We start from the raw sequence: 72,089 nt of genomic DNA, 5'->3' as shown, positions 1-72,089 counted from the left end.
ACGTGTTAACATTCAATCCAATTAATTATTATCCAGTACGTACACCCAATTTTAATTTAGTTGAGATTGATATAAAGACAGATTCGGGAACGAAAATTCCATTCAAACTCGGAAAAACTGTTACGACTTTACATTTTAGAAGGATTCGTAATCACTAATAATGTCTGTACGGAATAGATATTATAATTATTATTTACAACAATCGGGCGGGCGTATGTTGGGCCAGTATTTCAAAGAGGAAACGGGTTAGGATCGATATTTAAGAGTTTAGTTCGGTTTATAACACCCATACTCAAACCAGCAGCAAAAGCTGTTGGACGAGAAGCGATAGGTGTCGGAAGTAGATGGTTTGGTGATATATCAACGGGAGCAGATCCTAAAAGCTCTTTCAAAAAGAATATTAAAATTGCGGGGTCTAATTTATTACATAAAGCGGGTGATAAAATAGGGGAAGCGCAATTTGGGAGTGGAAGGCGTAAAAGAAGAAAAAGAGCCAGTAAGCTAGGAAAGAGAAAAGTGAAAAGAATAAGGAAGAAGTCTGATTTTTTAGCTTAAAGAAGACTCGATAAAAATCAAAGGGGGGGTATAAAAGTAGGGAATATACGCGAGAAATAATTAGTTTACGCTTAAACATTGACAAATAAAGTTATACAAAAATGGAAGGAATGATGTCGGAATTAGATTTGTTCGCTAAACCCGTCTCTAATTTGAATATTGTGGCCAGTAACGATATACAACTACAAACTGTTAATGCTATAACGGATGGTGGTCCATTGGAATTTTTTATTCCAGGAACTCCTGATAGTTATATAGACACTTCAAAAATTAAACTGTACGTTAAGGCTCAAATATTAGGATTTGATACAACTGATAATAAATGGAAAGCTATCGCGGGAAGCGATAAACTCGGCCCGGCTAATTTAACCTTATGGAGTTTATTTGATCAAATAGAAGTTATGTTTAACGATACTCAGGTTCAAGTCGTGAATAATTTGGCCCCATATATCGCTTATTTCGAAACAATGTTAAATTATGGGAAAGAAGCTAAAGACACGCAATTGGCGTTAGAAATGTTTTACAAAGATTCAAAACTAACAAATACCGATTCACACCATGCCGATAATAACGGAATGAAATCTAGAAGAACTAGAACCGGAGCATCTAAAATATTTGAAATGATAGGGAGATTACACGTTGATGTATGTAAGATGAACAAGTTCTTATTGAACAACGTTGATATCAAGTTTAAATTTATTAGATCAGCGGATACTTTTCCAATAATTTATCAACCTGGTGCTCCTGCTGCTGCTCCGGCCCAAGGGAATGCTCCTCCTCCTGATCCAATTACTAATTATAAAATCGTTATTAAATCAGCTTCTTTATTTGTACGGAAAATAAAACCAAACACTGAAATTATGTTAGCGCATGCTATGGTTTTGGAAAAAACACCGTGTGTGTATCCCATTAATCAAACTGTGGCAAAGTATTTTAGTATCGAAACCGGGAACAGTGACACGATAAAAGAAAACTTATTTTTGGGTAGAATTCCTAATCGAATGATTATCGGATTCGTTAAAACATCAGCCTTCAATGGGGCTTTATCTCAAAATCCATTTTATTTCGAACACCTAGATTTGAACTTTTTATCAGTTACGGTAGGGAATAAAAATTATCCAGATCAACCTTTCACACCGGATTATACTCACGATCATTACTGTAGGGAATACGCGACCTTATTTACGGCTCTAGATATGTATGGGAAAAATAAAGGAAACTACATTAGTCTTTTTGATTATCCTAGAGGTAATACTCTATACGCTGTTGACTTTACTCCGGAAGAGCAGGCTAGTGCCGAGCATTGTTCTTTAGAAAAACACGGTAGTTTAAGGTTAACTATACGTTTTAAAAGACCACTCGCGTTTGCGGTAACAGCTATAGTATACGCCGAGTTTGAAAACGAGTTATTAATAACGAGGGATCGTAACGTTTTGTACAAACTAGAGTGAGAGTATGGACGAGTACGTTTATTTACCAACTCGAAAAGATAATAATCTTCTCGTAACAGTTAGAAATAACAAAAGACACGTAACTATTGTCGGTAATTGTTGGGATTTTAAGGAAATTAAAAAGGTGTTGAAAGAAATATAAAATTAAACGTCTCCAACGAATTAGCGTCAAATGATCGCGTGAAAATCATGAAACAACAACAGTACAATCTCTCCGATAAACAAACTATCGAGATAGCCGAAGCTGGCGATGATCTAATTATTTCCATTTCCGATAATGCGAGAACGGAGTATATGGTTACTATTAGTAACAAAGTATATCAAAACTTATGGTTGCTGGTGGATTATATAAACTTGTTTTTCCAAGACGTCTTACCCCGCTTCCACAGTACCCTACCGGAAAATTTTCAAGTTGAAGGTTACGTATCTGGAACCGGAACAAAGTATATCGACATTCGACAATACGTATGCGAAAATTCGAATATTCATCGTTACGATTTACTGTGGATGGCTACGTGTAAAGGATTTTGTTTAAATAAAACCACGTGGAGTCGATTGAAACAAATAAAACCGGAATTGGACCGGCAATTGGAAATAAAAGCCAATACCAAGGAATTATTCAGAACAATGATTTTGCGAGACATTACCGAAAATTTACTGGAAAAGACCAACTGCTGCGGTAATCTTAATTGCCAAGGCGAAATCGAGCACCACGTATCCTGCACCTCAAATTCGAATACGGACTTGAATATCCTACAAGCGATATCGATGTTAAATAAGACGAACCTGAAGAATGAGTTTGAAAAACGATTTGGAGAGAAGAACGAAAATTTGGATCAATTATTTCTTATTATTACCGACAATGTATCGGAATTGAAAAGAGATGTTTTTTACAATTACGTTTGATAAATAAAAAGCTTATTCACAGATGGTTTTTTTCTTTATTACCCAAATACCTTCTAAGATGGTTAGTAAACGAATAGCGCGTAAAATCGAAAATATATATTACGATCCGCAACATCCCGCGAGTTTAGGATCGGTGCGAAAATTACAAAAAGCTCTACCAAATGTATCAAAGGAAGATATCGAACAATGGTTGATTTCCCAGCCCGCGTATACGAAACATAAACCCAGAAGAAAAATATATCCTAGAAATCAAACGTACGTCACTAGTATGAACGAGGTTTTCCAATGCGATTTAATCGATTTACCCCAATTATCCAAATACAATAGCAAATATCGTTATATTCTAACCGTTATTGACGTCTTGTCGAGATACGCGTGGGCTTTACCGTTAAAAACAAAGGGGGCGAAAGAAATTATAAAAGCTCTCGGTACAATCTTTAAGCAACGTACACCTTCGAGGTTAAATTCCGACGAAGGAAGCGAGTTTAAAAACAAAAAAGTGCAAGCCTATCTTAAAAGTAAGGATATCCATTGGTACGCTAGTTACGGTAATTTAAAATGCGCCATGATAGAAAGATGGAACAGAACATTGAAAACGCGAATGTTTCGATTAATGACGAGAAATAACAATTATAATTACACGAAACATTTACAAAAAATTGTAAATGGATATAACGCCACTGTTCATTCAACAATCGGTATAGCTCCGAAAAACGTAAATATAAATAACGAACATTTAATATGGAAACGATTATACTACAAGAAGAAACGTACAAGCAACAAGCCAAAATTACGCAAGGGTGATTTGGTGAGAAATACGTCCGACAAAGGCGCCTTTGGTAAAGGATACACTGGATATTGGACGAATGAAATTTTTGTCGTGCATAAAGTACTACTACGTACTCCAACTGCTTACATAATAAAAGACGAAAACGACGAAATAATAAAAGGATCATTCTACGAGCCGGAATTACAAAAAGTTGCTAAATGAATACGGAAGAATTAAACCTTTTTTTAAGCACAGATCCTCGAACGAGACCCTACTTCATAGGAGTGTTCCCGAAAGATATTTTACCCGACCCACCAGAACGGAAACCCTATTGTTTCGTGGTCAATTCGGAACCATCCTCAAACGAAGGATTGCATTGGTTAGGAGTCTATATCGATACTAACGATAACGGTTATTTCTTTTGCTCGTACGGTAAAGACCCTAGTTATTACGGTTTTAATCTATCAAGCTACGCTTCCAATTGGTATTACAATAATTGTCAAATACAGCCGAACAGTTCATTTACATGCGGGGGACACGTTATTTTTGTTTTAACAAGTTTGTGTCACGGATTTTCTTTTAATGAAATAATACGAGAATTGTACGACGTGAAAGATAAACCTTACAACGACGTGATTATTATGTTAAATATGTGTATACATTTATTGAATCAAGAGAAAAAATGAATAAAATATTTTTTATTTTAAAAAAATTGGTACATATTCATTTAGACCATTTTATCGGTGTTTTGACTTTTCGCAATTTCATACCCGTAAGGAGACGTCTCGGGCGATAAGGATGACCGTCACCATCATCACCATCATCACCCTCCTCCTCCGGTATACCTCTGGTATATCGTCGATGTCTTTTCGATTTCGGAGTCGACGTGAGTTTAGGCCGTGGGAATGACTTCTTAATCGTCGAGGGCACCCTCGAGGGTGACCTCGGCGTTGACCTTGAGAGAGCCAGGGGGGTCCCTTGAGGTGATTGTTGTTGCGAAGGCGGCTGTTGCAATACTGAAAACGGATTAGGTGTTAGAAATTGCGGTGGTTGAACGGGTTGTTGTTGTTGTTGAACTTGGAAAACTGGTGGAATATTTGCAACGTTGACGTTAGGAGGTTCTATCAGGCTCTTCATAGTCAAATACTTTTGTAAAGTTAATAAATAATGTCGAAGTTTATCCTCCGAAGAGGTGTTTTGTTTTAAAATCCGACTCATTTCACGATCCAACTCTGTCGCTTCTTTTTCAGCTCCCGATAAAACAGCGGATTCGGGTAGTAAAACCATTCGTTTCATCTCGCTAATGAAGTGATGGTAGATATCAAGGTCGGTACCAAAGCAGCTATTAACCCGGGTAAAAATCCTCCCGCCTGTTTTATAAGAAGTTTCCGTTTGTTTTTAGCCAGACCTCTTTTATTAGCGATTTTTCTTATATATACTCGATGTTTTTTAATATAAATTCTATCCTTTTCGGGTAAAGGAATATTTCCCTTTAACAAATTATAAAACGTGTTGTGAACGGCTTTGATTTGACTTTGCTTGGCTTTTTTCAGTACCTTGGTTAATTTTCCTCCGCCACTTTGACTGGCACGTACCAATCCACGAAAAAATGGTAAATGTCTATGTAGCGGATGACGTCCTCTCTTTCGAATTTTTCGTTTAAAATTTCTTTTTAATACTTTTTTTAACAAACTCGATTTACGCTTTCTCTTAACCATTCCAACTCCTCGAACGTTCCAACGCGAAATAAAAGACATACGGAAACGATAAATAGTTTTATATACAAAATTTTATTTGTCATCGCATACAATAATCATATTTCCTTCATGCGGAAAAATATTTGTTCTTAAACGCAAATCATCGTGAATGTTTTGTTTTAAATCGATACACAAGTAAGAATAGGGAGTACCCTTGGTAACAAAATCATACGCTCTAGTTACGAGGTTTTTATTATTCGGAAATATTTGTCTGCTCAAGTAAGTTATTTGAGACCCGTCTCGCGGATTTTTAAAAACAATTATGTACGAAGAGTTAAGACTAATGGTTCGACTCTCTTTACCTTGACCAAAAAGATTTTGAGTTAAAAGAGCGACGGATAAATTTTTATGATGAGAGCCGACGCAAAATATATTAGCGATATGGGAACTATTATAACAAGAGAATGCCAGATCATCTATTATTAGAAAATTATTAATACTTTCGTCCCAAAAGGAAGAATCATCCGGGGGGAGTCCTTCCAAAAATTCAATGTTTTTAATTTCTTTTTTCGCAATGTCAAATTTCGGTTGATATTCTTTATAACAGTACACTATCCTATCCGGAGGTGGTTCGATCAAACAATGGGCGTGTTTCAAAAGGTTAAATATCCACGTCGTTTTACCAGCCATAGTACTACCGGCCAGTAAAATTTGCATGGGGGCTTGGAATTTTATTCTACAAGCATCAAACATTTCTCAAAAAGTTTATTAAAATCGTCAATCCGTTTTTGAAAATGGAGTTTGTTTATTTCTCTCCAATTAACGCGATCTTCGTACGGAATAATAAAAACCACGGGGATATCGACGAAAGTCACTTTTTTTCTTTTAGAGTTGAAATTCCGTGTTGAAAGCATCTATCGACGATTCGAGAATTAAATCGACGAAACTAGACGTAAACGTTTTAATGGATTCGTCAAAATATTCCACGATTTCTTCCTTTAATCGTCTCTTTTCCCCTTCTTCATCAGCCAGACTCACGTTAGTAATATCGAGTCCGAGAATATAATTACAAAATGGAGCTTGTTTTTGATGCACTTCGTGAGGATTAGTCTCATTCGATCCTCCCCAATCGAATAAGTTATGACAGCTGAAACACATGGTTTTTAAACCGTCGTTCAAGTAAAAGAGACCCGACGCTGCTAGTTCCGCGGGGATAACTTCCAACTCCGACGAATTGGAAGTCCAATGACCGTTAAATGATTTTAAACGTAGACTTTCACGATGCATCTTGCTTTAACGAGTATCCAAACGGATATGTTAAAAAATTGTCCGCGATTATTCTCTTATTAAAAGTCACGCCGAAACTTTTTTTCAGATTTCCTAAAAGTAGTTTCGCGCGAGCTTTGTCACGAACAACGTTAAAGGGGATTTCCAAAGTGTAACTAGTTCCCGGAGTGTCTAAAGCCGATTTGATCGAATCAAAGTTAATTATCTGTTCGTTTTTCCTGTTTAACGAAATTCCTTTCATTTTCGTAACGCAATGCCCGGTATTTGTTTTGTAACTGTACGATTTCGGACCCGAAGTAACGAATTCCGATATATACCCATTTGGAACTTCGTCGGTCCAATCACCCATAAATTGTCCGACGGGTGGAAGAAATTCGTCACTTTCTTTGTGAATAAATATAATACTATCCGTATCGCAGTACAAAACCCTTTCTTTTAATTTATTCAGAGTTCGAAATAATTCGATCCGACCGTACGAACTAACGAAACTCCCCAACACTGCCGATCCTTTGTAATATGTCGGGCAAAAATCTTTTTTGAATTTGTAGGTCATTAAACAAACGTCATCGTCGTTAATTGGCCGCATATCCGTTAATTCCAATGTCGGATCCATTATAATTTTAATGAAATCTTGATAATCCTTGACGAAAACCGATTTTGGTTTATCGTTGTTTAAGCAATGTCGACCCCATAACGAGTTTAAAGCTAATTTCGCCAACGCGCGTAGAGCTGAATTGTTTGTTACATCTTCGGGTCTAATCTCGATATCTTCTCGTTCTTTAATTAGTCTTAAATATTCCGTTTTTTCCTCGTCGGTGGTAACGTTGCGAGGCCAGCCAGAGTTTTGGATTTTTAGTTTCAAAAATGTATTAATGTAACTGCCGAAAAAACCAGGATCTTTATCCTTGATATAGGTGTACCTTTCGGGGTAATGGTGAACCTCGAAGATTTCCAATATAACGTAACCGGTTTCGAAGGCCATGTATATTTCTGGGGTGAGCCAAATCCCTTCGAAAGCTCGCTCGGAGTCGTTATGCGCGCAGGCTGTTTGTATATCGTTTTCCACGCAAGTACGACACAAAGCGAAAAATAGTTTTTTTCTGGTTCGAATTGGTAATGCCGGTATGTAAGCGTCTTTCGGAGCTAATATTTTACAAGACATTACCCCAAAGTAATGATTCAAATCGAATGAAAAATCTCTCGTAATAATCTCCGCGTGATTTTTAGGATAGTCTCTGTTTTTACATACAAAGGGGTACAAACTACAAACATCGTAATATAGAATTTTTTCGTTTGGTTTGGTTTTATGATACAGCCTGAAGCATTCAGTACGACCACCGTATAATGCCGATCTTGGTCCTATCGGATCTCGAAAGTGTAACGAATCGCAAAACTTTCTTACCTCGATTCTGTTTTTCAACATTTCGTCAAACTCGCAACTCCATATTCTAACATATTCAGCGTTCGGTGCATTACACATGATATCATCATCTCGATCCAGAGTTCTCTCGTATAAATTTTTAAACGTATCTTGCAATAAAGGATTCCATTCGCCTCCTTTCGTATGTTTCGGACATCCGTGAATAAAATCTCCGTCAAATTGAAATATTATTTTGGGTTGTGAAGAATAACCATCTACTGGGTATCGTCCAATCTTTTTTTCGCCTTCCAACGAGAGATCCGATTGAATTTTTAATCCGCGTTCTTTTTCTTCCCACGCCAACCATTTTAAAGCAGATTTGCTTTGATTGTAGTTATTCCAGTAGCCGTTACACGGTACTACTCCGAGCGAAGGAAAATATTCGTGCAGGCCCCCGCTATGGTTAAAGCGTTCATATTTAAAACATCGAAACCAGTTTCCTTCTCGAACAATTGTCTAAATTTATCCATACCCTGTTGTAAAACCTTAACATCCATGATAGTATAATATTCCAGTTCTTCGCGTAAATTATAGACCGATTGTCTCGATTTCGTAGCGTACCATTCGAGAAAATCTTTATAATCTTTTTCTTTCATATGTTCCAGTTGAAAATACTCTTTCGGCGGTAGTGGACCGACATAATCCAAAGTTTCTTCGGTGTGGAATATGTAAGGGAAAAATTCTTTTCTATTTTCGCCCAAAGAAAACGTCGCGGGGAACGATCTTAATGGTTGCGAGACGAAATTGAAAGAGTCGATAAATTTCATTTTTTGATTTTTCAAAAAAATGGCCAACATTTTGCTTCCGTCAAAAACAATATCCGGTATGATGTTCAATTTTAATAACCCACGAAGAATAAAGAACGAATCGAAACCTTTACTGTTATGGGCTAACAACGTAATATTTTCAAAAACCGGTTTAGTTGCTTTAAGCCGTTTTGTCGCGTGTTGGAAAACCATTTCTTTCGTCCGGAATAAATAATTTAGAAATTTATCGACGCAGTCGAACCCTCAAAATATCTCGTACTCGTAATTGTTCCCTTCATTTTCTTGCATAGCGCTTACGAGTAAGACAGGGACGTGTTCGTTATTTTTAACGATTGATTCGGTATCGAAATAACAATATCTGGTTTTTTCGTACGTTCTCGAAAGAGGCATAACGTAACAACGGTTCCTCTCGTGTACGCGTAAACAGTTTTTACATGGTTTCGAGCAAGAGTGTTTTTCTTTCAGTTCTAGTCCGCATTTTAAACACCTTTTAAAGTTATCGCACGTTCCGTTAGATATATGAAAATTCAAACATTCTTCTCCTTTAAAATAACGATGGCATTTTCGACATTTAACAGGTTTAATTAGTTTATCTTCGTGGAATACATTTAAAGTTCTACATCTACTACATTTAACTCGAGTTTCGCAAAAGTGATTATTCTTTTGATTAGTTCCGTGAAATACTTTTAAACATTTAGAACAATAAGATATACCGCCAAACATTGTATGCAATTCCTTAACTACATGCACGTGATCATTAACTAACAATAAAAAAATTTGTTTTTCCTTGAAAGGTCCGACAAAATATTTTTCTAAATTATCAGCTCTGAATATAATAATTTGATATTCGTTTAAGTAAGTTTGAAAATTTTGAATATCTAATAAATTAACGGTATCCGGAGAAATATTAGCGTTTTTATATAATTGCTCCGCTTTTTCTTTTTGGAGGGGGTGATTACATTTTTTTATCTTTCTAAAATAATTAATTGACTCGTTCGTTGTTTGATACTTTTCATTCGTATTCTTTTCGAATCTCTTATCAGCCAAATAAATTCCTATCACCAAAGCTCTTCCAAAACATAAGTTATCGGTATTGTCAATGTAAATATAATTTGAACTCGTTTTTATAAACGTATCCAAAATTACTATATTTCTATTTTTTAATGATTTTGATCGACGTCCAACGGGTACGTCGCAATGTAAAAAAATAACGTCAAAAACTAAAGAGCTTTGTAAATGGAAATTTCGATTTGATTGCGCAACTTGACTTATAGCTCCTATTACTCTTTCAGCCGTTAATTCATTAATATTCATAAACCTTAAATTTATCGGACTATCCAACTCATCCGAACGAATACAAAATCTAACTCTATTATATCCTTGCTGGTTGCGTAATAATTCAAAGAGTATGGAATTAATTATACTAACAAACGTTTCGTTTACTTCGGTTAATTTAATACGTTCTAAATTTTTAAATTTAATTTTACATTCTACTTGATTACATTTGTATTTTCTTGATTTTTTATCTAATATTTTTTCGCAAGTATAAAATTGTTTAGGATTAGCTTTAACACTTAAATTTAGCGGTTCTTCATTTTCGGAATCGCTCGAACTACTCATCTTTAAATGAGTAAATTTATCAAATTGTTTAGAGTTTTATATATTTTTTTTTCGTTTTTCTTCTTTTTCTTTTAAATCGATTTCGAATCTGGCTTGTAACATGTGTGGGCAAGGTGCTAGTTGTTTTCTGGTGGGATGATTTTCCGGTCCCGAGTAGTCCCTTTCAATTTCCTCGAAAAAATTACGTCCAGCGATGGGAACGTTTCCACACCTCATTCCTGACCGAAAAACAAATCTGCATAACGGTTGTTCGTAGCCATGAACAGCCATTGGATGATTGTCGGCTCTCCATCCAGTCAAGGCGGTAAGGCAAGAAAAACAACGAACGGTTTTAGGACTAATGTAATAAAAACCGCTGGCTGCCATGTCATCCACGCTAATACCTTCGACAGACCATATCTTGAACGTAGATAATCTATTAACTTCCAGTCTCATATCCATCCCATCCACCATGTAATAATTGTCTTCTTTTTTATGTTAAATAGTAGTAGTAATTGATATATTGGGTATATAGTATATATAAATACGTTAATAGATATACGAGTAATAGATATTGGGATTCCATATTGTTGATTAATTATTCGTTTTTGTTAAAAAACGAATAATTTTTCGTGATCTTGTCGGGATTATCGATGATATGCTTGGCGATCTTGTTCACGATAGATCGAATTTGTTTACATTCGACGCTATCTTTAGACGCGACAAATCTTAATCTTCTTCCATCGCATTGCCAAATATCTTTATTATCTCTATCTTTTATATCCTCGTACTTGTATATTTGAATATCGAAATAAAAATCGTCACGCGACGCTGGTAATGAAGTCACGTAACTAGCTAAACCTCGTTTAATATCGTATCGAGGGACAATGCCGGCTTTTTCGATAGTATTTTCCTCTTTAACGTTTTTAATTTGCTCAAAAATATCTATTTCCTCCTCATCATCTGATATATTAAGTTTTCGCTTACCGAGTGAAGATGAAGATGCCATAACGAACGTCGAGTGAAGAACGAATGAAATATCCGAAAATCCCGAGAGTTTATATACACCGTCCCCTGCCGCCCCCGGGGGAGGGGGGTGACACACGGCGTCCCCGCGCGCTAGCTTAATTATACGGTTAAAAATATTTTTTTCCCAGTAATAATTACGATAGGAATTCTCGTAGATAATTATAGCCTCTATAAAATTTTTAAAAGTTAGAATTCTCATGGATAATTATACGATACCTCTTGGTTATAAAAATATATTTTGAATTCTCGTCGTTAATGATACTTAATGATACCTCTTGGTTATAAAATATATTTTGAATTCTCGTCGTTAATGATACTTAATGATACCTCTTGATTATAAAATATATTTTGAATTCTCGTCGTTAATTATACTTAATGATACCCTAGGTATATACAATGTAACAAAAATAATTGCTGGCTGCGGGTATACTTTTTAATGATGGGTAGATATACGATTTCAAACACCTGGATACCCCTAGGTTATCAAATATATTTTTTAAAAGTAATTTACCGAGAATTCTAGTCGTTAATTATACTTAATGATACTTTTAGGTTGTAAAATATATTTTTTGTATTACAATGTATCAAAAATAATTGCTTTTTTTATCTGGCTGCGGGTATACTTTTTAATGATATTAGATATACGATTGGAACACCTGAATTCCCCTAGGTTATCAAATATATTTTTTAAATTACATTGTATCAAAAAAATAATTGCTTTTTTATACGATGCACCTGGGTGTAATTACCGAGAAGTATTTTTTGCTTCGATTTGGGTGGAGTTTATGTAGAAGGCTAAAAGACGCTTTCCAATACACGTCCTACACAGATGGAAAGCTTTAATTGGTATTTAATGGTTTTATAAAAAACGAAAAAGTGTGGGAATTTAAACAGGGATTTTTCGGGGGAAAGGTGCTCCGATCTTAAAATGGATGATATTTTTGGAAAAAGGTCGAAGGGTTAAAATTATACTTTCAAAAATCACGTGTGAATTCTCCCAAGGTTTTTATTTTCTCGTAATTATCAGGTATAAGAATTTCTATCGCTTAAGGGTAATATTATGGAATTTTTAAGTGGAGATATTTTACTATAAAAAGACCCCGAGTTTTTGTTAGGATAGTCAATCGAAAGTAAATGTTTGAAACTGCACTGCTCGTTCCTGAATAAAAATACCCGTGATGTGTTGTGAGTAATACTATTTTTATAAAAATATGGCTATGTTTCGCGATTTGAACTTACACTTAACAAAAAGCGGTGTAACGGTAACTGTTTGTCCGCGGGGAAGAGACGTAGAACCAACAGTTATTGTTGAAAGTGGAAACTTTATTTTAATACCGTATAAAATATGGTACATCTTGAACAAACGTAAATCTGAATTCGCGGCCTGTATGCAGAAATCGTCAATTAAATTTTGTCGTTGTCAAAACATCTATATATCTATTACGAATTTGGGTCTTGTCTTTACATATGACGAAAGCGTTCCAGTGACAATTAAACCCGAAGTATTTACGCTTATTATGCAAGACCCCATGAACGGGTTTATTTCAACCCATATTAACTTTATTATTAATCAAAGAATTTTCATAAAAAATATGCTACTCACCTTTCGAATTCTTTTGGGTGATTTTGAAAAAAAACTATTGGATGTTAAACGCGAGTATAAAACTACCTTACACGCATTTTGCAGCACGTTAAATTTAACCGATCTGTTAAAATCTTTCGAAAATAATTTACGTAATCCTCAAAATATTCAATGTGTTTTAAGCATTCAACAAATGATTTCGTACTGTTTAATTGAATTTTAAAAAATCTTTTAATAACATGTAAAATTAAAATACAACAATAATAAATGGTATATATTTGGAAAAAGTTAATATTTTTTTTTAGAAAAAGAGTTAAACATTTAAAGGATAATCAAACATTTCCATAAATGCCGTATTAAAATCATCGGGATGGCCGCGACAGGGGTAATGAATATTAATCATAAAAACGGGGATGCAAATACCCACTATCTTATTATATCGGGGACAGGATAGAGTTCTACAATAGAAAGCCTTTGTAATATTTCTATCGATTTCAGAAACCTCTCTTCCTTTACAAACGCAACACGGTACGAATGCGTATGAATGAGTTTCGAAGATTCTAAAATACATAGCTACTTTTACTTAACTATACTTTTTAATGGTAAAAATATCACTTACCCTGCAGATGCCTTTTCTCTCGCTAAAGCTGCTGTAATTTCTAACGGTACTTGGGTTCTATAAAAAACACTCTTAAGAAACTAGAAGCTTAAAAACAACTAGTAAACTTTTAGCTTACAGAGAGTCCATCTCCTGTAACTGCGGCTGAGGATTATCTTCTGGGAGACCCATGTTTTTTAAAAGACTTTCTCGGATGAAGCGTTAAAAGAAAATGATAAAGTTTTCCCCAAGATATCTACTATTTCAAAAGAATTATTATTGGGCGTTGTCTCAAGGTTAACTACTTTTTAAGCAATGTTTGGCACTACGGTTGTTTAAGAGAGAGGGATTCTTATAGAGTGTTTAAGCTTAATATAAAAAGATAAGAGACAAGTTTCGTTATAATATATATATTTTTATTGAGAATTAATTTGAGATAATAATTTAGGTAAGCGTCTACGATCAATAAGAGAACAGAAATGAGAATTATTTAAAATATGAACAGGATAATATTTTTGATGATAGGAGAAGCAGATGAGATGTTGATATAAAGGACACTCTCGAATAGGACAGAAGTAGAGCTTGTAGACAGTTGTACGTCGTTCCGGAACGCAGACAGTTTCCCTGATAGTGTAGTGGTTTGGAGAACGGCAGTAACAATTAGGACAGCGAGTAGGAATATCGTAGGTAGAACTATAAAAATAGATTAAAATTTGTTTTTTATATACAATAAGACTCATTTCCAACTTACTTTAAGTCAATTTGTAGATCTTTTTCGTATTCGGGAAACCGGTATGCTTTATATTTAGAAAGGAAAAACGTATCTAGGAAAATGTTAATTGGATAGAAATTAGACTGATCCCAGGTAAGGCAGATGATAGTTTGGAAAAGAGGGCAGTTAGAATTAGCGCAAAAGTATAAAATATAGCGGGATTCAGTAGTACGAAAAATGACATGAGAATTAAATTCGGTGGAAAAACAACAAGAACACAATGTTGGATAGGGATATTTAAGACTGTAAAAATCATGTATTAGTTTATTAATTTTTAGATAATAATTTATTTTGCTTTACTTTAAATCAATTTGCATGCATGGGTATTCTTGAATCATTGCGTTGTAAAGTTCTTCGCTTTCGCTGTTTTAAAAATTTCTTGTTAGGTATCTTACAATTCCTCAAACTTATTTAAAACCTTACGTTTCTTCATCCGAGGATGATTCGGTAGAGACCACATCCGGGTCGTCCGCTTCGGCGAACATATCAAAATTCGCGATTAATTCGTTTATTTGCTCCTCCATGCCATCTGGGATATCATGCTCCTCGTGGATGATGATTGGTTCTACTTCCAATTCATCATCGATATCCCAGAGTTGGGGTAGAGCGCTATATATAAAATAGATCTGGTATTAAAAAATAATTTTAACTTGCTAGCTAAAATAACTTACAATTCCTCAACCGGTTGAGCAGCGTTTGAGTCAAAAGATTTTGCTGGACACATTTTTCTAGTAGTACTCTAGACTTTGAAGATATTTTCAAACTTAAAGTTTTTTGCGTTATGATGTGAAACTTTGAAATCCGTTCAGTTTATATATGAAATTTTCAAGGTTGTTAGCTTAAGAAGTCTAGTTAGGAATTTGTAATGAGCGTCGAGGTCATCCCTAGTTTTCTTTGAAAAAATATTTAACTGTTGGTTTTTTATGTATTAACGATTTTAAAGAAGGGTCCATATTAATGAACGTCCCTATCGAAAAATATTTATCAGTCGTTTTAAGAAGGGTGCATATTATAAATGTATAATTTTAAAAGAGGCCCTCACAACGTGCGTGTTTCTTATAAGATATTATTACTTTTCACAGACTTGAATGAAAAACAATTTTCGGAATTAAATACCACAGGCCAAACTGAGTTACAGAGTGGTCAGGATCTAAACTGTCTTTTTTGTGAAAAAGACGATATTGCTAGTTTCTCATCTATTGGTGGTGAAATTCATTACTGCGTTAACAATAATTGTGAAAAATTTAAAAAAGCCATTTATAAACAATACGGTAAAGTTTTAATCACCAATATTGAAAACGCTTACGCGATTCTGGACAATAGTTTTTTTTGTATCAATTGTAACCAGTTTTGTTACAAAGCTCAACGTCAAGAAAAAGAGTGTTCATACTGGGACAGTGAAGAGGAACCAAACTATTATTTGTGTAGCTTCCCCAAAAAATGAGAGAAATTTATTCGTACAATTTTAATGAAAAAAATATTATTGAACATGATTGTAAAAATAACGTACCTCGGTTAGGGACGTTATGTCTAATCGAAATTGAAGACAATCGTCAGAAATTTGCGCGAAAGTATAAAATAACTCACACAGTGATTAGAAAACTCGTTTGCGAAGAAATTTTGAAAAGCAAGCGGGAGAGTTATGTTGTAGAACTATCTTGGGTCACTTTCTGTACAGTTGACTCATTATGTCAAATCGATACGGTTGATTGTGGTATTTACATCCCTACAACGGAGTGTAAACTAGGTCGGATTCATAAGTACTATAACAAACAAAACTGGCGTTGTCAACATCGAAAAGAGGCGGCCTACGTTCTGGGATACGTTTGTCACGACAGTGAGGCTGTTCAAGCAGTAATTAACACGGCGATTGTTAAAATCATTTACGAATGCAACTCTACGCTGACGTATAAAAACCCATTTCGCAAGAATTACGCAACATCTAACAGCTTCAGCTCAAATTTCTTGAAGCTGTTATATATTAGTGTTGTAATCGATTCTTTACGGTTCGGCAATTACTCTAAATCATCCTTATCAAATACACTGTCTAGATTTAGGAATACATTTTTTAAGGTTCGATACTCTTTTTGTAAAACCGGGCACTTTCGTGACAATGTATCCATTGATAACGTGTCTGAAGTGATTTTTTCAAAGAATGCCACCAATAAATCTTACGAAGATTTTCAAAATGCCAATCCATCTTTCCTAGAACTTGAAGGTGAAGATTGGGATTGGTAATTATGCCTCAATTCGGGAGTTACGTTTTTAATCAAGCTCTTGGTATCCATGTTGATGTTGTGCCCGCAGTACCGCGACTGGGTACGTTATGTTTAATCACAATTGAGGATAATCGTGAAAAATTTGGTGGAAAGAAGAGAATTGCCAAGTACGCTATCGAACAGCTTGTGTGTCGGGAAATGTTAAAAAACGTATATGAAAGCAGGGTCGTGCGTTTGAATTGGCCACACGCGTGGATAGAGTCGTGTCAAATCGATCCTAGAGATTGCGGTCGTCACGTTGTTACGACAGAATGTAAACTTGGTCGAATTCATAAATTCGATCCCAAAAAACAGTGGCGTTGTCAGCATTCGAATGAAGCAGCCTATATTTTCCAGTACGTGTGTCACGACAGTGATAGTGTTCAAGCAGTTATTAACACCGCTATAATAAAACTTTTATACGAATTAAACTCTCCTTTAATTGTAAAAAACCAATCGATTTTTGTTGGTAACTTTACTCCTACTACTTTTTCAGTAGTATTTTTGAAATTTGCGTATTTATATTCTGCAATTACGGAATTGAACAAATTCAATTTTTCGTTTATGGACTTGACATTCACTTTTAAAAATTATAAAAGAAAGTTTGCTTTTCTCGTACACCGTCATCATCCGTTTAAAGGTGTTAGCGGTGTATTTTATAACCCGATGATTACAATGTTTAAAAATGACCACTTAACGTATTTCAACAACGACTTGGAAAAACTAGATAAAATCTTAAAACGTAATTTTCCAAATTTTTCGTTTTACTATCGAAGAATTTAACCCCAGAAAGAACACTGTCAATTATAATTCACGAGTTAGTGAACCATCACCTTTTGGTGAAATAAAAATTCAAAAATGGAGAACGTTTTTGGTATTGAATCGCGTAAAAATATAAATCATCGGTTTTCGAGTTATGTGTGTTGCAAACCTATTAGTATTAAATCAGAAGGTGCAAACGCGATACCTCGATTAGGTACATTATGTTTGATCGAAATTGAGAACAATCGTAAAAAGTTTGAAGGAAACAATCTAATATCGAAGCGTGTCATTAATCAACTTGTACGTCGCGAAATGTTAAAAAACTTGTGCGCTAACAACATCGTTAAAATATCTTACTACCGAAGTGTATCTTACCACTTACGAAATGGTGAATGGTTCGAATGGACCTCTATCAATACCCGAGATTGTGGACGCTACGTTTGTAGTTCGGCATGTAAACTAGGAAGTTTACATAAAGACAACCCTAATGAACTTGATCAATGTTATCGAGCAGCGTACGTTTTAGGGTATGTGTGTCACGATCAAGCGAGTGTTGAATCGGTATTAAATACTGCAATTATAAAACTTTTGTATGAATTCAACACTCGTTTGACTATAAAGAACAGACAATGCAATGACAACCCCCATATTAAATATATTATTACACCTGTTAGTTATACTGTTAATTTGTTTAAGTTATTATATATTAGCGTAGTTATTGAAGAATTGCATAAATATAATCATTCTTTAATGGATTTAACTTTCACTTTCGAAAAATTTAAAAATAAATTTAGTCTCATTACAAGATCTCCATATCTTCCAAGTATTTTGGAAGATAGAAACTTGAGATTAGCGTATGACCCCACTTTTAAAGTATTTTCAAAAGACGCTGTTGATTATTATTATCATCAAGACTTGGAACAGATGGAAAGACACTTTTTAAATTTATTTCCAAATTTTTGGAATGTTTATCGCAGAATTTAATCGTGATGTAATCAATACAAATAAACATTGTTTTTTAAAAAATTTATTTCATCCTTTGATTTGTTTTTTACACCATTGACACAATCCTGTTTAAAAAAAATTCTGATCTAAAATAGGTAAGAGTACAGGATAAAAACCAAGAAGCGCTACTCCTGGGTTCATAGATAACATTCCACAAATAAGTCCTACAGGTACAGTTATGGGAAGGATAAGTAATAACCCACCTAAACAGACATTTTCTTTTACAACCTGTAAAACACGCTGCGTACAACATCGATTATTACAATATTCTTCAGTCTTGGATTTGCTTGTAGTTGAAACGTATTTCTCCGTTGGTGGTACATCTCTCCCTGACTCGTCGTTAGAACAATGTATGGGTATGTTGCATGTTGAAAACCCTTTCACAATTGGGCATTCCGGGGAATATTTCCGATGCTCCTCATTTACTTTATCATTAACTTTCCAACTATGTAATGTTATATCGCAATAAAAACATTTAACGGCGTCGCCTTTCTTTAAATAATAAAAACCATGTTTCGCAAACTCTGACGGTCTTATATTACTAACGGGGTAATCTTTAAAAGTTTCGAGCCGTAGTTTTTCCCAGTTCATTATAGCTTTACGTTTTGGCCCGAACTAATATCATTTCAAACCCTGTTGCTGATATATCTTACAAATTTTACCTACGTCACAACAGTACACGTGACTCACACGTGACTCGCATTTGATTGACAGGTGTGATTCAGAATTATGCAAATTATAATCATTTTCGGTTCATTTACATGTTTAAGGTCGGATCTCTGAATTATACAAATTTAGATCCTAATTTGCATAGTCAAAAGTGGGATTTCTGAATTATGCAAATTTGGATCATTGTTGGCTAATTTGCATGCCTAAAAGTGTGGTAACTTACTACTACCGACCCATGGTTAACGGCTTGCCTCATATCACATGGAATGACCCTGTTTGATTCTGCTGATGTAAATTTGAATTACAAACATAACTTTTATAAAAATTCATTACTATTCAACTATTTACTGATTTAAATATATATCTTTTTAAGCATCATTTTACAATAATATCAAAGGATATGTTATGGATTGAGACTTATTTCACATTTCATTATGTTCAGATAAGCCTTCAAATCGTTTGAAAATGTAACTCGTTTCTGCTCCGTTATTATCGGAGTGCGGTCGAATGGGAATTCGGGCCAATGGAAAGGAACCTAATATTTAGGTTAGGTAATTTACATCAATTTACATCAATGTTCTTGCACTTTACTCTGCCAGTAATTTTACTTATGATCTTGAGCTTTATAGGTTACTTACTGGTTTCATTAAAATCCTGAACGTCCGGTTCCTGTAAATAATTTAGTAATATCATAAGATTAACGTTAGTTAGTTTGATTAGGAATACATATCCTTCTTCTATCTACACTATGTATTACTAGTTTGCTATATTATTAGTTCGTGTGTGTTAGAAAGATGAAAATAGGTATTAAATAAAAGTAGAGCAAAAATCTCTGAAATGCTGTGTGCCTTGTGTAAATATTCATTAATTAGATTTGTAGGAATACATGTTTTCTTTGGATAAACTGTTATAAACGATATTTGTATTTTTAAGTGGCACAAACACTCGCCGAATGTCATACGTGATGTTAACTAGCTTGCTGATTGGATGTACTCTGGCTACGCGTACGTGAGTGTTTTGAACATTTTTGCCCTCTATCGCCACTAGCGGCCGACTTTCTTAACTCGAAATATTATAAAGTGCTTCGCCTAATTAGCTTGGCTGGCGAAACTTTTTGCCAAGTGCGATCGTTCCCGTCAGGCATCGTTAATCGTACGGAGACTTGTAAATAGTGATCATTTCTTCGGGAGGCCTGCGGGCTCCCGACCCCCCAAAGCCCAATTTTCTTGGGTACCCAGGGCTCCCTAGTGGACAACTGAGCCTTGAACTCTTGATCCTGCGTCACACTCGCCTAAAGGAAGGGAAGGGAACAGAGGCTTGAACTCTTGATCCTAGAAACTGCGTCACACTCGCCAAGGGAGGGGAACAGAGGCTAGGGAGTAACGGAGCAAGCCAAAACAAAATGTGAGGGAGGGAAGGATGCATTCCGGCTACAAATTTGAGGGGAAATATTCGCCAATTTATTTTTCCCCTTTTTGAGAGCTGTTTTGGTCTGTAGTTATGGGGGAGAGTTCTCATCGCACCGAATTTTTCAGGGTACCCCGTTGGTACCCGACCCCCATAAAATATTTTTTCAGGGTGTCCTGTGAATTTTCTTGGGTGTCACAGGCTCCATGGTACCCCCTATTTACAAGTCTGATACGTACGTATGAAGTACGATCGTGAAATATTATAAAATACAGATAGGCTATTTTGTTGGCGTAGTTGGGGAGCTGCACGTAAGCTTGGCGGGCGAAAATTATTGCCTAGTGCGAACATAGCTTAATGGCCTCGTTAATCGTACGATATGCACATGATAGTGAGCTACAGTAGTGCGGTTCCCTTACTCTCCCTTTTCACAAGGAGGGGAGGTTTTGTTGACGTTGCCACGACGACGGATTTGTCATGACAACAGATGGTATAATTGTAAGATTTAAAGCTTACGTAGAAGCACATTTTTAGGCCATATTGACGATTGCTGTAATTTCCGACTCGACAAAAGGCAACGCGAGATGGAGCCAGAGTTCGCTACACGCGGGAGGCTAGCCGACTCGCACTTCCTCTAGCGCTACTTCTTGACGTACCCCTAAGCCCTATAAAGTTCTCTTCACCCATTTCAATAATGGAATGGTCTATATTTTCGGAAGGGAATTTATACTATACATGGGGACTCATTCAGCATAGTAGTCCTTTAAAATTAAAATCAATTCTCTAGAATTAGGAATGTGACAATTTTATGGATTTTGTCTTACATCGATAGTATTTAAATGTCGGCGTATGAACATTAGATTCACAAACCTTAACTTTAAAAAACTTAAATTTTGCGAGGAATGAATTCACACGTGCATTCAAAATTTATTTAGAATACACCCGACATTTATAGATGTATACGTATTATATTTTTGAAATACTGGCGTTCCATAGGTGGGAATACGCTGTTCCCTTTACCACTATCAAACTTTCTATCAATTCAGAAAAAACGGAGTATTTCGACCGAACAAAGTTTGATTATGTAAAACATTCATTGTACAATATAGGGTCCAAGTTATTTCTAATGATTCTTTATAAACCGGACACTAATTTAAATAATTAAGTTGGCAAATCCTTACATCTACATCCAACCCGTAAATGTACCAAGGACAGGAGCAGATGACAAAGGAGTCTCGGACGCTAGCTTCCATAATGTAGAGGGCAATGGGATCCGCGAACGTCACGGTTATTAACCAAAATCATTACGCCAGTGCCACCTCTCGTAGGAAATTTGAGCTTTATTTTCCAACCAATAGCGTGGCTGCAAAGTCTCGAAAGGAGATCTGGGAAATCGCGTCTGGAGCCTCTCTTTAAAAATACGTATCGTCTGCTTATAATTAGCCTAGGCTTAACGAGTATTAGAGTTAAAAATGGATTTCAACGGCTTTTTAATCTTTTTTTTAGACTAAAATTGATAATGAAAAGCCCAGCGAGTAACGTATGTACACTATTAAAAAACTAAAATGTGTTTCAGTGCCAATTTTTTCTTAATTTCGTTTTGAATTAAATGATAGCTACAAGAGGTTGGGAAAAGAAATCACTCACGATCTTTTAAAACCCAAAAAGTAAGAGACAGTGATTTCGTTTCCAACCTTTTGTAGCAGTCAATTAATTCAAAAACATACGGAATATTTTGGCCCTAAAACACATTTATAACATTGTGTTTCGGCATCTTTTAAAACCTTGCTTTATAATTTGAAAACCCGAGCCCAATCATTCCACTGGGCACAAATTGTTAATTAAGCCTTGGCTTACCTGGGTTTCTCTGCTAGTTTGGACTTAATTTACTATTTAGCAGGTTTAAAGTCACAAAATGTAGGCCTAGTCTTATCTTTTATCTTAATACCAACGGTTACAGCTGTTTGAATAAAGTATAATTATATTGTGTATATTTATGTCGCGATCGGATAAGACGAACCTCAGTAGCCATCGTTAGTCCGTTATTACAAAACAAATTCCCAGCAGACTTTGGTGCCAGATATAATCCACCAAAAGCATCGTCTGCTATAATGTCTGATAGCGCGTCTATGGCAAACGATACCGCTACAGCTGTGACGTACGCGGGTGCCATTGCCCTCTATATTGTGGAAGCTAGCGTCCGAGAATCCTTTGTCATCTGCTCCTGCCAAGGATAAAAGTAAAAACCCTCGTAAGTAAATTAGTCAATTATTTTAATATGCTGAAAAGGGCTTAGCTATAGTACATTCAATTTTAGGTGTATTATGCCTCTTTAAAAGTAATGATTAATGCCTTGAATGATAAAATTGTAATGTAGGCCTGTAATTTTAATATCTGAAACGTGTAATACTGCACCAAAATTAGTTGTATAGAAATTATGCTGTAAAACATGTTTGTTGAAAATGCTTCAAGAATTGATTGCTTAGGCCTATAGTTAATTTTTACGTTGAAATGCATTTAATAGTTAATTTTCATGCATCTTAAAATACATGCCACCCATGCAGCTGTGACTTGAAAATTAGGTGTATAGTTATCATTGAAGTACTATACCTTTCATGACTCCCAGCCATGGTCTCCTGAAGTGGTACAGCGACAGCACAAAAAGTTAGAGCAATCATGAAGAAGAACTTCATCTCTCTTCATTGAGCTACGTTATCAAAACTAAGACTGAATCTACTTGATTTCTCTACTCCTTTAACAATATTATTTTAATAATGTTCTGTATATTACAAGAAATTTAATGCAAAGAAGTGCGGTTGAACTTAAACCACGTACTGCTCTCTTTACTAATGTCGACTAAAGGGTTTAGTTTAAACTTGGAGCCGTTTAACATGAGTAAAGGGTTAAAATAACAGATCTTCGCATGTAATTATGTAGCGTTATCGATGTTCTCCCTCGGACATTTAAGTCACAAACAAATATTTTTAGCTTTAATTCTCCTGTTGTTTTCCACAATATGCGTGCGAGCAGAGAGAATTTATAATAGGGAGTGGAAGCTCTAGCCCATGACGGTGTTAAATACAATGTAGCTCAAACAAGTAGGCTGCGACGCTAAAACTGGCCAGGTAAATTTCCGGTCACATGATTCTACTTTAATTTTAAAGTTTGCCCTCAATCACTGTTGGTTGTACAATAACCTAATAAGGGTACGCGATTTCGAGTGCGACTGGCGCCATTTGGAGTTATTTTAAGTCAGATGTTTCCCTTTCCCTAAAAAGGTTGTGTCTATCTCCCCTAGATACACCCGCAATATTCTAGACCCACCTTAGAGGGAGGGGCCACAAAAAATAGTACCGGAAATAGACCTGGCCAGTTTTGTTGATCACGTGATTTTTGAGCTGCATAATATTCCTCAGTTTCTACTCCCTATTATAAATTCTCTCTGGTGCGAGGAATGATTGTTCGTTCTAGATTAATCTGGGAATACTCTTCTCTACGCGTGCAATCAAATGGTTATTCGCGCTTGATTATAATCTTGATATTTTCCTGCTTGTAACAGTCGCGTCGCTAGGCCTTTTGGGGGGCTATAGCACCCCCCCCCACCAAATTTCAAAGTTATCCCCTCAAAATAATCCGTTTCCCTTCAACCGAAAGTACCAAGCTAGTATATTAGTTTATTTGATTTCGAAGTGGTCTGCGTCCCACCGTGGTCTAGTGGTAAAGCGTCGGATCACGCAGAAAATCTTCGTTCGAATTTCCACCAGGATGGTGAGTTTACTAAAATCGAATTATAAGTATAATTCTGAATAATCGATAATAATCGAATTTAATTTCCTTGCAGGTGCTGAGTTTAGAAGGCGAATTTATAATTCAGCAGTATTAAGGATTTAACAAAGAGAAGTATAGCATTGTTAGGTTGAGTTACAAATTGGATGTTATAGCTGGGGTATTTTATTTTGGTTTTTTAGGTTAGGTTTGGTTATGTTAGGTTAGTAATATTTTATAAATCATTTGACAATGTTACTCCTTTTCCAAAATATTGATGATTAGCTTCATTGACTTCTCAAATAATATGCCTTTTCCAAAACATTACTGTTATGTTATGTTAGGTTAGGTTTGGTTAGGAGGACGTCTCTTCCTCTTTGGAGCGGTTATACACTTCAAGTAAGTGTATCCCTTATGGAATGAAAAAATAAATAAATAAATAAAACCATCAAATTCTACTCTATTTGAGTCTTTTTGGGTATGTAATATTGGGTTAATTGGAATAGTAGAACTGGGCATTGGGTTGAATGAGGTTTGCGTAAATGGGAATAGGGTGTTTTAAATGGGGGTAACCTTAATTAGTACCCAAAACGTTATAAGTGCAATATGACCTTTAAATATAAAAAACATTAATTGGCTAAAACATTTTTATAAGAAGATAACTATAGAGGCTTTTTAGAACAAATTACTACAATAATTTACCGCCAAGTTGGGCTACATTTCGGTCGAATGGGATTCTGTCGAAGGGGTTTCGCTCGAATGGGCCAGGAGCGAAAATTAAAGGTAAACTTTAGGAGGAAAATATATTTATTTTAGAAGAAATATATTTCTGAAGAACGATATGGACAATTAAAGGGAATGTTTGAGATAAACTGTTTTTGAGCTTAACTTGAAATTTTCTCTCAAAATACTTTAAAAATAGAAGGGAATATTTGAGAGAAATATTTTAAGTGCTAATTGCAAATATCTCAGGAATTTTAACAAAATGTAATTGAGAGAATAATTTTGTCTTTAAATTAAGTTTGAAACAGTTTTTTAATATTATTAATTTAAACGACAAAATTCACCAAGTATGATAGGTAAGTTTGAAATATAAATACGAGTTTCAATTAATAGTTACATACATACGATATGACCAAAACAATGGCCATTAATTGGGAAATATTCAAAATATATATTTTAGTCACTTTAAAAAAATTAAGTTCCATCCAAAACTACGTTTAGCTTAATGAGGTATTGTTTAGGTTCTTTAACAATTCTCAAACATTTGTTTAATTTTGTTTTTTTAAGAGAAAGAAGTGTTTTTCTTTCTTTCACTTCAAATGGGTAAAGAATTTGTGGAAGACAATTTTCAAATATTTTGAATTCATTAATCTGGAGAATTTTTAGCTTTTGGGCAGAGACATACACTTTTTTATTAGATGTGGAATAAATTTGACTAATCTTGAAAAAGTTAATATTCTCGCCAATCTCGGTGTAAATATAGCAGTTTTCTATTCTTTTATTTTTACATTTTGCACTAAAAACTACCCATTTATTGTCACTTTTTTATGCAAATGCGTAATCGAGCGCTCGATGCCATGCTCTTCTTATATCGCGCTTTCATCAACAGATAGCTTTGAAGGCAATGTTTTACCCAAAAATAATAATTTTTTCAGATTTGATTTTTTTGCGATGGGAATTGGGAATAATTGTTAGTTAATGAAGCAAAAAACTTTGCAAAAATAGGATTTAGTTTAAAAAAACTTCATTTTTTAAGACTAGAGTGGCGATAAATTGCAAAACCAAAAATCTCTGAGAGATCTGAATTTGTACATATTGCGTACCATGAAAAAGTTTCAGTACACGACCATTATTTGATTCAAATGGGAAAGCGGAAAATGACCAGAGTGGGTCCAACATGCTCGCTCTTCAAATGGCCTAGGCTTTCTGGTAAATTCCTTTGGGAAAGCGGGAAAGCGGAAAATGACCAGAGTGGGTCCGACATGCTCGCTCTTCAAATGACCTAGGCTTTCTGGTAAATTCCTTTGGCACTTTTATTTCATTTAGCTTTGCGTCCAGTTCTTTCACTTTCCGGCCTAAGTAATAAGGTTCTTCGTGTGGCTTAGAGTCCAACCATAAATTTGTGGTTGTTCTTATAACACCTAAACACAAACAATGCATAAGTCCACGAAGTCAAAGTGGTTCATTTTTAACAAAACTGATGGCCCTTTAACACCATTGATAATTTCTTCTTTGTATACTGCATTTGTGGCATCGTCAATAAATCCAGCTTTGTCCGTGCGTGTACATTTTCAAAATTTTTGTAAGGGTAGACCCTTATATTGCCTTTACCTTTTTCCACCATTACTCCCGGGTGATAGCACCGTGGCAACCAAAATTCCATTGAATTGTGTCATATTTTGTATTGTACACCGAGCTATGGTGTCTACAGTACATGGTCCGGGGAATACTCGGGATCTTATTTTCTTTTGCTTTTTGTTTGTCCAAACAATCCCATTTGAAGAAAGTGAATTTATAATTTCAACGAGAGGTTTCAAAAAACAGTGCATATTGGGGGTTTTTTTTGTCCAAACCATAGGCCTGCGAAAAGAGTATTTCTCTGTCTCACTCCTATTGGCAACTCATTGATGGTTAACTGTAGGGGCCAAATATCAAATTTTGACGATTCAAAAATAGGAACGCCGTCAGTGTTCCATGTTATTGAAACGTCATCGTTATTCATGTTACTTCTACGATATTGTGAAGATTTCGTAATATCGGAAATATCGAAGCAGCTTATACTTTTTTTTAACTCGGGGCATATCAATTCTAGTAAGTTTTTGATTTGAGATTCAACATCAAATACTAAAAAATAATTTCCACCATCTAATTAATTGCAATAAGCTAGAAGTAGCTTCTTTAGATGTGTGGTGTCTTAATATATGGGCCATTATAAGGAGCATATTCTCTTTTTTTGTTAGGTGAGATCCTTCATTAATAGGTTCATCCTGGAATAATGATATGTTGTATCAAAAATAAAGTGTTAATTAAATGTAGCCAGGCCTATAGTTTAACTAAAGGAGCTAGAAATAAAATGCCCCCCTCTCTCTCTTCTGCCTACACTCAGCTCAGTGTTTCCAAGCCACTGCAGGATTGATACGTTCTAAATTACAGGCATTTCTCTAGTCTTAATTGCTTGCATAGCTCACCAATGGTCTCTTGGGTCTGGCAACAATGGAGGCACCGAAAAACTCCCTTTTGCGAAAACTACATACCATAATAGAGTAACTATTCTTATAAAACATAATATACCATATCAGTTTTTGGGTTATTTTCATTTGTTACGTCATCGTTGTTATCATCACTATCATCGTTGTTTTCATGACTGTCAACATTTTCATCAATCGAACTTGAAGTGTTGCTATTTTCTGCACCTGGCTCGTCAATGTCCCTTAAATAGATACTACGAATTTGACTCGGCTATAATAGAGGCCTACCATTTCAAATAATTTCAAGAGTAAAGTAGTATCATAAGTTTATAAGATATGTTCCATAAGTATGTCACTACCTCTACTTCGTAATGCTAGAGGTTTAATGAGAGCTAGTCCAAGAACGACGCGAGAATTGGCTACACTCGGTTTTGCAGTCCATCCTCCTATTTAGTCTACACTAAGCCTTTGATAGCGCCTTACCAGGCGTCGCCTACGTCACTTCATGACAAGCTCTCATTAACGAGGGACACACTTATGGAACATAGCTTATAAACTTATGGTAGTATAGATAGAGTACTGTCAGTGGTACGTGTAGCAACGTCATATTTCCTAAAAACAGGCGCGCACAATATTCCCTATTTGAAAGCGCGGCTAGATCGAGGGAGGGTTAAATTGTCGTTTCCCCTTTTTACTGACACTACCCTATTGAAACTAAGCTTTGAAAATATAATTCTCAGTGTTAAGAATAATTTCTTACAAATCTTAGCTTGCTTCCATATCCAAGTCTTCAAGACGTTCTGGATGGTGAATTTGGTGGTTGTTAGATTTTTTTAGCGTTTTCTTCGATAGGCAATTGCGTAGCAAATTCCGATTCAGAGTCCGAACTTAATATAACATCTATGGAAACATTTTCTTTACTCTTTTTTTTTGGTATACCGTGCTTGAGATCTTTTCGGTATTGTTTTTTAGTCCGTCCACAATTATTCACGATATCGCTTATTCATAGTAATAATAGGTATTTATATATAATAGTTAATTATGCCTTCAATGTCAAGCTAAAAAATATAAAAATAACCGCCAGCATTTTCTGTAACTTAAGAGCTTACAAGCCAAAAGCTTGCCGCACAACTTACGTTTAACAATAAAATAAAAAATATCTCTAGAATTTGCAAGACTAGCTCATGAATTGTAAGTTTTAACTTAACACACTATTGACCAAAAGCATCCCCCTATCTCTTTGCTTTGCGACACTGGTTTTTGAATTATGCCTGTTACTAAATGCGAACATAGTATAATGGAGCAACCTTGGAGAGGAGTTGAAATCCTTCTAATATGTAACCTAGGTTAACCTTTACAGCTCCTTTATCATATCACCTCTTTAGCCTAAGACACGAGGCGGAAAGGAGCGCTATGCCGGCCTATTTTCACGCCGAAAACCTCCCACTCGGTGGGGCCAATTGGTATCACTTATTGTGGTACTATCAGGTTAAAGTGCCCCATTCGCGGAAGGCTTATTTACACTAGTGAATAAGGAGTTTTTTTGGGAAACAAAATCGCCCCAAACCCCGCCCGGACCAAAATAGTAAAGTTTTCAAATTCCAACGCAGTAAAGCACTGTGTACTGAAGGGGTTACGCTAGGAACTCTTTTTTAATTTCGTTGCTTAAGTTCGGAATTTGTCATTTAAACTTGATTTAGAAGAAATTATTAATGAATAATTATATCAATATCAAGTTCAGAGTTGGGAATTTTTGTTCTGGTTAAATGGCTCCAGCTAGAAAAGCCTACGTTAGACGTGTATCCCATTAAAACCTGGCTAACGAAATTTCGGGAGCCCGATATTTTTCAACATTTATTGGAATGGAAAGCGAGGTTTATTATAAAAGGAAACCTTATCCAGCTAAGCTGATGGCTTTTGGTAAGCAACCTTTTTTTATATGTAGAAGTTTATCTACTATGTAATGTGAAAATTAAATCTCAGTTTTGAATTTTTGAAATCGCGATTTAACATTTTTAAATGTAGAATGAAATTTAATCGATATATTCATAAAAGTCATGTAAATTAAAATAATTTTTCGCAACGAATGTCCATTACTTTTATTTAAATGTTCAATGTTTAAAACTTGATGCAGGATTTCCAGTAGATTTGGCGGGTGGAAAAGTGGTCATTGTTATAAATGATGAATTTCTTTTAATGTCAAGTTTTAGTTCTTTAATACTTTTATAATTCAATAATACAGAGTAACATTGTTGAGCTACCTGCTTGTTAGGAGCGCGTTGTTAACTGGGGATCCCGGGAAATCCTTAGCCCTCTAGCTCTCTCCTTGCTCGGGCGCCCCATAGTGTGGTGCCATCTGGTTATTATTTTAGCTAGTTACAACAGTGATAGAAGTAGAGTTGGAACGCTACGGTTTAGGCTAGTGTCATCCTCCTTGCTAGTCTTAATCTGATAATCTGAGATAGCAAGGGGGTAGAAAACGAGGAAAGAAAGTTTACGACACACTTGAAAGACCTTATGGTGGTTTTTTATAAAACTTTTGAAACTTACGTAAAACTAATAGATACTTTACAAACATGGAGGATTCAGACCATTTATACCAGGAGGACAGCAACCCGTCTGCTTTTGTCCTCCATATAGCCTGGCGGTCTGGTGTAAATGGTAAGATTCCTTTATGTGTGTCTGTGTCAACTATCTATTGGAGATTTTCGTTAAGTCTCCTCAATTATTCTGAAATCGCCAAAAATATAGTTAAATTTTTAATTGCTAATTGTGATGCGTACATCAAGTATGTATAACAATATTAATTATCTGAAGTTTTTTAATAATAAATGACAATAACAGTAATAATAATAATAAATGTTATACAGTGGTTGACCTTGTCCTTTAATTTAGTAGGTAAACGGGTTGGTTGTTTTTAATAAATTTAATGTTTCAGGAACTAGTGAGGAATTAGAGAAGAATCGAAAACACATGGCTTCCCAAATAATTGTGGATCAGACAGTTACCAAGAAAAGTCGAGATCCACCTGTTAACAAAGTAAGATAAGAATATAAAATCATGAAGTCCAATAAAATATGACTGATTGAGCTGTATATGGGGGCCTGAAATTAAAAATGTTCAATTTATGCAATCTCATAACCATACATGTATTTTTAATTACCACATACTAACGAATTATGTCATATTTTATGGAAGTAGCAACATTTTATGCAAATCAGGGTAACATGTTTTTTGTGTGAAAGGTTATTATTCTGATCACCGAAATGCAACAACACATTGCTCAAATCGTTCTGTTTATTGGGTGATTGGTTTTAAAAACATTTTATCTAGCCTACATCTGCCTTTGCCAATGTTGTTCAAAAAGTAGAATAAAGCCCAAGAAATAAATTCTTTTCTTATCTAGTCAGGGCCGTCTTAAGCGCTATATGGGCCCCTGGGCAGTGCAGTATATTGGGTCCCCTAATCCCCTATACAAAACAAATTAATCGAGAAATAAAAATATTTATTATTTCTTTCAAACAAAAGTCTACAAATTTAACAGTCAACTCAAAGTCAGAAACATTTGAGCACTTTCTTCCTTGAAAATTCCTTTACAATTGGATCGAGGTCGATCATTTTTTGGATCGCCATCACGTAATTCACGTTTGAACACATTGTTTGACAAAGATCTTGTCTTGGAATTTTAATGCTATCTCCATCTGCTTTATACACTCGGCGTGTCTTGGAAAGGATGCTTTCATGGTTCTGACAAGATTTCGGCCCATTTCAAATCCAGCAATCAACTGAGTTAGGATTGCCTATTACCCATAGTCCTGTATCTGTTTCCTGGAAGGAAAATGTTTTCGTTTCACATTTAAGGCACTTCCACTGTTGGAATATCCTCATCTGGATCAGTTGAAGGAACAAGTGATGACTCCACTGCAATGTCGGTTGGAACTGTGGTAGTCGTTGAGGGCTTCGTTGATATTGTTGAAAGAGTAATTTTACCAGGCTCAGCACTTCTCATAGCATTTTATGGAATCATGATGTTACCTTGGGAAGTTTGTTAGCTTTCTCTTTCTCCTGCGCAACTCGTTTTATCTTCTGGGCACCGCTCAAAGTATTACGTTTCATTTTTGATTTGATCACTAAAAATCTCTATTTATAGTTTGTTTAACATCTCAGCCATAATTTTATTCATAACAGGCATTATATTTTAAACAGAGTCGTCTACTTTCAGCAAGGAAAGAAGTAGACTTGTACCCCACGTGCCATCTCACAGCGATATTGAGCGAGAAAATTCCAGGTTTTCTCTCTGCGAATGGGCAAAATGACAAAGTCTGTTTAAGGGTGAAGGTTTCAAACTAAATAAATAAGTCTATGTGCGGTTGTGAAGTGAGGCCATGGGGAGGGGGAAAATGTAAAATCCTAGGCAATGGGTGACTACCTCATATGTCTCAGATTTTTAGTTTTACATTTTTCAAGTTTGAAGGCCAAATTTTTCATTGAAAAGGCTGAATGGAAAGTAGTTTATATTTTCTAGTGGTTTTCTTATGACAATAATAATACTTATAATGAGTATTATTTGACAATTATGGGGCCCCTGCTCTTAAGGGGCCCTGGGCCAGTGCCCAACAGGCCCAATGGATAAGACGGCACTGTATCTAATTAATGATCTGTCTTTATAAACGACTGTTTTACACTTAACAGCTTCTCTCTCTAAATTAATATTTCAAGGTTTTGAAAATAAAAACTCATTCCAAGATTCTACTGAGGAATTGTATCAGTTTTAACCCAATGTATTGTACAAAAATTATAACCTGTATAATAGCAAGGCTGCTGATGGTGAAACCAAGAGGGAGAGGTAGATGCACCATGTAAAATACCTTGAAATTGAAAAATAATTGGGGTGGGCGCCTACCTTTCCTACGTGGTTACAAGGAGTTATATCTCTGCTGCTGGCCAGAAGCTTTGAAGAAAGAAAATAAATATTTCAAATGGATAGCACTGTGTGGAAACCATGGCAATGATGGCAGAGATATCCCAAATGTACTTACTATAAAGTTCTAATTATTTTCGTATTTATATAGCAAAACCAATTATTATTGAACGAAATTCAGGAAGCTGCTGGTGTTAGTAATTTAGTGGTCATAGAAAAAGAAGCTATGAATGTTTCTTCAAATGCGAGAGAAGAGAAGCTTTTGAAAAAAATTCAAAAACTGAAGAGGAAAAATGAAATTTTGCTAGAAGAATATGAAAAATTGCAGAAAGGAGCGGCTATGAAATGTTTAATTATTATAAAAGTTGTGGTTACGTTTTTTATCAATTTCGAATTTAATTTTTCTATGGAACTGGATTATGTGATCAGTAGGTTGAGAAAAGTGATTCAAACTTGCAAAGAGAGTCGCATTCACTCTGGAAATGAATCGGAACAAGAAGAAGTGGTAGGGCAATTGTAAAACAGTTTTTATGACTAAACATAACTTTTACCCCATTATCCCTTCATTGAATGTATACGAAAAAAACATATAACTAGGTTGTCATTGGAAACAACATATGGATCAAGAAGTCAGATTTGACCAGAGCAGAATTCTCATCTAGTGGAAATCCAAGGTTTTTTAGCCAGGAACCTTTTTTATATCTTTTTACCGAACATGAATTAGTGAACACTTCATTTAGCGGGAAAAATCCAATGCCTTCAAGGATATTCCAGCTAAACCCCAACTAGACCCAGTGAAAATCAATGCCATTCTTAGTAAGTTCATTTTTGATCCATACAGTGTTATGCAAATGCTTCAATGCATGAGTAATATAAAGAGAAAATAGCCATGAGCCTGACACCTTGTTTGCCTGGTTAGAAATCTAAAAGCCTAACCCCCCTCTACATGTCAGAACAGCAGTCTCACAATATTTTTAAGGCAGAAAGTTGCATTTTACTCCTCGTCTTGGCTCATTCAATTAATGGGGGTATAAAAAATTCGGCGACCCTAAATGGGACGGATTGCACAACTGAGTTGAAAGTCTCCTACAAGTATTATAATCTCTAATATTTTCTCTTGGTGATATTCAAAATTTCACTTTAATATAAAATAATTAAAATAAAATTAAAATAAATCCTAGTATTAATCTGTATTCATAATTAAGCGTTGCTGTTAATATGAATTTTTATAGATTTCGTGAAGAACAAATATGATATTTCATTGGATAAAATTAAAAGGACCATCCAAGACAAAATTAAAGAAGTTACAAATACAAACAAAAAGAAGTCTGGAATTAATGAAACCACTAGACAAGAAGAAACCATTATTGGTGATGATGTAACTCTTGAAAATGCCAACCAGCCATTTATTTAAAGAATTTCGATAGTTGTTTTTGATCAGATTTGGAAATGGGTGAAAGATAAACGGAATAAAAAAATATATATAAATATAAATTATTTGTTTAATTACGATGTCCCTAATAATTAGAACATTACAGTGAAAAATCTTTGGGAATATCTTACGAAACTCTTTGGAAATATCTTACGAAACTCTTTGGGAATATACTACGAAACTTTGGGAATATCTTACGAAAATCTTTGCGAATATGTTACGAAAATCTTGGGAATATCTTACGAAAATCTTTGGAAATATCTTAGGGAAATCTTTGGGAATTCTTAGGGAAATCTTTGGGAACTCTTAAGGAAATCTTTACGAAGGTTGTTGGGAAATGTTTTTGGAATGCTTTGGAAAATATTTAGGGATTTTCTTCTGAATTTCATGTGCAAAAACTCTTAAAAAAACTATAGAACATCCTATGGAAAAGGTGCCAAACTTCCCATTATTTCCCATTGAAATCTCTTGAGAATTTCTAAAAGATTTTCCCAAAAAAGAGTCTCAAGGTTTCTTAAGATAATTTTTGTAAGGGATGTTGCTTTTTGCTCAAAAAAATTAAAACCCAAACATTTACCAACTAAAGTAGATAAATTTGGTTTTGCGAAAAAGCTCCTCAATGCGGGGATTTTAAAAACGAAAAACAAAAAAATTATAGCCCAAAGCTATAAAAGGTTTCTAGTCAAACGTCTCACTGAAGGATTGGCAGCGTCAAAGTCTTTTGACACCGAGACCAAAAATAGACGCACGAAGTCTATCTCTCACAAGCTAAAATGCCAAGTGCTAGCTGGTAGAATATTGCATTTAAAAAGGCATTTATATTCGGCTTACCACGTCCAACTAACGGGGGTTGATAGTGAATTTAAGAATTTTGTTGAGAAAATCAAACAAATTGGGTCCATTGATCTTGGAAATTTGTCAGAAGTTGTTTGTGGGAAAAGGCTTGACAGTAGCATGAAAGAGGCCTATTTTCATGAAACTTCCTATTATCTGATTGGAAATAATGGTAAAATATCGAAAAATGACGATGAGTCACATTATGGCAAAATTTTTCAATTGGATTCAGATGGTCGTGTACGGAAAGTTCTGAGAGACCGTGCTACCAGATCGACTAAAGAATTGTTTGTTGACGAAATGGGAGATTTCGTTGACATAAAAAACAATAACGCAACTTGTAACGTTGAACGAGTTTTACAAGTTAATGAGTCGGGAATTGTTACGAATCTTTTCAAATTTAATTTGTTGAAACTGAAGAGTAGAATCTGAAACCAAATTTTGTGATCAATGAAGGGAGGTTTATTGAAACCCAAAACAAAACTGTATATTGGGAACGCAGTGATATTTGTAGTGTTCGAAATAGAGCCATTGTAAAAGTACTAGCTTTCGTAAACACAGTTGCCCATGCTAATGAAAAATCTTTGAGTAAACTTTTTCAGTCTGATTTGGACCTTTGCGAATTAAGAAAAGAATTTTCCAAAAAATCAAACTTGTTTATACCATCAGATGGGGACGAAATAGTGGTGAGAATAGTTCCGATATTAGGACACACTTCTTACTGCGCTGATAGCGAAGATTGCCAAAGTCATTTGCGTTCTTTCGCTGAATTGGCTCCTCATTATTCGGGAATTAGAAGTATTCTGAAAAAGATCTATCAAGCCAAAGCGTTGCACGACGCGTTAACTAAAATTTCAACTGTAATTGAAAGTGGTGATTACGATTCTCTGACGAATATCATGGCGGAATCGAGAAAAATCCTAGCCACATTTGGGAAAAATTTAAATAAGGAAATAAACAATGCTCCCACAGGAAGCGTTAACGCTCCTTGGCCGAATCTCGATGAAAGTGAAATCTTGAGTCTTTACGAGAATCAATTCGCTCGGGCAATGCTACATACCAACGAATTTCACGATACGCCCTGCGACTGCTGTTTAAGATTACTGAAAAAATCTGATTTAAGAGCTGTAGAAAAACTAGTAAACAGTGCTGTTTATGATAACGAGGCCTATCTGATTTTAAGAGCTGGCAGGATAATTATTAATTCGGAGGCTAGAGAAGCGGACATGCATCTATGTCGTTACTGCGCTACGGATTTGGGAAAGGGTAAAGTTCCCATTGGATGTTTTCTGAACAACTTGGCGGTTGACAATCCTCCGCCAGATGTCACCGATTTAAACATGTTCGAGAAAGTTTTAATTCAGCTTGTGAAGCCCTTCCACACTGTGGTGCGGTTATTCCAACGTAAAGTTTGGTACGGTTAAAGCTTTAAAGAGAAGAGTAATTTATCTTCCAATACCAGTGGAAAAAAATTTGAATATGATTCCGAAGGCGTTGCTCAAAAATCACGAACTGCATATCTTGGTGAATGGCGTTCCCACTGCGGACAAAAAGGTTTGGCAGCAGGTTGTTTGCCTCGAAAAAGGAAACCAAGGTTTAATTAATTTTTATGTATTAAATATAGTCAAAAATGGTTCTCAAATTGCTAAAAGGCAAAACTGATGAACGAAGTATTATATTGAAAAACAAATTTAATTGGCATGAATTTTCCACTTCCAAAAATATCAAAATCAACTAAACAAATGACTATAACCATTTACAACTCACTTAGATGAGTTTATCAAAAAAAGATGACGAACAATATTTAAAATATTTAGATTGGTTTGGTAGACAAAATTGAAAAATTACAAACAAACAAGAAATGACTATCAAAAATTGTGAACTCATTTTCATGAATTTAAGCAAACAAAATGATAAATTACAAACAAACAGAAAATGACTATCGAAAACTTGAAATTCATTTTCATTAATTATTTTTGAAAGAAATGACTATGATATTCAAATCATGAAATAGCAATAGGAACAATTGGGAGGAAATAACTATCGAAATTTATAATTTTTCTTTAATATTGCAAAACATAACTAATTGACAAACAAATTATTATGAAAATTTTAAGAACAAAAGGAACAATTGGGAGGAAATAACTTTCAAAATTAATAATTAATTTTTTTCATTAATATTGCAAAACAGAACTAATTGACAAACAAATTATTATGAAACTTTTAAGAACAATAGGAACAATTACGTGAAAATGACTTGAAATATTTCTAAACTTGTCACAAACTATTCAATAAGTGAAGATATTGCAAAAATAAAAAAAGTGAACGGTGCCCCCATAAACCATCTACAGATATCGGTTTGGTTTGTATCCAGTATATCCTCCATTAGGGTTTGGGTAGAAGTCCCAAATTTTACATACAACTACGGTTACCTTGCCGAAGTTTGCCCCAATGCCAATAAATATACTGCCTATAAGCGGCATGGCGGTATTTTCTGTTGTAATCGCTTTGCTCCGCGAGAAGGTGCACTAGGTTTTGCCGCATTTCAATTTGTATGTCTAATACACCTCTATTTAATATCAAATTATCAAAATCTGGATTGTCCAGAATGCAACCTGTGCCCCTTCTCCTGGAGCAGCATTTCCGCTCTTCTGGAATGGGCATTTGCTGGCACCTTCTACATTTACACCAATGTGGAATTTACTGTTTTAAACCATTGTAACGATACCACCAGAAAAGCTACATCCAAATTAATGTGAGCTTTCACGCTCAAAACCAAAAATTAAAGGACACTTACATTCTAATTTAAGTGAGCAGTGAGCTGTGACACTCAATGAAAGGTTACGTTCAACCCTTGTTGGTTAAACACTAATTTTAGTTCAACAGGTTGGCATATATCAGCTTTGATATCAGATATGTATACCACCACCAAACTTACTTTATTGCATTCCAACTTTATCCACAGCCCAATATCCAGTAATAGAAAATGTAAACGATAAATACCTCATGAGAAACTATCAGGGATGGTGTTTCCTCTTTACTATAAACGATTAATGCCTCATTGGAACCTATTAGGGATGGTGTTTCGCTTCGTTCAACCTCTTGGAACGTAGCTAGAGGCTGAGCTACGCTCTTTATGGCCCTCTTCTTTGGGAGTGTACTTGTTTTGTTTACGACGCGGCCTTTACCATTTTCCTCTTTGCCATTGGCACATTCTAAATGTTCTCCGCATTTGCATAAAATTGTGCATTTTAGGTTTCCAGTTCTACATGTACAAATGTTTCTGTTTCTGGCGCTCAAACAGTTGGTTTTGCAGAAACACGGCATTTCGATTATCAGACTCAGTAACAAAAAAGACGAGGCTTATAAAACACGATACTTTCAGGTGGCTGCGAGCCTGTACCTCGCTGCTACCCTGTTTATGTCACACTTTTCTAATTCGATAGAAGGCGCTCCCAGCGGCCAACTCACGCCTACAAAAATCTGTGTCCTCTCCCATAAAAAGTAGTTCCCTCCTTGTTCATATCCCCCTCCTTTCACCCCCCTCTCTCTGGCTAGGTAGGGGGCTCGGAAATTAACGGGGCCATGTGTCTAAGGGTCTTAAACACCAGGCATCTTTCAACATGTCCAAGAATCGTTCGTTAGACGGATGCATATTTCCAATAATGCTAATTTTGAACAATACCTCTTAAACTGCTGCTAACTTTGTACATGTACGAATAAATGATACATTAACTGGAAACTCATCTTTGTTTGTCACTTTGAACCAACTTTAATTGACCAGTCCTTGCACACTTCTACCTTTAATAATACGCTTCTGCTAGAAAATGGCTGATTAGAATTCTAAGATTGGAGGGTATTGGAATTGTCTAAACAAGATGAGCAAGCCGATATGTCTTACTCCACATTTGTGACATTTTTCACGTTTTCGGGGTCAATGTTTGGGGGCCCATACCTCCAAAACTAAACGTTGAAAACCCATGTTATTTGACACTTTTCACTCAGTTTGACCCAAAGAACACACCCTTTAATTTATGACATGCTTATCAGACACAACCTGTATATAATAACGGAAACACCACAATAAAAATCCGCATACTTCAGCAAGGCGAACTTAATTAAATTTGCTGCCAATCTTAGTAATATAAACTGGAACCCACTATTCAACACTTGTTGCATTAGCTCAGCATACGAGTTTATTCAGGACAAAATTATCATCGAATACAATAAATCATTTGAATTTAATAACTTAAAACTAACACCGGATACATGGATTACGACCAGTTAATAAAGGAACACAAGGCGCAGAATCAAAATAGACGATATAGTTATTTCAATCTCAGAAATAAATGTAATAACTTAATTAGAAACAGGCGTAACGCCTATTTTTTACAAAAACAAATAGCGCGAAATCGCCAAAAGCCAAATGGAAACTACCAAAAAAATATGAGGCAGACATGTAGAAGGCGCAATACCGTTGACCATTCCGGCTAACATCCTAAATACCTTCTTCACAAGTAATGAATCTTTCAACATGTCCAAGAATCGTTCGTTCATGTTTGTATTAATGCTAATGGTGGGCATTTTCAACAATACCTCTAAAACTGCTGCTAACTTGGTACAAATACGATTAAAAATTCTTCTATGTTTGAACTAACGTTTATTGACCATTCCTTGCACAATTCTACCTTTAATAATACACTTCTGCTAGAAAATGGCTCATTACAATTCTTAGATTGGAGGTTATTAGAATTGTCTACACAAGATGAGCAGGCTGGTATATCTTAATCCACATATGTGAGTTTTGAGGCCCTTACCTCCGAAACTAAACGTTGTGGACCTCATGTTCTTAGATACTTAACACTCAGTTTGATCCAAAGATCCCACTCTGCAATTTACGACATGCTTATCAGAAGCACCCTGTATTTTAGAATTTCTAGATTTAATTCAAATTTACATTGGAGTATTTCTTGACCTTCCGAAAGCTTTTGATAGTGTTTCCCACGCCAGGCGTGTTTAAAAGCTTTCCAAACTTGGAATTCGCAGAAAGGAGGGAATTGCATTGCTATAGTTACCTAGAGCATAGTACTATATCAGGAGCAAATACTCTGTCCTCAGGGTTCAGTCATTTCTCCACTCTAATTTAATCCGTCCATAAATGATCAAATACCCGAAGGTCAGTTTTACATTTATGCCGACGATGCACTGCTCTTTTGTAGATCACCTTCACTTGAGACAGCAATAAAATTTACAAATCAGTACATAAACCAAGTATATAATTGGATCTTAAATAATGGAAAGAAACTTAACATAAACAAAACGGAAATATATAACTTTCCATTGAGAGGCAAAGATGTAAGTTAAGTTTCAAAAAATGTAGAAATTAACAAAGAAGAAATAAAGCTAGCTCCATCTAAAGACCATTTCAGACGATACAACTTTTTGACTCATTCATTTGAGTCAACTTGAATTGAGTAAACTAGTTGGGTCGTGTGAACAGAAGGTGAACAAGTTGAATCACCAAATAAAAACTGGTCACTGACCTATTTTTCCTAATTCAAAAATTTCGATCCATCTAGTTGGGTGAAAAGTTGTAACGTCTGAAAAGACCTTTACAAATACCTCGGCGTTTGGTTTGACTCCCATCTTTCATGGGACTGCCACATTAGCGCCACTTCTCTATCTAGAGAAAATGCTCTCCTCTAGCACACTAAAATTATGAAACCACGAAAAATTCTGCTCGAAATCTACTCCTCATTCTTTAATTCCGTTATGTCACATCATTTTGGGGAAACATCTCAAATAATATCATAAACCGAATTCAAATCCAACAAAACAGAGCTATTCGCTCAATACATAACCTACCTTATAGACATTCTACGAAAAGCGGATTATGCTTCACACATAAAGTACGTAAGTCCCACTTTTCCATAGCTTTGGCCATGGATTTCATGATATTCCCGAAGTAAAAACTAAGCAGACGAACAAAAAAGCTTTTAACCAATCATGAGCCCCCTAACCATAGATAACCTCTTTAATGCCAGACCTATCGGCAACGGCTATTACTATTTTCTTGCATGGGACCTCGACTCGACCACAACGTCGACATAACCGGGAAGCCCGGAAGGCGAATTTGCGGTATCGTTCGGTGAGCGTTATAAAATATTCAACGTTTTAAAGCTCAAGTTTCGAAATTTTTTGAGACATTTACTCAACTTAGCCTTCAACTAAATATTATAAGATTTTCTTTAAATTTCAACATAAATATAGCTCTGCGAATAAAATTAGACACGAAAACTCATCTCGAGCCGCCGGCGGCAGGGCTTGCCGTAAGCAAATGAAAGCTACCGAGATTGATAACATTTTAACGCCTTACTCCCAAATAATCTTTGGTATTGTGAATAGTTTTACCTAAAGAATATTTTAGACACCCTACTCAGTCTTTATAGTAGTTCTCGAATTTAGGTACGTGGAAAATCGGTTCTTTAGGCGGAAGGAGCCGCGTTACTGAACTATTTCCATCCTCGTAAGGGGAGGTTCTTTCCTAGGAGCTAGGGTTTAGGAGAATCTCTCGACCAACATGACTAATATGGTTTTTACAATTGAAGGTTGAAAAGCTTAATAAAAGTAAAAGAGAGAGCACCTTGGACAATGTTTAGGTCACTTTTCTCTAAGAACTCGTACGCGTGACCATGAGCGAATTTTACTGCTACTCTAGCAGTGCACGTACAGCGAACTACTGGACTTAATGATTGTCATTTAAGTTTTTTGTGACTAATTGATGTAGCTTTAAACTTATTTCAACTAGTCCCTTAAACCCAATATCTTATTAATGTCGTTTGTCAATCGGAAACTTTTTCAGTGCAAAAATAGCTCTCCACTATATTGACGGTAAACCTCCCCACATACCGAATGCAAATCAGTTTTTCGGAATGCTCCAGAGAAATGTATAATTCAAAATATATTCGGAACCAAGAATACATTGTCGATACTAAGTTAACATGGCTTTAGCTTCTTTGTAACGAAATTTCATATTTTAGTCTAACGCTGATTTAATGAATATTACAAGTTTTGTCATTTGAATTTAAAATTGTCTAAAAGAGGAGGTACTGTACGGATTAGTCAATAATTAAGGACCGCCACGAAAGACAGCGTGAACTCTACCTTTGTTGCAACTCCACCTCTCCCGATGCCTAGTCGGAGCTGGTCACCAATCTTTTTTTTTTCATGCTGATTTTTCATGTTCCGCAATCACCCACACACACAGACACGTCCAGTGTAAACCTCTCCGTGACGTCATCATCACTCGGAGAGGTAAAAAATTACACGTTATTGAGCTTATTAAGATTAAGGGAATTTCTATCAGTTGTGGTTTTTATTTAAAGTATTTGTATATTGATTTGTTCTAAAAACAGAATGGGGTGTATTTTGTATTTGTTTTTATCTACTGTGGTTTTAACGATTGCGAAATTATAGTAAAGGTAGAAAGAAGTGCAAGAATAAGAAAATTTCTTGTCGTTAAGAACTGTTAGTTTGCGCAATCCCGGTGTCTCTTTTGGTGTTTTCGTTTCAACTAAGCTTTTTATGATCTTTTAAAGGGAGGTCGTCACTAAAAAAAATATATATATATTTATCTTTTTTATTCTACGTATCGTCGTGCGTTATTTGAAATGATGTTTAAATCAAACTTTTTTAATTAATTCACTGCACTGCTATCTGAAAAAACTCAATTTTATTCAGAATATAAAAAACCTCACTTTCAAAGACTATGGCTGCGTTCAACAGAGCTCACTGTTAGCAGTGTCCTACTGAACGGGATTTGGATTTTGGGGTTTGACGTCACGCTGCTCAGCGCTGAGCCAAAGCAAATAGTCGGTTTTTGGATCACGTGACGTAAAACGCGTAGTTCTCAGCTTGGCCAAAAAAACATGGAGGAATTATTACAAAACGTTCTTGTTGAATCTGATGAGACTATACCTATTTAATTGCCGTGAAACCAGTTGATCTCGCGAGAATTTTAAGAGATATGTTAGTGTTTATTATTTTAATTAATAAATAAATATGTTTTCACACAATTTTTGTTAAGCCTTGGTACCTTGTACGCTTTATTGCGCTACCGTCATTTTTAAAACACCGATGACTGGGGAAAAGCGTTCAGGAAAGCTATAACGTCATTATGACGACAGAGCTCACCGGTAAAAGTTTTCCAAAATCCGCTGTCTTGCTTGGTAAGCTCTGCTGAACGCAGCCTATACTTGGCACACCTTTACTAATTATTCAATCAGTTACGTATTGGGGCCTCTTAATGACGTCACGGTCGAGGGCGTGTTCACGAGTTAACTCTCAGTCAGAATTTTAAAACTACGATGCGGAACTTAGGGCTTGCAATGATCAATGTCACTGCTGCTCTTTAAAATAAATCTTGTTCAGGAACATCGTTCTCCCTACCTTAGTTTCATTCAGAGCTAATTAGTTATCTAATTGAATTTCTAATTAATTAGCAACATTTACTAATTGAAAATGGTAATTGTAATCTAATTACCTTAGTGCAAATTAGCTGACAACTAATTATTCCTCACATGTAAAAATAATTTTGCAAGAATTCAGTTTTTATTAAATAGGTCGATGAGATTTACTTACCGGTTATTATAAACGGAAACATTTCCCAGTATGAGTATAACGCTTATGTGCTATCTTCGTACGTTTTAAGCAACCTTCAAAACATCACGTAAGTTCCACATCTATATAAAATACCATTGAATTTTTTTTGTTTTATTACCTAAGTACATGAAAGTCGTGTGGGTAACTTGGAATTATATGATATACTTAGACAAACAAGCTGTAATTCACATATATTAGAGTTTGCATTTAAATTGAACCAATACAACAATTCAAATCAGATCAACGAGCACTTATAAGGAATAAATATTATAACAATAATTTTTAGATTGTCTTAATTTCAATCCCTATCTGAATCATTGGCAATAGACCTATTTTAAAAGTCGAGGGTAAAATAGAGTATGGTGTTTTACCTACTTGTTTTTTGAGACGAAACGTGCGGTGTTTAGATGCAAACACGTTATGATAAATGCGTACGTTGTTGAATCAGCATTCACTCATTATTTTAGAGACGATTCCGGGTATTGCAGATGAAACAAGTTGGGAAGACCAAACTTGGAGCTCTCCGAGTCAAGTTGATTACCCATTATCTAATTGGATGATAACTGATAATCTACTTGTGAACTCAAACTCGTTTCGCTGATTTTTTCAAGTATACCCAATTAAATGTGTGTACAGTATAAAATGGTGTTTTCTTAATTACGACAGAAGCTTTGCAATTTCCGTAAAAAAAATGTTTTTTTTTTTCATGTTTTTCCTACTTGTAATTCTATGAATTGAGACAACTATTAGAGAAGGTCCTATACCAGTTTTAACCGATACCGATATCATTCGATACTTGGGAAACCGATACGTACCGATACCGATATTTTACCCGATCCTTCGAATAAATCGATATTAAACCGATACCGATAAACTAACCGATATCAATAATAACTAAAAATAAGAAAATAGATGCTAAAATATAGGTTGGAAAATAGTAGCTTTTTGATTATAAATCACAGCTTGTAACTTATTCCAATATGAGAATTTGAAGTACACTGGATATGTAAAACAATTTTGAGAATTTCTTATAATTTTGGAAATTTTCTAAACTGTATGCGTATCACAGAAAAACACTTTTTTCCCCCGTGTTAACACGCGTTCAACTTGAAGGTCAGGCATCCAAAGAAATAATACCAATTGTATTATGTAATAATACAGTATTTAAAGAGTACACTTGTTCAAAAACGCCAGTTTTTCGACATTTAAGGTTTCAGGAGACTTCTTTTTGGAGTAACAGAATCCCCAGTTATACTTCTGCTCACTCTGCTGTAATTCTCTAGGCTTGTGATTCGTTAAATATTAAGTGTTATGGCGCCATCTACTCTCAAACTAAGTATTTTTCTTTAAAAAATATCGGGTAGAAATATCGGTTTATTTTAAACCGATACCGATATATCGGTTAAAGCCAAATATCGGTACCGATACCGATATGGGATCGGTATCGGCCCACCTCTAACCATTAATTTTGAAATGACTTTAAATATTAAAAAGCGCCATCAAACCCTTTAATAGGTATCTGTGAATTATTGGTGTGCAAACTCTGTTTATGAAATTCTGACATTCGGTGCTTAATTTATCCCTGCTAATTTTATGCCACTTTATAATGTTTGCAGAATAAAACAAGTGAAATATGGAGATGCGAGATCATTTTTACAATCGAAATATGGGGAAAATGAAACATATGCGGGATACGTTTTTTCCCGAGCTTTACAATATGGGGTAATTGAATAATCTTTGTTTATAAAATTTAAAGAACGAGCTGTATTTCAAGCTTTGTCGTAGACTAGTGTACGGTGAGCTGTGGTTTCACATTATTTTATCTGCTTTTTATGATAAAAGTTATTTAGAAAGTATAACATCTCATTACCGCTCAAAATTGAAAACTTTTACAACAATCGATAAAAATAATAAAAATTATTATTTTTTCAATTTAAGATAAGTTTAAATTATGCCAATCGTCTTCTATTGTAATAAAAGACGATTATTGTAAATTCTGTAAATTTTAATTACATAAATTTGCGACGGTAAATTAATCGGGCATATTGGAAATCCCTACGATTGCGAGAAGACCGAAACTACACCTCCATACCTTTTTCAATAAATGTTTATACGCATTTAGTCGCGGACATAAGATAATTCTCCTCAGAAGATTCTGTTCTCTTTGTAACAATCTTCTGGCAAATGGTCTTCATTATGTACCAGTTGTAACTAAAACAAGTTCTCACAAAATATTATTGTGTGGAAAGCTAAACTATCGTTATTAGACATTAGAAATGGTTGCTAATGTGTTGGAGCTCGCCTATTTCTGCTGAAAAACAATTAATTTTACAATTTTTATTTTCATTGACCATGCAACGTTTTGCTAAGCATGCACCGGAGCCTCCAAGATGATCTAGGCCAGTGCCTATCGCGAAGCCCTTTCCCTTGGCTGTGCTTTCGCTAGATTGTAATATATCTAAGAGCAAGAATATTTTTTTAACTAATTTCGTTCACCGTGTTTTCTCGCTTGGGGGTGCATTTGGTATCATAAAATAAAAATAAATTCAGCCTCGTGACCCCGTCGACTGCTACAATATTAGGCCAAGGCATAGACGTAGAGCGGTGAAGTCGAGGGCGCGGATAGTTAAAAAATGTTTCAGAAAAATTTCCGATGACCTTTATTAAACAATTATGCCAAAGAAGTAAGGAATAAAAAAGCTAAGGTTAAAAACTAAACGGTTACGAAGGAGTAAAAAAGTTCCTCTTATGGTATAATAAAACTCTGAACTTGCAACATCGAGAAAAAGTTTTAACTAAAAAACAACATGTAAGAATCTCATAATTAATTTTGTAGTCCACACAATCTAACCAAAAAGATTCAATAAAAAGTAAATGGCCCCTAAAACAATTGCGTTAATTTAAGGGTGAAACCTTTCTCTTTCATAAAATTTTTATAATTACTCCCTAAAATATCAACGACAATTTATGGAAAACCCCCTTCGCAACTGTAATAAAAACGCCATCTAGTACACATTTTGGGTGAAAATATTTCCTCTATGAAACTGGATATTTCACCACACAAATATCGACACGCACGGGCCTAGATCATCTCGGAGGTTCCGCTTCTATCTAAACCCGGTTTTGGTGTAGTGTTGTGGTTTAGTGCCAAATTAATAAATCTTGAAAATGACTTTTCGCATTTCAAAGAAATAAAAGCTTAATTATGCAAAACGAAATAAAAATAAATGAAAAAGAATTTATATACCATTAAATACGAAAAAGCAAAGCACAAAAACAATCCAACTAATATAAATATAATAAACTGAAACTACGCACAAATAAGAACGTATATATAAGACAAGTTGGAAAAACCAAATATTACCTCTCTGAGTCAAGAGGAGGACTACTACTACAAACTTATTAACCTAGATATAGAATTATTTATCTTTTTTGAAGTAAAAATTTACGAATTATTAAAGCAGTATTCCAAGCATAACGAATATATAGTAAAGCAGACGACATTTACATCCAATAAAGATATGTCTTGGACACATGTAGAAAAATCTTTATCAGACCCTACCCTATTGAAGATCACAAAAAAACCCTACCCGGGCCCGACCCTGCCCTATTGAAGATAATAAAAATTTCTACCCGGGCCAGACCCTGTCCTATTGAGGATATTAGAAATGTCTACCCGGGTCCGACACTGGCATATTGAAGATAATAAAAATTTCTACTCGGGCCCGACCCTGTCCTATTGATGATAAAAAAAATGTCTACCCGGGTAGATGGTATGATAACCCTACCCAACCCGACCAGCAAAACGTTTTAAGTAATTTTCTAACCCAACCCGACCTAGGATTTTTCGACCCGATATGGATCATGTTGGATTGAAAAATCCCGATTAAATCAGGGGCCATACTCATCTCTAAGGGAAATGTCTATAGTTTTATCAACTTTTATGTACAATAATAATGATTCTCAATCAGACGGGCTAGCAGAAGACAACTAGCGCACTAAATGTAAAAACAAGTGCTAAAATTAAGCACTAGAGAGCAGTTCAAAAAAGCCGGATAAATCCAATAAAATCTGGTTTAAACCAGCAAAAACCATACAAGTGGCTTTTTCAAGAAAAATCCGGATTTTTGCCAATCCTGATTTCAAATAACTATATTAAAAAATATCCTTGGAATATCAAGAAGAAACAGAGCTTTAAAGCTGCAAAAGTACTAAATGCATCGTAATTACGAAAAATATTTCAACATATTCACTTTATATTATGGAAAAAGTGATTCAAAACAAAGCCAACTGTTAACGCAGCGCACTAGAGTAACAACGGACGGACACACACAGACAAAAACATAGACTACTTTTTAACTCTTTCCGTATTAATTTTGAATTGAGAAACCAGATTATCTTTAATATTAAAATAAATACAATTAACATTTCATATTTTCTTCGTTACTTGTTCGCCTTATTGGAACAAAAGAACAATTAAACATTCTTGAGAGACTTGAATAATATTGACGTTTGAAATGAAACATACGCCTGTTGCTTCGCCTTACTCAAATAGGTAGTATATAAAGGATTCGAATCGGAGCTGTAGATAAGAACATCGCAATTGTGTGAACCTTTGGAGGAAGACCCCGCCATTGGAAGGCTAGACGTTTCTCGTAACCCTAGCCGATCGCCGCGTACGTCTTAACCTTAATGAAGATGGAGTAGAAGCCTGTATGTACAGACTTGTGTCCATGTGGGATGGACTAAAGACCAGAAGATGGTGGTGTTTAGAAGCCAGTATGTACAGACTGGTGTCCATGTGGGATGGACCAAAGACCAGAAGATGGTGGTGTTTAGAAGCCAGTGTGTACAGACTGGTGCCCATGTGGGATGGACAAAGACCAGAGGCTTGTGGTGTTAGACAGGCAATGAAGTAATAGCCTCTAAGTGGAATACAATTTTCGGGAACTGTACATGAGTAGTATAGGGCTACACTTCGTACCTCCGTAGGTGTAGAATGTAGGTGTAGAATGTCAAGGTCACAGTGTCAATGCCCTCTCGCCACGCCCCCAACTCGCGCGCGCCACCTGGAAAACTCGCGCGCGCCCCCTCGCGGGAAAACTTGTGCGCCCCCTCGCGGGAAAACTCGCGCGCCCCCTCGCGGGAAAACACTGCGCGGGAATCTGGCAGTCCTGTCTACAACTGTATCTATGACGTCATTGGCGGGAAAATCTACAACTGTATCTGTGACGTCATTGATAAGAGACGAATGGAAGCTTTAAACGTACATTGCCAAGGCTTAAATCTTCTACAATTGTATCTGTGACGTCATTCAAAGAGTTGTTGTGTCGCGTAAAGGGCTGCGGCATAGTTTTATCATTGTTAAATGAAGATGTGTCAAGTTCATAGTGTAGCGGATAAAGTAGAGGTTTGGATCGGTAACGTCTTATCCCCGGAGGTTTACTGGAAAAGGACTGATACGGGTGTAGAGTTATGTTTGCAAAAGGACCTATGGTGTAATATCTTTGAGTATACCAACGAGATTGATACGTTCTTCAAGGGTAATTCGCCGCGTTTTTCCGTTTGGTTATATCCTACTACTTCAAATTTGAAATTGGAATGTTTTACCCGTGGAAAGAAACGTATATTGGACATTAGAAAATACACCAGAGGAAAATGTGAAAAATATAACGTCATGTACGCTACTGGCGAGGGAATTTCCCTTAATCATACTTCTTGGGAACACTTAAAAAAAATTAGAGGACTGCTTGACAATGAGTTGGTAGAGAAAACTAGAGCCGTGGAATCCATGAGAGAAGCTGTTCTTAAGAATCTGACTGAAATATTATTGGAAATAACCAAATATTGTCAAAACGAGGCCTGTCAAAACCAGATTGCTCACGATGTACAATGTGAATTAGAGGAAAGTGATTGGAATGAAAGAGTGCAAAAAAACCTCATTAAAGCCTTGAAAAAAATTGATTATGAAAAAGTTTTGGAAAATTATAGAAATGATTTTGGTTCTAACCAACCAATTGACGAGCCATTTCTTTTTAATTGTATCATAAACGATATTGACTTTTTCAAAACTAAGTTAATCTATACTTGATATTCAAGTAATCTCAATGTTATTTGTTTATGATCTGTATAATTGCTGATTTAAATAAAAAAACCACAATAAAATACACTAAAAGTAAATAAAATACACTAGGGTACAATAAATCTATAATAAAACACAATAGAACACTCTAAAAATACACTAAACCAAGATAAATTATCACTATGCAGCCAAAGGTAGAAAAAACTAGTTGGTTTATATTGAACTAACATTGGGAGAAAAGCGTTTCAAAAATGGTACACCTACTGTTTCCGTTTTGTCGCGACAGATGTTCGTGGAATGGTTAGTTGATTCAAACGAAAAATATCATAATAATTTTGGAGTTATATTGGGGATGTAGGTAAGGAAATTTATTTCGTTTTACTTTAATGTTATAAATGCACAATATATAAATAAACTAATAATAAACTAAATACACCAATAATAAACTAAAAACTTTGTTTCACGTGTTATTATGATCAATATGATATTGAGTCTTACAGAAACTTTGTGAAAATACACATGTACCCCACGTATTACGTGATATAGGAAATATAATACAAAAGTAACAGAAATTAAACAATATTTTAAAGGATTTTTAAATTACACGGGAACTGGGGGGGTAAAGTTTAAATTTATACATTAAAACTAATATTACAAGCGGGGGTATTTTAAGATTTTGAATTCGACGTCTGTTTCATCGAATATTAGGGGACGTTTAACGGCGTGGTAAATATTTTTAAATGTTTCTTTACAAATGGTTTCCGGAAAAATAGTGAATAAGGGGGTAGTGTAGCAATTGTTACACCAATTGTTACCCTTATCCAGAACGATATTGTCGTAAATATCGTTTCTATCTATAATTGAATGATATTTTACACGGGTCACTTGATCAAAGTCTTTCTCAATATTCATATCGATATCGTAATAACACGTGGAACAAAGTTTTAATATACGTTTTGATTCGTTTTCGTGACACCTTAAGCAATGTGTGTTTTTGTTGGGGCACGCAAAAACATTTTCTAATTTAAAATAGTCTTTTACAACATGATTACCGTGACGCCAATCGGGAATATTGTGAGGTAATTCCGAGGGGTGCGTCATAACATAATTGTACTGAAGAAATGAAAGTTTATAATGCGCTTTAACTCGAGTGTCGAAAACATCTTGCGCCGAAAGATAGTTTAAAATGTTTGAATCGAGGCACTGACCGGCGGTAGCGAGTGTTTCTTCAAGTTCAGTAGCGATATGAGTTGGTAAACAACCCGAATAAAGATCATGCCGAGAAGCGAGTTCATACTCGTATAGTATATTAAAAGTTTCGCGCGACGCTTCTTTAGCCAAGGTAAAAAGAGAAGGTATATTCGATAAAGACATGACTATTATTATGGCGGAGAGAATTTCATAGATCTGAATACAGTAACTTATGGCTAGTAGCGAACTTGATTATCCAGCAGATATACTTTTTGTAACGGGGGGAATCCAGCAGATATACTTTTCGTCACGGGGGGAAAGAATCATATTATATTAATAAATCCACTGTACTATAGTCATCAACCGAATACACCCTCAAGTAACATTGGCTCGCTCGTTAACGTATCTGCCTTTAAACTCGTTGTTCTATGTATCACGAGTTCGAATCCCCTTAGCGAGAGTCCTTAACAAGCGAACCAAGGTTACTTTTGTAAAGGATATATTTTTATAATAAGCAGTTGTTTTTATGAAGCGAAAACAAGGTTGGTTGACGTCAAAGATAATTGGAAATATATTTTACTCTCTTATAACAAACAGTTGTTGGTTATAGACTTCGTTCCATAAAATACTATTAAGCTAGCTAGGATCCGAGGCTTCGTTATACCTGAAGGTGAATAATATAGCGCCTATGCCGTGTTATATTTTGCTCCTTTAACAGTTGTTGGTTATAGACTTCGTTCCATAAAATACTATTAAGCTAGCTAGGATCCGAGGCTTCGTTATACCTGAAGGTGAATAATATATCGCCTATACCGTGTTATATTTTGCTCCGTTATAACTAACAGGTGTTTTTATAAAGCGAAAACAAGGTTGGTTGGCGTCAAAGATAATTCGAAATATACGTGTGACGTCAAGGTTATAGACTTCGTTCTACAAAAATCTATGAACCTCGGTTCAGCATACCTTAAAGGACGAGAATCATTCGGACCGAAAAATACTTTACTAACAACTTGCTATAACAAATTTCTATAAAAAGGTGAGTACTTTATACTTTTCAAATGGACTAGAAAATTTAGTAAGAGGGAAATAGTTATTTTATACAGCGAATCAGAGTAAGAGACACGCTCTTGTGACCGAAATGGAAGAAGAAAATATAATAGAATCTCCTAGAAAAAAACAAAAAATAGAAGACGTTAAAGTAACGTCTTTACAAGATATCGCTATAAAAAATTTGATGCATGTTTTTAAATATAAGTTGCATAATGAAAGATATTTTAATTTTAACGATGTAAAAAATTTTATACCGAAAACTTTTTGGGGGCAAATAGAATCAGTCTTTTTTAAAGCCGCCGAAGTAGAGAAACATCGACCACCTGGAACTTTCGAAGATTTGGATATAAGTATATCAAAATCGTCTATAGAGAGAAAAATAGTGTTCGACGAATTCATTCCCTTAACGTTTGAAGAATTTGAACTAGTGCATCGCAATCGGATAGAAACGCCACCATTTATCTTAACAAATGAACAAAATCATTTACATTACCAATATTTTGCAAAAATTTGCTATTGTGGTTGCCCTCAAAATTATAGACGAATATGTCCCGGTTGCTATTTTCATCATAGTTTAAACGATTGTTTAAACGCTAAATATGAACAGTTAACTGATCACTATCAGGTTAATAGTAAAGATGCGTTACACTATTATATCTGGAACTATAACAAAAGTTGGTGTTCCAACTGCATTTTACAACCATTATTCTCATTAAAAGATGCTGACGATTGCGAACAAACTACTGATTGGCATAGTCCGTCAAATAATTATCCCTTCGAACACGGTTTTATGGGGGAAGACATTAACCGTAACACTACTCCAAGACCTACAATAGAAGACGCGTTCTAACAGTTAATTACGTACAGGCGCCGCTCCAACTGAATTTTACCATAAACTCTAAATTTCCCTGAATTTTTTGCCTTAGTTTTCCCAGTTTCCCAGGTTTGTACGAACCCTGAATTCAACCTCGTAGAAATAGGCAGTTCAACTCTATTATGAAAAATACAGAAATAATATCCTAATAACTTAATTGATTGGTTAAGAAAATTAAAATTAATAATAAAACAGTTCACCACAATGTTTAATAGTGTCATTTATTTTCTGTTTTTCTTTACAATTAATGGACAAGAGATGCTTCATTAAGAGTTTGTTTTTTAAAATGAAGAGCTATTGTTGTTATTTATTTGTCTTTGATATTTCCTTTTTCGTTCCTTTTATTTTTTAATAAAATGAAGGGGCAGGGACTGAAGAAACGATTTCATCTGTTTCTGAGGTTTATTTCAAGTAACGTACTCTAGTCCCTAGATGCACACACGCGCTGCTGTTTTTCAATTAATCGCAATTTTTGACAATTACTTCTTAACTTCTTCAACGTAATTCGCGGGGAAATATTAACCATTTTGAAACACTCAGCCTCAAACTATACTCCTATTAAACTTCAAATCCCAACCCGTAACTCGAACTCAAACCCCGCCCGTAACCCAAACCCTAACCGTAACCAACCTCGAACCCTATACCTTACCCGAACTCAACCCTAAGAGATGTTTCATTAAGAGTTTGTTTTTTAAATGAAGAGCTATTGTTGTTGTTTATTTGTCTTTGATATTTCGTTTTTCGTTCCTTTTATTTTTTAATAAAATGAAGGGGCAGGGACCGAAGAAACGATTTCATCTGTTTCTGAGGTTTATTTCAAGTAACGTACTCTAGTCCCTAGATGCACACACGCGCTGCTGTTTTTCAATTAATCGCAATTTTTGACAATTACTTCTTAACTTCTTCAACGTAATTCGCGGGATATATATCCACGATGTCGTCTTGACGACTTTTGCATCAACCTTGCTCGTACGTATATATTAACGTTTTTCTAAAAAAAGGTTTTATTCACTTATTATAAATTATGGCATGCAGATTAAAATTTATTCATCCTTATCAAATGGTTTGCTCCGGACCAACTATGTCGGGAAAATCGACATTTGTATTTAAATTGTTGGAAAATAGTCGATTAATGATTGAGCCACCTCCAGATCGTATAGTTTATTGTTATTCTATGTATCAACCAAAATTTGACGAATTAAAAAGAAAAATTGGAAATATCGATTTTATAAAAGGTTTACCGCCTAATGACGAAGATTTCTTCGATAGGACTAAAAATAATCTGTTGATTTTCGACGACTTATCATCCGAGTGTAATAGTAGCAGTCAAATTTCTGATTGGTTTGTCAAGGGGTCTCATCATCTCAATACCTCGTTGATTTTAATTACGCAGAACCTCTTCGCTAAGGGGAAAGAGGCCAGGACAATAAGTCTTAATTGTTCTTATATAATTATCTATAAGTCTCCGAGAGATTCGTCCGCTGTTGAATACCTAGGACGACAAACGTTTCCCAAAAAGAAACATTTTTTAGCTAAAGCCTATGAAATGGCTACGGAGAAACCTCATAGTTATATATTAATTGATTGTAAACAGGATCAAGATGATAAACTACGTTTAAGGAGCAATGTCCTTCCTTCTGATGGTCCTATGATAGTTTTTGTCGAGGATTAAATTAACGCGAACTCTCCAAAATAAATTATTTACCATAACGATGGTACCCCGATCACTTCGTCCACACTATCCCTTCTTACACGTTTTAAAACATAGTAAACAAAGAAAAAAAATTCTTAAAAATAGTAGCAATGCTCAGATAAAAGCTATTTGCAATATTTGTCATAATATTACAACTGGAGGCTTGCCAATCACCAAGGCTCAAAAGGCAAAACTTAGGAGTCATAAAAGGGTTATAAGAAGATTAGCTCTGAAATCTTTGTCATTAAAAAAGAAACGTCGTTTGATGACGAATCAAACAGGAGGATTCTGGCCTTTACTACTAGGAACATTGGTCCCTAGTGTAATTTCGGCGATTAACGCTGTACGATGAAAAAAATGATACTAGTTCCGGCTTCTACAGTTTTGTCGGCCGTAGACAGAGAATTATCCGATTTAGACAAAGAAATGAGTGAAATTCTTGAAAAACCAGGAACATCCGAAACAAAATTGAGAGAATATTTGACAACGCTACAAAAGTTTCTAAACGTTAAGAAATTTGTTGAACCACCGACCGTAAAATTAAGTCAACCCCCTATTGTACAACCATTGCCAGTTCCAATGGTTCCGACATCGACACCTAATCTAATACCTACACTGCCTCCAAATATAATGCCATCAACACCTGCAAATGTGATGTCAACGCAGTCACCAGCAGCAACAGCACCAGCTCCGCCATTTACATTTACTGCTCCAGTATCTACTGTATTACCAAATCCTGAAAGGCTTAAAAAGAATAGGAAAAACAGTATGGCCCAAGTAATTCACGAATATCAAGAACTGAAAAAATTGTACTCTCCGCTTGAACTAAGAAGGAAACCTAAAAAAAATTCCAAACCAAAAGAAGAAGAATCAAACATAACTGTAAGACGACAAAACAAAAGACGAAAGACGGAAAATAAATGGATCGATTTATACGAATAAAGTTTATTGATTACAATACATGTCTTTATGATTTAATAAATGATTGCACATAAACAAAAGTACCATTGCTTCGTTATACATTAAATCATGAGGATTATATAAGTCTTGAATAATCATATCTAGGGTATAGCCGTTACACATGTTAAATAAATAGAAAATACAATGTAGTCCACACGTTTCTGACAAAGGATATTGTATAGGTACGTTGTTAAAATACCATTTACTAGCGTAAAGGTTAAGGTCTACAAGATTGTAGTAAAAAGGATCATTTCCGTAAGAATCAAAAAAGGTACCTATTCCATTATCTACGTAGATTGCTAACCAGTGAAGGCCTCGGCTTGATTTTGGTTCCGTATTCAAACAAAAGCAATATTTTTTCTGTCTGGGTGGTAATGGTTTTTGATCAAAGGCAAAAACACCGAGAAAAAATGGTTTTGTTACGGATTCACACGTTAAAAATTCGTTTATTTCTACGGTGTTCATTCTCCTGAGGGATTGTAAATCACGGTGCGATCTTTTGAAATTATTATTTCCGATTCAAATTCCGCGTAAACAATAGCCGTTACATTATGAACCAACGGAGACTTAAATTTCATTGATATTCTCAAGTTTCCTTGTTTATTCCGTGATAGATGGTCAGCACTAGCTTGCTCTTCCGGGGTTAAATCAAATCCGTAGAGAACGTTACCTTCTTTATATTCTTCGTAAGAAACACAATTTCCTTTATTTCTTTTGAACAAGTCCAAAGCCGTATAATTTGAAAGATACTCTCGGGAATACTCGTTAACGTTATAGTTTGGCGTAAACGGAGGGTTGGGAAATGTTTGGTTCCCTATTGTTAAGGCCAAGTAGTTTAAATTGAAATGAGCAAATTCGAAACCATTTAAACTCAGATCGCCGTTAAAGGCTGCCGTTCTAACTAAACCAATAATTACCCGGGCTGGCATTTTGTTCATAAATACATTTTCGCGTGTAATATCCGTTAAACCACTGCTAATAGAAAAGTATTTTAACACGGTCCGGTTAATAGGGTAAATAACGTTATGTTTTTCATGAACCATAGCGTGAGCTAACATTATTTCCGCATTTACCTTAACCTTTTTAATTAGTAAAGTTACGTCTAATATTTTAAATTTAAATTTTTGATTTGCTATTGTTGAGATAATAGCAAATTCGTTTACTGACTTTATGAATCGAAACCTAACATCTACGTTATTTAAAAGAAACTTGTCCATTCGACACACATCAAGATGTAAATCACCGATCATATCAACGGGGTTTGAGAGGGCTACGCGATTTTTCCTTTTCAACATACCATTGTTATCATTTTTATTCGCAGCTAAAAACATTTTTGCGGCGTCTACTGGATTATCTTTGTAGTACATTTTTGCAGATAGATAGGAATTTTTTGCACTGTCACCGTAATTTAGATGCGTTTCAAAGAATGCCAAATACGGATAAGCGTTTGTCGAAGTATTAACTTGAGTATCTCCGAAAAACACATCTACTTGATTAAACAGAGCAGCGTGTAACAAATTCACAGGACCCACATCCGTTTCTAGAGCAGTTAATGCAGAACCATCATCTTTGAGTAATTTTACTCTAACTTGTAACAATGTTTTAGCCAAGTCCGTATAGAGATCATTAGATCCTGGAACAAAGAACTCAATAGGGCCTTGATCCGAAATTGATGCCAAAGGCTTGTAAATTACGTAGTCACTATTTTCAACATTGTAATTCGCCGGTGGTACCGCGAATAAATCCAGTTCTGACATCATACCCTCAACCATGTTTATTGTTTTTTAGTCCAAAAAGTCAGTCTTGGTTCGTTTTTTCTTTATGCTACGGTTTCTAGTCTTCAGCTTTCTACGGCGACCCGAACCAGTTTGCGGTTGTGACAAGTGTTGACTCGCTTTTTGTAATAAATTGGCTCCAGCTTCGCTCAAATTAGATTTCAGAGACTCTTTTAGGTTTCTACCCGCAATGTAATCACCAGCTATTTTGGACCCAGTTCTTAGGGCTTCTCTTCCTAATGCTTTTCCAACGGGCTTAAAAACTGGTGTTATAAATCTTATTAAGCTTTTAAAAATGCTCCCAAAACCATTTCCTCTCTGAAATACTGGTCCCCGGAAGTGACTAAGACCACTTCCGGTAAGACCACTTCCGGTTTGGTTCAAGTAGTAATTTAGGTATATGTTACTTCGTGTCATGTTTGAGTATGAAATGAAGTTTTATGACTGATTTGTTTAACTTAAACATAATATTCTCTCCATAATCAGTTCTCATGTCTATTTCTATCATTTCAAATGACGGACATCTTAATGGGTAATAGTCAATGTTTTGAAACCGATGGACGGCTAACGTTGTTGATTTATCATTGACTATAGGCACAACCCTTAGTAACGGAGCATAGACATCACCAACTACTTGAGGTAGTATTAAATTTGTATAAATATATAAACTTGCAGTGCCCTTGTCAATATCCGCTATACTCTTGCTAGTTGAATTTCTAAGAGGATAGTCCATTTGATCCTCGTGAAACCCTAACAATCTTCCAAGACCCGACTTTTCTTTCGTGAACAGTAGATAATAATCATTTACACATTTGATATTTACTTTTCCGTCGGGATTCAGGTTTATTTTAATCATAGATCTATGTTCCGTAGGAATTTCATTGGTCATAGCTTCGATGACGTTTTCAATGCTTGTATATTGACCAGGTTGTATTTGTAATATCAACTCTCGAGCATTTTTATGACCTTTTCTCTTCCTGATGTAGAAAAAATTATTGGAACTATCTAGGACGAGAGGGTCCTCTTTCTTTCTTTTAACGAGTTCTTCGGGAAACGTAAATCTTTCTTTTATCCATTCCATGGAACTCAATCCTAGGATTTTACCCATCTCCTCAGGTATTTGAACTTCATACCCATTTTTAGCCCTGAGGGCGCAAAAAGCTTTTTCATTATCGTCACTATATGCTACAAACATGTATACCGAAGATCGTATTTCCGGTGGTATGGCATTGTTCATAGTTTTTAATAAATTTTTGTACGCGTCGTAACCATCTCCGCGTAAAGTTCCGCCGGTAAATTGCACCTTTGATTGATCCCAAATATTATCCGTATAATCGTAGACTCCGGCCCTAAAATAAAGATAGTCTGAAGACACATTATCCCAAGCTTTAGGTAAAAATGCTTCGGCTAAGCCCACATGCCAGTTTCCATTCAAATGCAATGGAGTTGGTAATTGAACTTTAAAATGAGATTGCGTGTTTCCCGGAAACACGTTCATAGAAGCCGTACTCACGAGAGTTACGTAAAATGAATCGTTCGACATGACTCGTTAACATTAAATGTTTTTTATTTTTCAATTTCTATTATTTATATTTTACAAGATAACTTTTTGAAGTTCACATTCGTAAAAGGCTCCCCTAATTTCTTCATCATCAAAGTCCTTTACAATATAACAAACGGGGTTTCTGTACAGAATTTTTGAAATGATAAATATTTCCTTGGTCCAGTACCCTTTGTAACCCTTTTCGAACAAAGGTTTGCTTTTTGATAGCCTAACAAGATCACCGGTCTTTAACATTGGTGGTTTTGCCCTAGATTGTTTACCATACAGACGTTTCCACACTAAATGCTCATTTTGCATATTGACATCAACAGGAGCGAAACCAGTACTTGAATGTACAGTTGAATTGTAGGCTTTCATTATTTTGGGTAAGGCATCAATGTAATTTAGTTTCTTCGTTCTAGTTAATAACTTGAAGATTTTATCCTTTAAAGTTCTATTAAACCTTTCAATTACTCCGCATTTAATCGCACCTACACTAGTATAAAGACTTATCCCCTCTTTTCTTAAATAATCTTTAAACAATTTTGATAAAAATTCGCTACCTTGATCAACATTAATTCGTAACGGCTTTCTTTCTTTAATAACTCTCCGCAAAGCTTTCAAAACCTCTTTACTAGTTTTATTTTTCAAAGGAAGACTCCAAGCATATTTTGAGAGGATATCAATAATAGTTAGAATATATTGAAACCCTTTATTATGTTTCTTAAGATTTCGTAGATCGATCAAGTCGCACTGAAATACTTCATTGGCTGTTGTAACGTAAGTACGATTTCTTGGAAAGTATATCCTCCTTGCTTTGTGAATGGTATATGTAGGCTGAGACTGAAGCCATGTCTTAATTTTTTTCTTTGAAACATTTTTCACTCCTTGTTTCAATTTCTTTACGCTACCGTAACTGAGAGGACTTTCACTGTTATAATACACTCGGCTTAACTTATTTTCCATAATTACACTTTCTCAATGAAAGATTTTCTATTTAACCTTGTCAATGTACGCTTAAAGCTATAAGCTCAACCTTTATCAATTCATCCTCATCTACTATATCAATGACGTCACAGATACAATTGTAGAAGATTTAAGCCTTGGCCATGTACGTTTAATAAATTCTCGTCTCTTATCAATGACGTCACAAATACAATTGTAGAAGAGACTGACAGGTGTTTTCCCGCCAATGACGTCACAGATACAGTTGTAGACAGGACTGCCAGATACCCGCGCAATGTTTTCCCGCGAGGGGGCGCAGCCGCCAGGGGGCGCGCGGGGGCCCGCGAGTTTTCCCGCGAGGGGGCGCGCAAGTTTTCCCGCCAGGGGGCGCGCGAGTTTTCCCGCGAGGGGGCGCGCGCGAGTTTTCCCGCCAGGTGGCGCGAGTTGGGGGCGTGGCGAGAGGGCATTGACACTGTGACCTTGACATTCTACACCTACATTCTACACCTACGGAGGTACGAAGTGTAGCCCTATACTACTTACATGCGGTCCGGAAATTGAAAACACCTTTGCTCCGATTTGCAAACTGTGAACGCGGTCACGTGGGTGTAACAACAGACAGACACAGAGACAGACATACGTCACTCGGAGAGGTAAAAAACTGTAACTCTGCTCGGAAAATATAAAAGAAATAAAATTGCTTTAGTGAAAGGACCACCTTTTTTATATGTTAATTATAACTCAAATAAAATTATGTGAGAATCTAAAATTTCTGATTTAATTTTAGTTAAATACAAATATAAAACCTAATCAGAAATGGAAAGATATTAACGCAATTACGGTTTTTTAAACACTGACGCGATTTAGCGATTTATTCGTCAACGTCGTTTTGCCGTCACGTGGCAGTTAACTCACTAATGTAATAATATTTTTGATAGATAACTGACGCTGTGGTTTATTTATAACACCGTACTCCGGGAGAATTTCCTTTGCATCACATATCATCCCCAGCTGGAATTACAGATTATTGTATATTGACAACTGTGAATGCTGATAAGAACCTCGATGCGTCTCGCTTAATGATAAAAGGCTTTGATACAACTGTTTGGCTCTTTGCAATCGCTTCTATTGTCGCAGTGGCGTTCGCCGCCTTTCTTGAAGAGAACGTCAAATCAAGAGTCCGTTCACAATTTAGACTCTTCTACAAGAAACTCTGGGAGTTCACGTCTTGCTTCTTCGAAAACTGTTAAGTCAATTGTTCAGCACAGTTTTCTTTTACAAAAAAGTGGTGATTCGACGAAAAAATTCAAAATCATCACTACCTGGCCTGCTTGGAAAGTTTACAAAAATCAATGCCTTTAGATTTAAGCATTTTCTATTCTAATTTGCCTTATCTACCGCCTCACAGTGGCACCATTAATAAGTCTCTTTGTGGGGGAAATTGAACAGTTTCATAAAAAATAAAATGGACATCATTTGGAAATCTTTTAATTTCGATTTAAAAGCCAAAACAGCAGCTCGCATTAAGAATTCTGTTCTAACATTAAATGAAGATGATATAAAATGCCTGCATGTGCCCGGTGAAATATCTAAAAAATGGGTACTAGTTCATTTCAAATTGGTGTGTATGTGGGATAGACAAAAACCGGTAGATGGTCGTGTCTTTTGGGGATAGAATAGATTGGTGTTCGATGCAAATAAGACTGATGTGCAAATAAATAAAGAAAGATGGTAATATTAGAAACTAATGTGTACAGATTGATGACGAAGAAGTAGTAAAAATTATGGATAGGACTTCAGTGGGATAGATGTATAGCGACATATGCTTTCCAAATTTCTGCTAATCGTGTACTCTGTACAGAAAATTGGATAAACTTCGCTGCGATTTGTAAACTGTGAACATTGTCTTGGACACAGGTGGTGAAAGCAGCACACACATACTGACGTTCACGTCCGATGAAGTACCTCTAAGTTGAAAGGGAGCATTTTATCAATAAGACGAGAAGTTAGGACTGTTCACGAGCTCGAGCCAGCTCGGGCTCGTGACGAGCGAGCCGAGTTCAAGCTGAGCCGAGCCACCACTTTGGCGGCTCGATTAATTAACGAGCGAGCTTTTTTATGGTCGAGCCGACCCGACAGGCATAGAGCCACTACGACTCGCGAGCTGGCTCGCGAACTTAGTCACTGATATAGTGCTTTCCTTTTAGTCTTTATTCTCTCCACCAGTAGCTTTCCGATGTATTTTTACACGAAATAAAGCGTGGGAAAAATCTCTCGTCTCTAACCTTGAGCATATTTTACCGAGCGGGTTTTACTGAACCACTACACTCCTAAACATGAGATGGCATTTTAATCGTTCTCAAGTTTGACGTTGGTAGTAGCAATTTTTTTAAACATGTATATATTAATCGACCCGAGCCGCCGTTTTTTAGACTCGAGCCGAGCCGAGCTTTTAAAAAACTCGCTCAGCTCGGCTCGTGAACAGTCCTACGAGAAGTGTCACAGACGAATTTTCACGAATTTGAAACAAAATATACGTACAAAAATCTTAGGGGTCAAAACTACAAAATGACGAATCAGTAAAATCAGTCTATCTTTCGAATGGTAAGTCGGAAATATTGATTCAAATTTCATTAGCTAAAGTTTATGTAATGTTAGAATAGAGTTGTAAATGTGAGCTACGGTTTTGGCGATAAACCGCAAAAAACCGAACTATTCAAAATGACGGAATTTTTGGTGGGATCTTTTTTCCTCTTAGCAAAAATTATTTGGACTTTATTTTTTCAATGTAATTTGATTGTCCTTAATCTGATCTAGTTCAAACCCATTTTTCGTCTAATTGCAATGGGCCATAGAGAGTTCCTAAGCTAAAATCTTTCCAGATTCGAAGAACTTCGATAAGCGATCCATCTTCTTACGATGTGGTTGGCTATTCCTTTCGATCGTTTTTCTAAAATTTTATTCTTCGTTGCTCAAGAGCGAAATGGTAATTGAAAATTCGCAATATGTCGACAATATCGATGACCTATTGAAACAACGTCAACTAAAACCATTGATCCGAAAACACGATAAGTTGGCCCTTTTAATTAAGGTGGGTTATCTGTTAAAACCTTTAAAAGCCTACAGTTATGAATAATTTATATCTAAGCCCCTTTTTCGCGTTTTATATGGGTCATAACACTTTATTACATATAAGAAGAATACTACGCATTTATATGGTTCTATACTGAATGTTGCAAGTGTTCGAGACGTTTTTGAACCTACCTTACACCAAAAACGGATTTATGTAAGAAGAACGTTGAACGTAGCAAATTCACAACCCATCCTCGCATACTTTATTGAGAAACTTCGTCTGCTTATATTTTGACTCCACCCACAAATTCTGTATATAGCGACTTCTAGAGATCGAAAATGTCATTCTTATCTCTATTTCCGTGGTTATTTATTTTTTTTCCAAATTTGCGCCAGTGGTAAAAAAGCAAAGTGGACAACAATGCGATATAACTCCCGATTTAGTGGAAGTTAAGAATATAAATAATTGATGTTTATTTTTTTAAGTATTTAGTTTTTCTTCAACATCAATTATTTATATTCTTAACTTTAAAACTTAATTCCACTAAATCAGGAGTTATATCGCATTGTTGTCCACTTTTATTTTTTTACCACTGGCCCAATTTCGGAAAAAGATATTTAAGCACGAAAATAGAGATAAGAAAAAACATTTTCGATCAAAAGAAGTCGCTATATACAGAATTTGTGGGTGGAGTCAAAATATAAGCAGACGAAGTTTCTCAATAAAGTATGCGAGGATGGTACAAGAGGCCAAAAATAAATAGGGGAAAGTGTAGGACTGCCATATTTTCCCGCCTTTGCCTTAGCTTGACATGCATTTCGAGACGCTCAAGCGCGAGAGAGGTGTTTAAAATGGTATCAGCCAATCAGATTTGTAGTTGATGATGTCATTCTTCCCGAAAATAACGCTCGTACGCCACCAAACGGGAGAATTTGGCATAGGCGTATCTCAAGGAAGAGTCACAACCTTGGACCTCCGCGCTCTGTTCTATTTTCTTTAGTGTTATTTTCGCGTTTGAACGAGGTTAAAATTTGTTTAAAAAGTTAGCACGCCGAAATTAAATTAAAAATGCCGCGGATGTTCTTGAAATCATCATTTAATTAAAAAAAATCATCGTTAAAATCCTTTAGAATTTCGTTTAAACTTAGGCCCTGGGTTGTCATTATAAGCTAAAACGTTTTAATATTAGTAAATAACATCAATATTAGTAAACTAAATTAATACAATCATGTACATCATCAAATTTAATTGTGGCGATAAACTGCAGTGGTGACGGTTAACCTCAGTCAAAAGCAGCTAATGTAAAATAAAACCGCACTATTTCTTAACGCGCAATATCACAAATCATCTTAGGTACGTGGTGAATAGGCGAGGGGGATGAAACAGATTTCGCGAGTATGCATTCACCCCTCCAATTGCATGTCACAGACGAAGGAGAGAGTCCGACACTTTCCCCTATTTATTTTTGAAGAGGCTAAAGCTACGATTCGACGTTCTTAGTACATAAATCCGTTTTTGCTTACACGTATAGCACATTAACTGCAACAATAAAATTATAATTTGTTCTTTTAAGGAAAAGAGTAATACGGAATATTCCCGGCTTTCAAATCGAATGCAACAGAAAGGAATTTACTTCGATGATTATACCAGTGACATAATCGATATCATCTTCAAAGGACGTGGAGCTTTGTTCATGCAAAGAAAAGCCATTCTTTTCGCTCTACTGCGGCACAATGTCGAAAATAAAGTCAATAAACTAAATCGAAAAGTATACTATGGTAAAGAGATTTATGAAAGCACATGGATACATTTTTATTTCAACAAACGACTTCCTCGAAACGTTCTCGAACAAGTGGATTACTTGTAAGTAGAATAAAACCCCGTTAATTACCCTTTATACTGGGTGTTTCTGAATGGTCTAAGAAATTATGGGAGCGGGGGCGAGGGCTTAGTCATTCACGAAATCCCGTACGCTGCCCGCGAAATCCAACTGAAGAAATTCGAAACCAATAACAAAATCCGAAATCAGTTAAGAAATAACAAAATCAGTAAAGAAATCTCCAAACCAGTATAGAAATCACGTGAAAAATCTCAAAATCCAACGATATCATATTTTGAAATTAAATAAAAATCCGACGAAATCGGAAGAAATCAAATTGTTTTTCGATATCCCATACACCTTTTCCAAAATGTTCTACACCTCTTTGGGCGATTTCGTGTCGAAAAATTACCGTAAAAAAGATTTGGGTGTTTTACTACTGACCCCTCAAATTTAAATAAGAGACAGAAAAACAATAGTAAATAAATTTCAAGGATCATCCAATCATATCTTGAATCGGAAAAATGTCATGGAACATTTTCAACTCGAAATTGCCCAAGAGCGCCTTATAATTTCTTACAGACATTACGGAAACACTCTGTATATAAACTCTTGCATCTTGTTCAAAAATATGCAAACAGGAAAATCCCGAATAGACCAAACGCGTTGAAACTATTTTAATATCATTTTTTTACATTCTGAGGAATAGGAAACATATTTTTATGGTTCATTCACTCAAATAAAATTATAGTTTATATTTAAAACAAAATCCAACAATTATCTCAAACAAGCAATTATTCTCTATACTAAAATACTAACATTTACCTTTGTGTGCACATTTCCTTCATGGCTTCTGAAAAATTTCTTTCATTCGGTTTTTTGGGGTTAATTTATTAAAATATTTCAAAGAATTTAAAACGTGAGTCTCAAAATCTAAATCACGGAGAGCAATAATCTTGATTGAACTTAAGAACCCAACCTCCAAAAAGACATCTTCCTTGTTGATTTGAGTCTCAGTCCCATTTTCCAAAACAGGCGTGATATCATATCAAATTATTTTAACTTCTCCGAGTGACGATGACGTCTCGGCTAGGGCCGTCTAGGGGGCGTACTGTTAGCGTCGAAAAGATTAGCATCGAATGAGAATAGCGTAGAAATTTTTTTGGAGCAATAGAACCGAATGGAAGTAAATCGAAAATCTTACCATCGAATAGAATAGTGTCGAAAGGAATAGCATCGAGGGCGTCAAGCGAGTCATTGGAATAGTGTCGAAAACATTTTAGAAAATTTGGATTAATGTCGAAATTAATATCGTCGAAATTATATGAATGAGAATAGTATCGAAAAGATTTGTATTAAAGTAAGCCAATACTTGACATTTGCTCAACAATGAAATTTAGTGATATGATAAATAAGCTTTCACGACCACTGTCCAACTAAATTTTTCTAGCGTAAAAATCCCCTCTGTGCAGGGTTTATTATTTGGGAAATAAATGATGATAAAAAACAATATTTTGGAAAAGGCGTAATATTATTTGGGAAATGAAGATAAACAACAATATTTTGGAAAAGGCGTGTTATTATTCGAGAAATAAATGAAGATAAACAACAATATTTTGGAAAAGGCGTGTTATTATTCGAGAAATAAATGAAGATAAACAACAATATTTTGGAAAAGGCGTGTTATTATTCGGGAAATAAATGAAGATAAAAAACAATATTTTGGAAAAGGCGTAATATTATTTGGGAAATGAAGATAAACAACAATATTTTGGAAAAGGCGTGTTATTATTCGAGAAATAAATGAAGATAAACAACAATATTTTGGAAAAGGCGAGTTATTATTCGAGAAATAAATGAAGATAAACAACAATATTTTGGAAAAGGCGTGTTATTATTCGGGAAATAAATGAAGATAAACAACAATATTTTGGAAAAGGCGTGTTATTATTCGAGAAATAAATGAAGATAAACAACAATATTTTGGAAAAGGCGTAATATTATTAGGGAAATGTATAAAGATAAACAACTATATTATGGAAAAGGCGGGTTATTTTTCGGGAAATAAATGAAGATAATCAACAATATTTTGGAAAAGGCGTAATATTATTCGGGAAATAAATGAAGATAAACAACAATATTTTGGAAAAGGCGTGTTATTATTCGAGAAATAAATGAAGATAAACAACAATATTTTGGAAAAGGCGTAATATTATTAGGGAAATGTATAAAGATAAACAACTATATTATGGAAAAGGCGTGTTATTATTCGGGAAATAAATAAAGATAAACAACAATATTTTGGAAAAGGCGTAATATTATTAGGAAAATAAATAAAGATAATCAACTATATTTTGGAAAAAGCGTGTTATTATTCGGGAAATAAATGAAGATAAACTACAATATTATAGAAAAGGCGTAATATTATTCGGGAAATAAATGAAGATAAACAACAATATTTTGGAAAAGGCGTAATACTATTGGGGAAATAAATGAAGATAAACAACAATGTTTTGGAAAAGGCGTAATATTATTCGGGAAATAAATAAAGATAAACAACAATATTTTGGAAAAGGCGTAATATGATTTGGGAAATAAATGAAGATAAACAAAATTATTTTTTGAAAAGGCATAATATTGTTAGAGAGGTAAAAAATAATTTTCTCCTATATTTTTCGCAAATGAAATTACACCTTTTCCAAAATTTTGTTTTTTATCTACATTTACTTCCCAAATAATATTACGCCTTTTCCAAATTTTTGTTTATCTTAATTTACTTCCCAGATTATGTTAAGTCTTTTCCAAAATATTGTTGTTTATCTTCTTGTACGTTTCGAAATAATATTACGCCTATTTTAAAATTTGTTGTTTATCTTCATTTACTTTCCAAATAATATTATACCTTTTCCAAAATATTGTTGTTTATCTTACGCGTGTGTTTAAAATTTCATAGCCATATTTCCGTTGCGAGTCCTTGTTATTATGTTTAGCCATCTAGTAATTTTTCAAGATTGAGCGCAGAACGCGTCAAGAAGCGCAGCGGTCTGAATGGTGGAAAGTACATGCAATTCTAAAATATTCAAAACTTTATGGATCAACTTGCGATGGGTTTAAGTTTTTATCACTTTTTTTAAAACTTCTCATGGTCTAGTTAATCAGAATCAAGTGTTAGTTGGGCTAGTTACATAAAGTAAAATCCTACCAATTCGGGGTCTAATTCCGTCACACTTTAAGATAATTTAGGCAAGGTTTTTTCTTTCTTTTGTTTAATGAGGACTCGACGTCATTAAAAGCGACGTTGTTGTTATCCATCCTAATTCTTAATTGAGTTTAAATAATCTGAACCTAACATCACCTCACCTGTACCTAACCAAACCAAACCAACCTTATTCTCAATCAACCCAGACCAAACCAACCCTAACCTCAACCTAACGAAACCATAACTAACCTCAACAAATACGCCACTAACCCCTTAAAACTATCTTTTCGACAATAATGAAGTTCGACATAGTTCCGTGTCGACTGTACTCCGATTTTGTTATTTTCAACCTCATTCCATTCGATAGTAATCAAATTTGTCGAAATGTGGTTTAAGAAGCGAAATTTTTCGACTTTAAGGACGGTCGGTACAATTCCCTTCGACTCTAGGTTAAATTCCTAAATTGTGAGAGCAACTCTCTATTCGACATTAATCTATTCGACACTATTATGCGACCTCGCCGTCTAGCCTCCCAATTTTGGGGTTCTCTTATCACAAATTGTGAATCAATCGCCTTATATACCCGAAATTTCCAAAAATTGTTAAAGAAGCATACGCTTGAATTCAATCGTCAATGTTTAAAATGATTTTTGGAATAAAGTTTCTTAAAACGACTTAAATAGAATTAAGGTATATTGATGAAGATTAAAATAATTAATATCGATAATATTTATTAAATTATTTAAAAAAAAACCTCTTAATTGTGTCTCGACTCGGAGAGGTTATTTTGGTTTCCCAACTTGTTTCTATTATTTCAGAACTTTAAAGTTTGCGGAGACTGGTCTGTTCCAACCAAGGGATCAACTTGAAGCTGTTTATAGCAGGGTGTTTACGGTTACCGAAATGTCTCAAGTTCAGGAAATTGAACCATTGGCGGTTGGATTTTTATCTAGAGTTTTTCTGATCTTGGCATTTTTTTGAAGTCATCATCAACTTTGTTTGATCGTCGAAGCTGAATTAGACCATAGGACGCATTTTCACTCTTCAAGTGATTTGAAAATAAATCGAGTACTCCGGACTCCGGAGCGGTTGGTTATACTTCATGTTGAATTTTCTTATGTCGTCTCAGTTTTTCGGTAAATTCTATCATGAACTTTCAATTTGAACATTCTCACAGGGATTCCGTATTCTCTAATATTTTTAAAACTAATTGAGTTTTCCCGCTTTGAGACGGGCCTGCTATCACCATGTTAAAAGGATGATAGAAAGGATACATGAACTTACCCTATGACTTTCAACGAACGAATGAGATAAAAATTGTAAAGTGTTTGTATATATATAGATGAGATCGACACGAAAATGAACAATTGCAATTTCGAAAATGCATGGCAAATTTAAGGAAGCATTGACTAAAAATTGGTTAATCACAGGTCATTTCACCGAGACGAAAATGACTAATTGATAATATTGATCAAAAACAATATGACTAGAATTTATATAATGACTAAATACGCGCTGCCTTGATAAATAAATATCACCGGGACTGACTAGATAAATATATACAAAAATAAATAAATAAAAAATAGACGGATAGGGTTTTTCTTCCACTAGCCTTATGGGCGTCAAAGCATTCTTGCCCCCTAAAATCGCGATGACAGGTCTCGCATCGAATTTCTCCCCCCTCGCAATCTTCGGCCCATTGACAGGAATAACAATACTTGTCGCAAAATTATATCCCACATGACACCTCTCGCAGAAATAATGAAAATAGAAGAGAGGCTTAGGGTTGGTTATGACGTCAAAATGATTTTGATAGTTGAAAAGGTATAGTCGCGGTTTTGGATTACCATCGGCACCAACAATGAAATCTGGTTTGCCGAAAATACGGTGGGGGCCGTTTGCTTTAACCGTCAAAACTATTATTTGGTATTCAACCAAGTATGATTGAAATCTTCGTAGAGCACCCGCCCCCGCGCATTCGTTCAATGGTATTTCCAAAGCCACGGCTAAATCCTCAGCAATCTTCCTAATATCGGGACGGCATAGTGTTTTCAAATTCGCCTCGAGGCTTTTGTCAAGAGGATGCATTGTATGCTCCATGTGTATTCTAGCCAAAACTAGAGCACGTGGGAGACATAGTCGATCGTTGTTTATGATTTTTATAATGCATTTCTTCCCCCTGGCAAAAGTCTCGAAGCTACAGATTCCAATAGCCTTGCACCGGTAGGCGCCTTGGGGCAATCTCACGCGCTGTATATTTATTCCTATAGGACCGAGAAAAAACTTTGTTCCTCCTTCGGAGTTATAAGCCTTATCAGCCAAGGCTTAATTGAATAGGGCGGTAAATTTAAACTGATTTGTAAGTTTGCATGAAATTATTGTCGTTAAGTACTGTACCCCAATTAAATTAATCGACACACTAGGAATATTTTTAAAGTTAAAAGCAGTGGTTTTTATTTTAATTGTGCTTCAATATAGAAAGTTTTCGACTTGAAGCATTTCGTTTTGGTATTTCAGATGAGGTTTGGTATTTCAGATGAAGTTTGGTGTTTCTTTTCCGTCTCTTTTTCTTTCCTTTTTTTCTGTTTCCTTCCTTTTCTTTTCTTTTTCTTCGAAAATCTGACGATTTCTCAACCTCACTTCATGGTGTATTCTTAGTCGAAGATAAAGCTTAATGATTTTTTTTTTAATTTTAATTGTCGGGCATATACTTGGTAAAACAATATCCCTGAGTAAGGTTGAGATTTTTTCTCCTATTCCTTCGTGGCACATGAATTGAGGGTATAGTTCCTTAAACCTGACTTCCATTTTTTCAACAAATTCATAAAATTCTTGTGTGACCAAAATTAAGGGACCTACGTCACTTCCGGCTTCTGGGCGGTGTGCCTTCAAAAGTGTTAAACTTTCGTTGATGAAATGGTTTTCTCATTTTTTAAGATTGCATTGTTGCAAGGGACGCAGTGGTGCAAAAAAAAAACTTTTCCAGCTAGGTAGCCGCTTATATATGTGATGACATTAAGTGTTTTACCTTCTTCGGAATTTGGAATGTTGGTATCACTTAAGGACACTTCATCCAGTCCATAAAATGGAATTTTTTCCACCAAAATTATATTCCCTTTGCTACCAACTCTTCTGCTTAAAAGGTCTACCATATGATCTCCAACATCTGAACTTCCGGCACAATTGGCTGATGCGGGAAGTTGGAAAAGTGATGATGCGATGACCTTTTTCAAATGCAGTCGAAATGACGAAGGAGTTGGGTTTTCAGAGCATCCTCCAAGTCTTCTTATCTTACCAAATGTATTTTCTAACACATCTTGGCTAAACCTTGACCTTACAACGTGTTCTAATTTCTCATCTTGTAATAGGTGTTTCGATAATTGCATGACTCCTGATATCGTGAGCTTCCACCCAAAAAGGGTGGGTGGCTGCCTTTCGCAATCAAATTTTACATCGTCAAGCCAAACAAGTTTTTCCCTGAAATAATCCAAATGTTTTGAATTTTTCGTAATGGTTGATCTGTATTCCTTGGTGTCATATTTAGGCTAGCATTCAAGTAATCAAACATTATGTCAAGTTCTGCAACTAGGTTTGCTTTGGTCTGAGCTTCAATAGAAAGTCATGCCCATGGCGGTGGTAATGCTGATCAGTTGCGTAGCCAAAGAAACTTTCTTTTTAGTGAATGCTGTGAGGCAAAAGTGCTGTATCGTCAACTTAGTCGCAATTCGTAATGCTTCCCTAGAATCTAGCCAGAAAAAGGGTTCCAAATGAGCCCAGGAAGCTCTTGAAAACTTAACGAAGACGTCATGATTTTTCCAATTGTTTCTAAAACCTTTGATTAAATGTGATGGATCATGCATACAAAAAACTCTGTGGCCATCTAAATCGATAAATGGTTCTTCTGATGTGACTTTTAATGTCTTGTAGAGGCTTTGATTATTTGCACCTTGATCACAAATAACTCCCTTGATTTTAAGTCCAATGGAAAAACATTTTCGGAGCACTTCCATAAATATAGGGTATTGCTTTTCTGCACTCATAGGCCCTGTTGTTAAATACTATGCCACAGGCTGTTACCAGCCACGGTCGATTCCTGATATTAGGAATACGGTGACATGATTTGCCAGTTCAGACATCATTTCAGAATTTCCCAAATCAACATAACCTTCAATAAGGTCACTGGCTTCGTTTTATGAAATTCCTTCTTTGAGGTTCATTTCATCAAATAACAATACACCCAACGTTTTGTTTTCCAGCAAGCAAAGAACCTTTTTTTGTAAGATGTCCCATAGTTCTGGGACAATTCCAGGCTTACAAGCAATGTTTTCAAGCCACAGTTTCAATGAAGATAGGCTAGGTAGAATAAACATCTGTTTAAGAAGGAGATATGCTTTCGGACCATGATAATGCAGAGTGGGGACCAGCGTCGTCCTTTTGGTTCTTTCAACGCAGCATTCGCTTGCATGCTGAAAAAATCAGCGGCAGGTTTTGGAATAATTTTGCTCATTTTGCCCACTACCTGCTCCATAGAACTATATTTTTGACATG

General features: G+C 35.4%; 2 protein-coding genes and 1 long non-coding RNA gene across 8 annotated transcripts; 2 read left to right on the top strand and 1 right to left on the bottom strand.

The window, feature by feature from the left end:
* The first annotated feature begins 51,503 nt into the window (after positions 1-51,503).
* LOC149657629 (uncharacterized) lies at positions 51,504-52,586 on the top strand. The gene is made up of 2 exons (XM_089844813.1): positions 51,504-51,646; positions 51,701-52,586. Exon 2 carries the CDS (start codon positions 51,749-51,751, stop codon positions 52,508-52,510), a length of 762 nt encoding a protein of 253 aa, XP_089700939.1. The 5' UTR covers positions 51,504-51,646; positions 51,701-51,748; the 3' UTR covers positions 52,511-52,586.
* Positions 52,587-55,648: 3,062 nt separating this feature from the next.
* LOC149657628 (uncharacterized protein F54H12.2-like) lies at positions 55,649-56,959 on the bottom strand. Its single transcript, XM_089844729.1, has 2 exons — positions 56,355-56,959; positions 55,649-56,162 (listed from the first exon to the last, which is right to left on the bottom strand). The coding sequence occupies exons 1-2, from the start codon at positions 56,957-56,959 to the stop codon at positions 55,649-55,651; spliced, it is 1,119 nt and encodes a 372-aa protein (XP_089700855.1).
* Positions 56,960-57,293: 334 nt separating this feature from the next.
* On the top strand, positions 57,294-59,801 carry LOC149657627 (uncharacterized). 6 transcript variants are annotated; one of them, XR_016370073.1, is made up of 4 exons: positions 57,294-57,889; positions 57,949-58,078; positions 58,778-58,891; positions 59,235-59,801. It is a non-coding gene; the product is annotated as an uncharacterized LOC149657627 (long non-coding RNA). The 6 variants fall into 6 exon arrangements; XR_016370071.1 differs by having other exon boundaries at positions 57,949-58,717; XR_016370070.1 differs by having other exon boundaries at positions 57,949-58,891.
* Positions 59,802-72,089: the final 12,288 nt, after the last annotated feature.

The sequence above is a fragment of the Phalangium opilio genome, unplaced genomic scaffold, assembly GCF_054372755.1.
Source record: "Phalangium opilio isolate 3A_F unplaced genomic scaffold, DU_Popi_V2 ptg000077l_1, whole genome shotgun sequence".
NCBI lineage: Eukaryota > Metazoa > Arthropoda > Arachnida > Opiliones > Phalangiidae > Phalangium > Phalangium opilio.
Note: the sequence above shows the minus strand (reverse complement) of the source record. Positions and strands in the feature narration are given on the sequence as shown.

Coding starts and splice junctions, on each gene's coding strand:
- LOC149657629 (XM_089844813.1), top strand. CDS start 51,749: ATGGAAGAAGAAAATATAATAGAATCTCCTAGAAAAAAACAAAAAATA.
- LOC149657628 (XM_089844729.1), bottom strand. CDS start 56,959: ATGGTTGAGGGTATGATGTCAGAACTGGATTTATTCGCGGTACCACCG. Junction 56,163..56,354: donor GTTAGGTTTCGATTCATAAA/GTCAGTAAACGA, acceptor CTTTTCTATTAG/CAGTGGTTTAACGGATATTA.